The 59,860-nt window shown below is 53.4% G+C and overlaps 13 protein-coding genes across 13 annotated transcripts; 5 read left to right on the forward strand and 8 right to left on the reverse strand.

Moving 5' to 3' along the window:
* Positions 1-1,994: 1,994 nt before the first annotated feature.
* Positions 1,995-3,373, reverse strand: CABS01_05344 (uncharacterized protein; the record flags this gene model as incomplete). Its single annotated transcript, XM_060538714.1, has 3 exons — positions 1,995-2,177; positions 2,763-3,007; positions 3,085-3,373. Coding segments are annotated over 3 exons (717 nt in total), but the record flags the coding sequence as incomplete, so codon positions are not given.
* A 782-nt stretch (positions 3,374-4,155) lies between these two features.
* Positions 4,156-6,526, forward strand: CABS01_05345 (transient receptor potential ion channel; the record flags this gene model as incomplete). The annotated part of the gene is made up of 3 exons (XM_060538715.1): positions 4,156-4,474; positions 4,535-6,112; positions 6,165-6,526. The coding sequence occupies 3 exons, from the start codon at positions 4,156-4,158 to the stop codon at positions 6,524-6,526; spliced, it is 2,259 nt and encodes a 752-aa protein (XP_060405887.1).
* A 1,340-nt stretch (positions 6,527-7,866) lies between these two features.
* Positions 7,867-9,278, forward strand: CABS01_05346 (protein phosphatase methylesterase 1; the record flags this gene model as incomplete). Its single annotated transcript, XM_060538716.1, has 3 exons — positions 7,867-8,093; positions 8,207-9,039; positions 9,112-9,278. The coding sequence occupies 3 exons, from the start codon at positions 7,867-7,869 to the stop codon at positions 9,276-9,278; spliced, it is 1,227 nt and encodes a 408-aa protein (XP_060405888.1).
* Positions 9,279-11,621: 2,343 nt separating this feature from the next.
* CABS01_05347 (cytochrome P450) lies at positions 11,622-13,403 on the reverse strand (the record flags this gene model as incomplete). The annotated part of the gene is made up of 2 exons (XM_060538717.1): positions 11,622-13,050; positions 13,129-13,403. The coding sequence occupies 2 exons, from the start codon at positions 13,401-13,403 to the stop codon at positions 11,622-11,624; spliced, it is 1,704 nt and encodes a 567-aa protein (XP_060405889.1).
* Positions 13,404-18,303: 4,900 nt separating this feature from the next.
* On the reverse strand, positions 18,304-20,447 carry CABS01_05348 (uncharacterized protein; the record flags this gene model as incomplete). The annotated part of the gene is made up of 3 exons (XM_060538718.1): positions 18,304-19,187; positions 19,247-19,582; positions 19,643-20,447. The coding sequence occupies 3 exons, from the start codon at positions 20,445-20,447 to the stop codon at positions 18,304-18,306; spliced, it is 2,025 nt and encodes a 674-aa protein (XP_060405890.1).
* Positions 20,448-22,568: 2,121 nt separating this feature from the next.
* On the reverse strand, positions 22,569-23,018 carry CABS01_05349 (uncharacterized protein; the record flags this gene model as incomplete). The annotated part of the gene is made up of 1 exon (XM_060538719.1): positions 22,569-23,018. One exon carries the CDS (start codon positions 23,016-23,018, stop codon positions 22,569-22,571), a length of 450 nt encoding a protein of 149 aa, XP_060405891.1.
* A 329-nt stretch (positions 23,019-23,347) lies between these two features.
* On the reverse strand, positions 23,348-23,533 carry CABS01_05350 (uncharacterized protein; the record flags this gene model as incomplete). Its single annotated transcript, XM_060538720.1, has 1 exon — positions 23,348-23,533. The coding sequence occupies one exon, from the start codon at positions 23,531-23,533 to the stop codon at positions 23,348-23,350; it is 186 nt and encodes a 61-aa protein (XP_060405892.1).
* A 3,658-nt stretch (positions 23,534-27,191) lies between these two features.
* Positions 27,192-27,982, forward strand: CABS01_05351 (uncharacterized protein; the record flags this gene model as incomplete). Its single annotated transcript, XM_060538721.1, has 2 exons — positions 27,192-27,550; positions 27,835-27,982. 2 exons carry the CDS (start codon positions 27,192-27,194, stop codon positions 27,980-27,982), a joined length of 507 nt encoding a protein of 168 aa, XP_060405893.1.
* Positions 27,983-32,388: 4,406 nt separating this feature from the next.
* On the reverse strand, positions 32,389-35,139 carry CABS01_05352 (Cullin family protein; the record flags this gene model as incomplete). Its single annotated transcript, XM_060538722.1, has 1 exon — positions 32,389-35,139. One exon carries the CDS (start codon positions 35,137-35,139, stop codon positions 32,389-32,391), a length of 2,751 nt encoding a protein of 916 aa, XP_060405894.1.
* A 6,760-nt stretch (positions 35,140-41,899) lies between these two features.
* On the forward strand, positions 41,900-42,767 carry CABS01_05353 (uncharacterized protein; the record flags this gene model as incomplete). Its single annotated transcript, XM_060538723.1, has 2 exons — positions 41,900-42,007; positions 42,405-42,767. Coding segments are annotated over 2 exons (471 nt in total), but the record flags the coding sequence as incomplete, so codon positions are not given.
* Positions 42,768-45,374: 2,607 nt separating this feature from the next.
* Positions 45,375-46,850, reverse strand: CABS01_05354 (uncharacterized protein; the record flags this gene model as incomplete). Its single annotated transcript, XM_060538724.1, has 4 exons — positions 45,375-45,687; positions 45,754-46,237; positions 46,307-46,371; positions 46,438-46,850. The coding sequence occupies 4 exons, from the start codon at positions 46,848-46,850 to the stop codon at positions 45,375-45,377; spliced, it is 1,275 nt and encodes a 424-aa protein (XP_060405896.1).
* A 760-nt stretch (positions 46,851-47,610) lies between these two features.
* On the reverse strand, positions 47,611-47,838 carry CABS01_05355 (uncharacterized protein; the record flags this gene model as incomplete). Its single annotated transcript, XM_060538725.1, has 1 exon — positions 47,611-47,838. The coding sequence occupies one exon, from the start codon at positions 47,836-47,838 to the stop codon at positions 47,611-47,613; it is 228 nt and encodes a 75-aa protein (XP_060405897.1).
* A 4,485-nt stretch (positions 47,839-52,323) lies between these two features.
* CABS01_05356 (uncharacterized protein) lies at positions 52,324-53,497 on the forward strand (the record flags this gene model as incomplete). Its single annotated transcript, XM_060538726.1, has 4 exons — positions 52,324-52,494; positions 52,694-52,761; positions 52,809-52,952; positions 53,221-53,497. The coding sequence occupies 4 exons, from the start codon at positions 52,324-52,326 to the stop codon at positions 53,495-53,497; spliced, it is 660 nt and encodes a 219-aa protein (XP_060405898.1).
* Between the last annotated feature and the right edge of the window lie 6,363 nt (positions 53,498-59,860).

Below are 59,860 nucleotides of genomic sequence, written 5' to 3' on the forward strand. Positions count from 1 at the left end.
ATAAAGAGATAAATTATTAAAAAGGGGGCGCCTAAGTTCTAAATAAAAATAATATATTATTAATAAGAGTATTAATATATATTATTATTAAAAGAAATTTAAAAATAGATAAAAAGGATACCTTATTATATTAAATAAATAATTATACTAGAGGGTAATAATAAATATAAAAAGAGTTAACGGGCTAAATTATATTATTAAATAACTACTAATTAACCTTAATTAACGCTTTTTTATTATAAAATCGATAATAATTAATAATAATTATAGTAGCCGAATTCTGCTACTTATATATACCCTAGCTAGCCCCTTGTCGACTCCCCTGTCTGTGGCAGGGGTTAGTCTTGGCAGCAACTGCAAGGACTATTGAGACGCACCTCCGTATAGAGGACTCTCTTGTCATGTGCCGACCTGGATATAGAGTGGTCTCATCACAATCAGTGACCAAAGTCGGTTTAAGCCCGTTGGTAAACTGTGGTTACTGTGGTTCTCGACAGGCTTGTGACGAGATTGACCGACCTGAATTGATCAACGTGGCAGTGGCAAGAATTTCCCGTAGCGCCTGGGCTTTTGATCATTTTCATCTGCTTTCCCAAGACAAATGGGGGCTGGACCGCTGGAGGAAGGACAGGTTCAGAACCACTGATTGGTATTGAAGTGTTTGAAAGTTTGAGTCTTTTTTTCTCTGTTTTGTTTCTATAATGACGAAGTACAAAAACTTGGTTTGGACTCCAGTGGATGGATTCATGAATCGGCCACAATCAAGAATTTTCTCACCCGCCTCCCAGAGTCCCAGACTTCCAGCTGACAGCTGCACAATGGATGATGGATAAGAAAACCTCATTGGTGAAAGACGAGGTTGCTCCTCCTTCTCCGTGATGGCGCAGTTTCAGACAGGACCGGGGGTGTAGGGAATGATTTGGTTCAGGCTTCCCTGCTTCCTCTCTTTCTCTTGCTTCTGTGCTTTCTGCCGCGTAGCTTTTGGAAGAGCGGTAGCCAATGGTTCCTATGGCTCACCACCTGGCAAAAAAAAAAGATGAGTGAAGCCCGCCCCCGTTCTGGTAGTCGAGGCCGTCCGGTGTCCCGACCAGTCTCCATGTCGATCCACCAGTCCCATTCTGGCTAAGCCCCTTGACGGGGACCCCTGACGCCAATGCAGGGGCGCGGACGGAGTGCGGTTGTTGCGGGCTGGGACGGGTGGGATGCAGAGTTGATTTTGTGCCTGTCCATCACCGTACACGTACATAAAAAGGTACCGTTTTACTGACTTTGACTCGGCACTAGCCTCAGATTTTGCCCCTGAGTCTACTGCGTAGAGTTTTCTTCGCTCGTGTATCTGCCAGGCCAAGGAGGCACTTGGGCTCGGCGTCACGCGTGGTCGCTGACGACTGCTGAACCTTAGTCACCGGGCAACAGGACAAAGACAACGTACGGGAAAACGGTGGAGGAGGTTGGATTACTCGAGAATGTTCATGATTCACTGTTGGTCACCGGTGTTCCTCAGTGTCTCTGATTTAGAGCGGAATTGCCGAGACCTGCTCCTCCTCGAGGCATTGTTTCAGACTCCACAAGAAAGAATGGGCGAGCAGTGTATCTTTATGTAAGGTTAACTTGGTGTTCAGACGTTTTCCCACCGCATGGCGTCACGGCGTGCGAAGTGTGTGTCCAAATGGAAACTTGGATGGATCGAATCCGTATGACGGTTTATACGGAAGGCCTACCGTGCCTTACTGCCGTTTAATGCTCCCTAGGATAGACTGTACGTTTTTGTGTCTACTCCGTATACCTACTTTATGTAAGCTGAATGCAGATTGGAAGCTGGGTATCAATCACCTTCCTTGCTGCCCGCAGCGGCCCTGTCCAACGGTAATTTGATCGCAGGCGGGAAGGTCAGGCAGGTCCCATCTCTGCGTGATTGCTTGTGGAAAGTAAAGTGTCTTATGTAAGGCGGCACCTGAGCGACCCAGCCAATTCAGCCCTTCAAATAAGTACCTTTACTCTGATGCTTGAGGCTTGACAAAGGTCACTTGTCGGTACGTATCGTCGCCGCTCACTTCCAGGCAAATTGTTCCTTGCTCCAATCCCGGACCCTCAATCTCTTGTTTCCTCACACCAGCAAGGACTTCGACCACGACGGGCCAGTCTGGACTGTTCGACCACACGACACCGCGGCTGGCCTAGACAGATGCCAGCGGGGGGCTCAGATGGGGTGTGCAGGTGCTGCCTTAGTTTGACTTTTTTCTCCCGTCTGGTTTTGCTCGCAGCTGCAACTTGCAAGACCTTGCGCCGCCGTCTGTTTTCACTTTGCATCAAGGCCCGGTACGTACTGCACTTTTGACAGAAGACTTTCGTAAAAAACTAATGCGCATTCGCAGCCTTTCCACCACAGTAAGCTGATGTTTACCATCTAATGGTCGTCGTATTCACTACCCGCCCCCTCTTCCTCGCAGTAGCCGCCCGCCACCGCCGCTAATACGCCTCGCGCCGTCGAACGGCCAAGAGAGATAGAGTCGGCGACAAGCAAGCCGCACCATGGCATGCTAATGCCAGTGCCGCCGCCAGTCTGGCGCTATGGTATCCTCACACTACCTTCCCCCAGACCACGCTGAGGAAATCAGGAACAGGAGGAGATGATGGGCTGGTTTGGCTGCGCTGGGCTCCAGAGAGGACCCAACGAGGGGCCCAGTTCGTCAGCGCCCTGCGTGGGTCGACCCAATCCTTGGGCTATTACTGGACATTAGAACCAGCGCAAGGGCAGAGACGCTCTTGAGCAGGGTTGACGGCCTTCCGGCTGGTTGACGTTCCTTTGCACTCTGGAGCCTTTGGAGGTGCCTGGATGGGGCAAGGATCATGTCAGGGACGAGGTTCCAATCGAACCTGCGCCCGGTGGAGGTGACCAGGATGTTGAACACGACCTCCCACAGATGGTTCCTCTCCCCGTCTTGTCTTGTCCCAGTGGGAGGAGGGAGGAGGAGACGGATCAGAGACGGTGCTAGCAGCTGTGGTTCTGTGGACGAAATCCGTCAAGTAGCAAAGCAAGAGGGAGAGCGCGAGTGGCTCGGAGACCGTCCAGATTGTTCGTACCGTTGTTCGTCTGCGTCTGGTGTGCGTGCGTTACCCCCATCCACACCAATCCGCACGCCATCCCAGGGTCCATGTCCCTCTTTGCATGGGGGGCCCGTGGAGGAGAACAGACGACGCTGAGGTCGCTTCCAGGCTTGGGGCCCCATCTCCCGCCAACCATCGATCGCCAATCGCTTCCCCTTCTCGCTCGTTCGTGTCGTTCCTTTTCCTCCTCTGTCTCTCTCTGCGTCTTGTCTCTGCTCCCTCCCTCCCTCCTCCCACTCCACCACCACCTCCTGACCGGCGTGCATTCTCAGCATCGTCACCTTTCGCTCGTTTCATATACCCGCCCGTGGACTTTAGCCTCTTTTTTCAGCCACTGTCTCTCTCTTCGCCTATCTGGCTGTTGAAGAAACTCTCTCTCCCACTCCAACACACTGCTCACTCTCTCGATCTATCATAACCTCTGACGCCCACCTCACCACCATAGGTTTTCAACCTGCTTCCGCTGATCCATCTCTTTCGGCGTACCAGAAGCCTCATACGGGCTCATCCCATCGACACCCTTCGGGCTCTGCAGAGGGACCTCGCGGCCAGCCCATATTCCTCTTCTTTCCAGGTTGATCCTCGGCCTCTTTTATTTCATCTCTCTCGTGTCATTCTGTAGAAAGCTGTGCTTGCTTCTTGTTAGCCTCTTACCATTTCACAATCCTTCGACTTCACTAGTACAATCCGGTTACTTGTTTCCTTTGGTCCACGACTCTCGCAATATACCCTCCCGACGCGACGACGACTCCTCGAATAGTATCACTCAATTCACCAAAGAAAACTCACAACCCGGTCCCCGACGAACACGGAACCCCCTATCTCTCTCACCACCAAACTCGTTATCAAAGCGTATCAATCTGTTATAGCAGGGAAAGGGACGGCATCAATCGCCGGGAGTACAGGAGAAAGAAGCACAAAGAGGCTCAAAAAGTATAGACTTTGGATATACCCACCATCACACGGCTTTGGGAAACTTTTTCGATTCCCGACAGAACGACGAACAACGAATTTTCAACCACAACTTTGTCTTTACAACACAACACAATGACGCGAACCGCGCCCAACTGGGGCCCGAAGCGCCTTTTGGCCTTGGCCACCGCATTTGCTTCTAGCACCCTCGCCGACTCCATCCTCAAGACAAGCAGCTTCACGACTTGCGGCAACGATACCGCGATTTCCGTCCAGAAGATTGATATTCAGTACAACAACGACAACAAGACCGTCACCTTTGATGTAGCAGGAACGAGCTCCAAGGTTCAGAACGTCACAGCCATCTTGGATGTCAGCGCCTATGGCACTGCCATCTACTCCAACACCTTCAACCCATGCGAAGCAGGAACCTTTGTCGAGCAGCTCTGCCCTGGTATGTGCTAGCTGTCGATGAGTTGACGTTTCGATTACGGAAAATGCTAACAAATCTCAGTCCCCGCCGGCAGCTTCTCTGCTCGTGGCACTCAGAAGATTCCTGATGAGTATGCCAGCATGGTCCCGGATATCGCCTTCGCAGTCCCCGATATCGCCGCCCAGGCCAAGCTTCAGCTCAAGACCCTCGATACTAACGAAGAGGTCGCCTGCATCACGTCCCAGGTCACCAACGGTAAGACCGCCAGCGTCGCTGCCGTCTCTTACATTGCCGCCGGTGTTGCTGGTCTCGCCCTTGTCGCCACTGGTGTGTCTGCAGTCAGCTCTGCTTTCGCTGGAGGCAGTGCCGCCCTCAGTGGCAGTGGCACTGGAGGTGCTGGTACCATCAGCCCCAGTTTCACAGAGGTTTTCGGATGGTTCCAGGGCATGGCCATGAACGGCATGCTTTCTGTCAGCTACCCTCCCGTCTACAGCAGCTTCGTCAAGAACTTTGGTTTCTCTTGCGGCATCATTCCCTGGACCGACATGCAGGTCGCTATTGACAACTTCCGTGGTGCGACCGGCGGTGATTTGAGCAAGGACAGCGTTGAGATCCTCAAGAACAGCACTCTCATTCTCGCCGACGGCTCCACCGTCGACGGTGGCAGCGCCCTATTCAAGACCAAGCGTGCCGTCGAGACATTCCAAGCCCTCGTCCTCAGAGAGATTGAGACCAGCGTCAACGGAACCACCAGCGGCGACTCTGACGACCCGGTCACTACTATCAAGCAGAAGGTTCAGGGTATCACTGCCTTTGTCAACACTCTCAGTGTCCCCAAGTCCAACACCTTCATGACCGTTCTCCTCATCGTCGCCATCGTCATTGCCGCCATCATTGTCGGAATTCTCCTCGTCAAGGTCATTCTCGAGTTCTGGGCCCTTTTCGGTAACTTCCCTAAGGGTCTTGCCGGATTCCGTGAGCACTACTGGGGTTCTATTGCCCGTGCCATCACCTCGCTCATTATGTTGCTGTACGGTATCTGGGTTTTGTACTGCATCTTCCAGTTTACCAACGGTGATTCATGGGCTGCCAAGGTTCTTGCCGGTGTCAGTTTGGGTATCTTTACTGGCATTCTCGCCTTCTTCTCCTACAAGATTTGGAGCACTGCTCGCAAGCTGAAGCAGGCCGAGGGCGATGTCAGCGGTCTCTACGATGACAAGAACAACTGGATGAAGTACAGCCTCTTCTACGAGTCCTACAAGAAGGACTACTGGTGGATCTTCGTCCCCGTCATTGTCTACCTGTTCGCCAAGGGTTGCATTCTTGCTGCTGGCGATGGCCACGGCATGGCACAGACCTCTGCCCAGCTCGTCGTTGAGGGTCTCATGCTATGCCTTTTGCTGTGGAGCCGTCCCTTTGAGCGCAAGTCGGGCAACGTCATCAACATCACCATCCAGGTCGTCCGCGTCCTCTCGGTCGCCTGCATCCTCGTCTTTGTCGAGGAGTTTGGCATTGCGCAGACCACCCAGACCGTCACTGGCGTTGTCTTGATTGCCGTCCAGTCCGCTTTGACCGGTGTGCTCGCTCTTCTGATCATGTGGAACGCGATCAACGCCTGCTGCAAGGAGAACCCCCACCGCAAGCGCAGAAAGGAGATGGGTAAGTCTGCTTCCACGCTTTTTGAATACCACGTTACTGACCCCCTTTACAGAGAAGATGCAGCGCGACATGGACACCCTCACTCCTCTGGACGCCCGCAACTCCCTCCTCATGGACCGCAAGGATCCCGAGGCCGGTACCACCTTCTCCATGTCGAGTGTCCCCGAGAAGAAGGACCACCGCCCGGAGTCTCCCGACCACTACATGGGCGCAGCGGGCAACGCTCCCTACCGCCCTCTGGCGCCAAGCACGCCTTATGGCAACGCGCACCACGACCAGAGCCGCGAGAACCTCGTCCTCGGCGCGGCACCCATCGCCGACCGGGCGCCAACACTGCCCAACGTGGGCGGCGACTTCAACCACAACCCCCACGGCGGCTATGGTGGTGGCGGGTACCGGGGTGTGTATCACTGAAAGAAAAGCTGAAAGAATCGGGAGACGGCTTGACTGGCGTGTGTACCTGTTGGAATGACAATGAACATAGAAGTGTGGAATGTATGACATATGGATCTCTCTTAGCTGTTCACAGAGATTCCAGAAAGGAAGCCACTTATATCCTATTTACTTTTTCCTTTCCTTATTTCTTATTTTATATTTTCAAAAAAACTTATTTCCTTGGGTCTGCTCATCATTTGTCCGTCTCTCTCATTTTTCCTCTCAAAGATATCTACGGATATACACAACAACGTTTTACACCCTCTGCAAACACCAATGGTTATGATATCGACGGCTGCCTCTCTGTGTTTCTCGTTTCTTTTTGCCTTTTTTGTCGTAAAGGAGAAGAGGAAGAAGGAATTGGAGGGACCCTTGTATGCAGTCGTTATCAGCAACTTACACAACCAAGCAGGCCCGATATCCCCTGTGGGGATATACACGTTTTATGACCGCAAGGTAATCTTCTTCTTTGGGGTTCAAAAGGCGGAGGGTTTGCATAGCGGAGGAAAGGGCCTCGGATAAGTATATACCTACAAATGGAACGGAAATTAATAGTCTAAAGTGTGTGATTATTGAGTGATGAGTGAAGTTGAAGGGAAGAGGCTGATGATGTAGACGATATCAGACCATTGGCTCTGGGAGTGTGTGTATTGTGATAAGTTCAGGTACAGCGGTCTTCCCAAAGGAGTAAGAAACTCAAGGCAGCTCAACAAAGAAAATGTTCAGGAAACCTCGCTCGCCTTTGTCTCGTCGCTAAGGAAGGAACACATGGCAGGGACGGGCCACTCTTTCTTTCAGCGAGGTTTTTGGGGCACAGTTGCCTCCGTTAGACCGGCGTGTGCGAGAGATTGCATCTAGGCACTGTAAACCATGCACAAAACACTATTGAGGCACAGTGCGAGCAGAAAGGGCTGCCCCTCATCACCCCACTGAACGTCATCCCCACGACGGCAACTCAAACTTCCAAAGTTGGTCTCACAGCATCCCACTTGGCCCAAAGTTGGCGGCTCCAGCCTTGCTCTGCATTCGTTTCTTCCGCCCCTTTTTACGGGCCTCATCTTGCGGCCATCTCAGTTGCACGGCTCTGATCGTCTCTGATCTCTCCCCTCATCAAACTTTCCTGCATCTGCAACCATCGGCTTGGCATCCCGGCTGGTCGGCGACGCCTGCAGCACACACACACACACACACACAAACGGAAGCCACGCCGGAAGTTGCTGTTGCCTCACTATAGAAGGCACAGGGAAGAGGAAAAGGGGAAGAAACACCATCCACCTGTTTTGGCAGAAGCTGTCGGCAGATCCCAAGGCCAGCCCAACATGAGTGAGTTGCAAAGAGCTTGGGCCAAGAGGAAACTCGACCCCATGCATCCTCTACCGGAGCCCCTCAACGACCTCGACGAGGAACCCGAGACCGATCAGCTCCCCGAGTTGCCGGAGCACATGGACGACGGAGACTCCTCCTCGGCCTCGTCCGCCTCGTCCGCTTCTTCTACCGGCACAATCATCCCATCTCCGAGTCAGAACCTCTTTGCTCGACCGCAAGGGTAACGTACTTTTCTCTTGCCCTCTGCTGTTCTTCCCCTCCCGCCATTGCCACGAGGCCCGAGGAAGGAAAACAAGTTTGCGCTCACACCAAGACGCTGATATCCGCTTCTAGTGTGTCGAGGGGCCGCACGCTGGAGCAAATCCCGTGGACAACCTACTTTGAGAGAGAATTGTTCCTGAAGCCCAAGGTCGGAGACGATGACTCTGCCACCATGACGTACCACGCCTACCTCAATTCCCCTGTCGGGAAGGGACCCCTCTTCGTCATGCACCACGGCGCCGGCTCTTCTGGCCTCTCATTTGCGGCCCTCTCGTCCGAGATTAGGAAACGCCTCCCCTCGGCCGGCATTCTTTCTCCGGATGCTCGCGGCCATGGCTCGACAGTCATCACGGACGGCACCGAGCTCGACCTCAAGCTCGACGTCCTGACGGAGGACCTGTTCAGCGTCATCCAGCTGACAAAAGCCCAGATGTCTTGGCCTGAACTTCCTCCCGTCATTCTCATCGGACACTCGCTGGGCGGCGCCGTCGTCACGGATCTAGCCAAGTCGGGGAAGCTGGGCAACGCCCTGCTCGGCTACGGCGTTCTGGATGTCGTGGAGGGCTCGGCAATGGACGCTCTGCAGAGCATGCTCACATATCTCTCAACGCGGCCCACCGGCTTCGCCAGTTTGCAGTCCGGTATAGACTGGCATATCCGCTCGCGCACCGTCCGCAACTCGGTGTCGGCGCGGACGTCGGTGCCAGCGCTCTTGGTGTACGACGACTCCACCGACCCGACGAGGCCGTGGCGGTGGCGAACGGATCTGGCGGCGACGCAACCGTTCTGGGAAGGCTGGTTCGTCGGCTTGAGTAAGAAGTTCCTCGAGGCGAGGGGTGGAAAACTGCTTTTGCTGGCGGGTACGGACAGATTAGACACGGAGTTGACGATCGGTCAGATGCAGGGTACGTTGACGTTGCTCTCTTTTCCCCGTACCATTCTAGCTAGATAAGAGCTGACTGACACCCTGGCAATAGGCAAGTACGCATTACAAGTGTTCCCGGAAGCCGGACACTTCATCCAAGAGGATCTACCAGAGAAGACGGCGCTGGCAGTCGTGGACTTTTACAGGCGGAACGACAGAAGTGCCTTGGTGTTGCCGCCCAAGGTTGGCGACTTACTGAAGCAAGGCAAGAGAGTCTAGGGGTACTGTGCGAATATCATTCCATAGCAAAAGCATACAGCCGCCCTTTTCTTTTCTCGTACATTCATAGTTATACCCCTAGCTTTCGTGAGCTTGGTCAAGCAGATGAAAGGCAATCTATGCGATGGATCTACCACTGAGTCTAGCAAATGTTCCAGTACATCTCGTTACTGTGTGACCCTGAACCTCTCCCAGCTTTCTGTCATACCAAACATCGACTTTAATAAGTCTACGCCTAGCGTCTTCAAGTCGTAGAGGACATCTGCGGCACACTGCCATTACGTACAACCGCATGAAATTTATTTGAACTCAACAATAGCTTCAATAGGAAGCAGTCGTTTCTCCGAGCATGGTAAGATACGCACAAGGCACAGTTCCACGGGAAGTTTAGGGTTTTTAATCAAATAAATATGTCTGACCCCACCCAGCCTCTAGTTGCTGCCCTTTGACCGTCTCTGGCCCTCATTGAGACCCTTTCTTTCGTTACTGGCCTGTGTTCTGTTTCTGTTCCCCCTTATGTAAAGTGCCCCAGCTGGGCAAGGCGGTTTACTTTTATATCGCACAATCTCAGACAGCAAGGTCAACTCTCCCATAGCTGGCCAACTGGGCATCCATTGGATACATTCCATTCTGTGGTGAGATCCTCTTCTCCGTACCCTGTAAGTGACCCCCCTGAGTGCTCTTTTCCCCGTTTTGGTAGCACCTCGGTAGTACTTACTGTTTGAAAGTCCAAAGCCTCTATATTCCTCCGTTCTCAAGCGCGTATATCATTGTGGTTGAGAAAAGAGCCTTTTGTCGGTTTGATTGCGTCCTGAACATGTGCGTTTCTCTCCAAGCCGAAAGCCCGAGAGGCGCATACGTTCGTTGGGCGACTTGCTGCCTGTAGAATGCTGCTTTCCAAACTACTGATACGTGTGAGTAGCTCTTGGCCCTTGCCGTCGAGTCATTTGAGTGCACCATCGCCTCTATCAATTCTCGCACACGTTGCGGGAGCCTAGTGAGTATCTCGTCGCGCGAAAAGCGACTGGCGTGGTTGTCGCAGATTTTCTTACTCGGAGAACAACTCGAATCAGAGACCGCTTCTTCGCCCTGCTGACTGGTGTTCCAGATTGGGGATATATCATGTATAGAATGTACGGGGGAGAAGCTCCCAGTGCCATGTTGTACCTCCCAAGTAAGGTGTTGAGGGATTCCGGGAGTCGTGAGGGCGTGAAGCTTGTACCGAACGCAAAGAAGCGGCGATAGTAGGCTACTATGTGTTTGCCGAAGGACTCTCTCCCAATCGTGAACCGGCTTGAGGAAATCATTCCTGACCCTGGGGCCCCAACCGGATCTATTTAAAGGTGGGAGTCAAGCGCTTTGCAATTGTGGTAGAGCGATCGCGCTCAAGGCAAGCTGGTAAGAGATTTCGGAAGAAGGTGCGGATAGAGGAGGTAAAAGTCTGGCTATGGCAGTTACAAGAAGATAATGATATACATACAACAAGATCTTCATCCCTCGTTCTCGTCAGCCAAGTCCAGGAACGTTCAGAACGTAATTGCGACTGGGAAGTAAAAAGAGTTCACCCCCCCGGTGCTGAACTGGGGGCTACATCTCTTGGTGCTCATGCTGGGACTCGAACTCGAACTCGGAGCCTGTCGTCGAGTAGGCTGTAGGCGTAATCGCTAGTCGACCGTGAACCACTCCACCACCCAGCCAGTTTGACCTGACCCGTCGACCCAGACGGGCGCCTGCTGGCTGGTGACGGGAATGGTGTTGAGGGGGGGTATATAGCCTTCCCTCGCCGGTAATGTGTGGGAAGGTGAGGAAGGTACGGGCCGGTCGTGCCTGCCTGAATGACCAAAAGCACCTCAGGTTTGTTTACCTTGATCGAGATGCGCCACCTACCTGTCGTACCCGGCATAGAACTCAGCGATGTAGATTGCTTGCTCCGAAAGGGGATAAAAGGTTGAGAATTACCATGGGTTTCAAGACGTTAATGAGCTGTTTACTGGAGGACTTGGTCCCTTTCTGGACGGACTCTCTTCCCTTGATTTAAAAAACCAGTTGATGACCTCTCATGTTTCAAAACGAATATGTGTTATTGTTTCCAACGCCATGTTCTTCTATCCTTTCCCAAGCACCAAATGCTATCCAGAACACTCTGCTGGGACAGACCTCGCTCGTCTGCGCGCTCAGCGTGCCCCCTTTTCCCATTATATACGTCATTTTGTGTTCTTCACACATACCAGGAACCCAGCCCAGTTCGGTCCAGCCAGCCAGCCAGTCATGCTCACATCATTAATTACAGCACAAAGCACATCCTACACTCTCCACACACCCCTGCACACGCACGCAAGCACCTCACCAACCATCGACGACCTTGACGTACACGTGCAAGCCCTTTGACGGACGCGCCGTGACGCCGCCCTTGATAGTCATATTCTTCTCGTCGTACTCCTCCTTGTTCTTGAGGCTGAACTCGAACCGCCCGATCCACGAGGCGAGGATACACGCAAACTCGGCCTTTGCGAACCCCTGCCCGATACAGCTCCGCGGACCGTGGAGGAACGTCATGAAGGCGTAGTTGCTCGTCGCGCCGCCGCTGTTGGCCGTCTTCTTGGTCTCCGCGGCGTCGCCGTCGCGCGAGGGGAGCCACCTGTCCGGGTTGAAGCGGCCCGCGTCGGCGCCCCAGAGCGAGGTGTCCTTGTTTGTGGCCCACGGGCAGAGCATGATGCGCGTGCCCTTGGGCACCTTGTTGCCGTCGATGACGGTGTCGACGGCGGCTTCGCGGAGGGTCATGGGCACCGGGGAGTAGTAGCGCAGGACCTCGTTGCAGACGGCGTTGAGGTAGGGCATGTGGTCGATGTCGAGGGCCGTGATGTCGCCGGGCGTGCCCGGCGTCGGGAGGCGCTCGCGGATCTCGAGGCGGAGGCGGGATTGGACCTCTGGGTTGAGGCAGAGGCAGTAGATGGCCCACATCATGGCCGAGGCCGTCGTCTCGTGGCCCGCAGCGAGGAACGTCATCATCTGGTCGACGAGGTTGTCCTCGGTGAAGCAGCCGGACTCGAGCGCTACCGACAGGATGTCAATGTCGGTGAGCTGCTTGCGCTCCAGCTTCTCCTTCTTCTCGCGGATGAGCTCGCGGCAGGTGGCGCGGATGGTGTTGGCTGCCTTTGCGATGTCGCCGTTGCGCTGCAGGGGAAGGTGGTGGACGAGGTTACCCGGGAGGAGCAGGCCAAGGACCGCGAGGACCTGGGCCTGACGGCTCGGCTTGAAGACGTGCTGGTAGGTCTGGTTCAGGGGGTTCGCCGGGTCGCGGATGGCGCCAAAGTCGCGGCCCATACCGGCCATGCCGATGATGTCTAGCGTGGTGCGCGACGCCCAGTTGCCAATCTCCAGGACGGCGGTGTTGGGGCCCAGAGCGGCCTTCTCCGGGTCGGTGAGCCCTTCGGTTGCGCTCTTCGCGGCCTCGGCGTGGACGGCATCGGTGATGGCCTGGACGCCCTCGCATGCCTTGCTCCAGAAGAGCGGGTACAGGTCCTTTACGTGACGGAAGGCAAAGGCTGGCATGAGGTTCTTGCGCTGGACCTTGTGGTCGTCGCCCTCGGCCAGCAACACGCCGATGCCGAGGATGCGGCCAATGGACGAGCGGACGGCGCCGGGCTTCTTGAAGTCGTAGTTGTGGGTGACGAGCACCTCGGCGAGGGCCTTGGGCGACGTGATTAGGAGGCGCTCCTGGTTGAACAAGCCGCGGTAGCGAATGATGCCTTCGTGAGGGATGGTGTTGATCCTGTGTGGCGCACACATTTAGTCTCTTCCACGTCACATGTCAAGACAGCTTTCTCTCTCTCCCCGGTGTTCTACTCACCATTCAATCATGGGCACGCCAGTCGGCTCACGCATGATCCTCGGGTACTGTCCCATCAACCAGTGATCACCTTTGGGCCCCGGAAGCGAGCGCAGAGAAGAGAAGTACTGGGGGAATAAGAAGACGACAAAGATGCCCCAAGCCAGCATCTGGAAGGCAAATGCGCCCACAAAGGCGACTAGAAGGTGACATCTCGAGAATACTGGTTGTCGCAGGGCCAATAGTACGGCGATCGCAGCCGAGCTGACGGACACTCCGCGCCAAGGGACGCTCATTGTTGCGGTTGTTCTTCGAGTCTTTTTTCCTCTTGAGGAGCGTTGTCTGCGTAGCTAGTTCTCTTTGATGACGACGACGACTCCAACGTCTACGTTGCGACAAAAAAGGCGAGCTGTCCGAGTTTCGAAATGAGCAAAGCGAGATCTGTCAAAGACTGCGTCTAGAACTCTCGTAAAAAGACCTCAATGTCGAAAAGCGCGCAATAGACGGTTTCGTTGGTGCTATGTCTTGTTGACCTGGGAGGTTTGCGTAAGTCGCCAGCACTTTTCCCAATGACACGCAAATGAAGAAGCCAGCCTGGGCGTTTAAACTCCCGGGTAAGGGTAAGGTTATGTAAGGTAAATGGTAAAATAGACAGAAAGGAACAACAACGGATCAAAGCTATTTCTTGAAGTTTAAGCTCTCAATTAGAAGGGAAAAGAGGTGGTGGTGGCGTGTGGTAGGTAGAAGAGGGCAGACAAGGCGAGGCAGATCCCGCGTGGAATGAGGGCCGGGTCGATCTGTTTCATGCGTACGGGGTTGCAGACATGGAACCAAAGCATCGCCAGCACATGCACACCCAGGCAAGCCGCAAAATAGAGAGAAACACACACAGGAAAGAGAGGATCCACGCACGTACCGCGTTTTCTATGGGAAGTCCCTTATTTGCTGCGCTGTTCCAACTGTTCAGTCCGTAAGGTAAAGTAGGCACTTGGTTCCTCCAAAAGTCCGTTCTTGGGTTGTCCCTTCAGACAAGGGGCCGTGGGGTGGTGAGTTTTGGCTGTCGGAGACCACAGATGGGCGAGACGATGGAGAACGGAGTTGGGATGAGACGAGACGCGACGGGATGCCGGGGGTGGTTGGGAGAAGGGGTGAGTGAAGTTCTTCAAACGACGAACCCGGCTTTTGTTGTATTCTGATTTTATCTCAACCGGAAGAGAAAGATATGAAGAGTACCGTATTGTTGTCAACTCTGGGTTGGTGAATCTGAGAAAGAAGATCTGAGATGTTATCTCTGATGAAAGTCGATGAAGCAACTACACGCTAAAAGCACGTGGCATCCGAGGTCAATGGAGTGAGCAAGGGTGGTGGAGGAGGAGGACGTTCCCCTACTAAAGTAAAGAAGCAAACGAGATGGGATGCTGGGGAACGGAGCTGGAGTGATGACAATGAGCCGGTCTGCCGTTGGTTGCAAGCTGCTCTGCCCCCCTCCAAAAGAGCCCCTAGCGGATTTCTTGGCTTCGTTCTGCAGCTCGGTGGAGAGAGAAAGAGAGCTCGGCTCGATTGCTTGACAAGGGAGCTAGATAGTTGTACGTATTTCGATGCCTTTTTTCGTCTTTCTTCCTCCTCCGTCTTGGTATCCGTAGGCGATTCATGGTGTATACGGTGTATCACCTCAGCATCCCGACTCCGTCTTACTCTCTCTACCTGCGGATACGTTCTCTGCAGGACGCCCGGGATTCAGAAGTTCATCCGCAAAAAGGCAGCAGCACCACGTTCGACGAATCGGCACATGACCCGCGACTGGTGGTTGTTCAAAAAAAGGTGGGATGGTAGGGGGAGGGGTGCTATGGATGATGAGTACACTACATTTTGATGGAGACACCAGGCTCGAATTGAATGCCATTCTCGTCCTAGCTCGCCGTGGATTGGTTGTGTCGTGTCTTGGAAACCGAAAGGCCCAGCTCCAGCTTGCCTAGATATCTGGAAGAAGTTTAGAAGGGGAACTAAAAGTCCGGGACGGGATTTGAGGGGGGTCCCTGGCCATCGTCCCAGTCCAACGGGCTTCTGGGATGATTTGTTTGCCCGATCCCACCCTTCTTCGTTCGCTTGCTGTTCTTTTCTTCTTCTCTCGTGCTAGGAAAATCCGGCGGGATGTTGCCGCCTTGGAAACCCTTGGGAGGGCACTGTCCAGTCTCTAGCTGTGCCAGTCTTGTTCCGTTTGCACTCAGTCTTGGCGCTCCTCTGCCTTTGTCTTGAGTTCCAACATTGAGTGCTATGTACGCAATACGGGTTACCCTCTTCTCGGTGTAACATTTGGCTCACCTTGGAACCACTACCCGTCCTCTCCTCGACCCCGAATCCCGGACTAAAGAGAGTGAGCGAAAGGAAAAAGCAAAGGATACAACGTTATTGCGATTCCAGCGACTCGGTCCAGTCCCATGCCGATACCACGCCAAGCTTGGCCGTGCGAGGCAAAGGCGATTGGCTCAGTCAGAAAAGTCCGACTTGATCGTTTCGGATGGTCCCTTCGATTGGAAGGGGGACGCAAGGCCAAGTCGCATAGCATGCCTGTTTCAATCGCGTGGACAGTGCTCTTCTCTTCTGCTTCTTCTTCATTTTCTACATTTTCGCCTTCATCTCCAGGACGAGTACGGCTTGCAGGAATTCGGGGGACTTTTACCCAAACAAGGTAACCGAAAGCCTCTCTTACTTCTCGGTTTGGCCCCTCACCTATTCAAACAAGCAGAGCCCTGGACTATTCTCTGCAAAATGAGTTAAGAATGGGGCATAGCACAACATTAGAAGACGTCTTGTCTGGACGACCAGAGGAAAGACAAATTCAAACTGATTTGTCAAGAAGAACCATAACTTAACTTTGCCCCCCTGAACGCCCAACTTCAGCCCAAGTCGTTGCCGTTGCGTTCTTGAACCAAACATCGGGCTGTTCTGTTAAACTCACCCTTCCGTTCTAACTATCTTTCAACAGAGAGACGCACAGGCCTGAAACCTGACATAGACCACCAAATAAAAGGTGGTTAAAACAACCCAAAAGGGCCAACACAAGAAAACGGGAAACATCAAGTGCAAGAAACACAACAAGCAGCACCGCCACCTTTAGCCTTCGCCTTCAACGACAGGCTTTGTTCCGGTTCCGCCGTCCGTGGAGGTGAGGCTCAAAATCAAGAAGCCCTTCATTCAACCCATCCATCTTCCTACCATTCTACCACGCTAAAGATAGCTTTTGGTGATACAAACCCTTTTTACCGCCTGTTTAACGACATTGTCCTGCCTGCCATGAACCCAAGCGTCTACTCCTGCTGCTGGCAGCACACGTCCGTCCCCCCTCCCCCCCTTATTTCTAAAACATTTGATAATGCACCGCCCGGTCATTCGAAGCGAATGCTGCACCGCTCGGGAGGAAGCGGCAATCCATGACAGCCAGGAACTGTGGCAGAGCAGCAGCGACTCTGCAGTTCTACATTCGGGTGGCAGTCTTCCGTGGCATCAGAACAGCAGTCAAGATGTGGGGTGATTAAACGGCTGAAATAATACAACACGGGTCCCTAAAGAGTCTAAATCCCACCCATACTGTAGATCTGCCCCTCTGGGCAGAATGCACAGTTCCCGTGATGACGGACGCCACGGATGCCACGCAAAAGGGACCACATGGATAACGAGGCTCCAGCCAATGGGAAATACGGCCAACCTTTTCCATCATTCATCATCCATTTTCGGGCCGCGAGGGGCTCCCGTTCGCATTCGCTTACACGTCTCTGCATCGATGCCTGTCTGTAAGCCAACTTTCCACTTCAAACCTTGGCAAAGAACAGAATATACAGCGTCGAAAGATAGATCGCAATCAGCAGAATGATGTGATACCACTGCCTGCGTGTCCATCTGTCTGTCTCCCCATGTTAACCCAGCCACTCACACGCGATACACACCTCGCCACCCGCTTTCTCCGAGTGTATCATCACATTACTACCATCTGATATTCTCCAAAAAAACTCCCATGATTCGTGATCCCCCCCTCGTACGCACGCGGCAGAAACAACACAACCACCCAAACTTTCGACGTCCTACGAGCAATGAGGTAGGTGCCCGCCGGAACTGCACCCCAGATACTTAACCATCCCCTCTTCCTCTTGCCCCTCCCCTCGCCTCCACTAACCCGCCATCATCCCGGAAGTCAAGGAAACCCCAAGCAAAACCTCAAGAACTCTGACTTCGTCGTCGTTCTCCTCTCAGGTCTCCTCCCCCTCTTCACACTCCTACTCCGCACCCGACGGGACAAGACCCGCCGGGATAACCCAAAACACCGAATCGGGCCAGGGTCTAACATCCACAGAACCGCAAAACGTAAACCGGGCACGACACTGCCGCCCCTCCGTCCCGACGGATTTCACACGGGCTACTGAGACCCCAGATTCCGTTCCGTGCCGTCCACATTGCATTCTCCGCCAAGTTCGTTTTCCAACGGCCAAAAGGGAAGTGTTCGCCGTCCAATCATTGCCTAGAAGCTAAGAGTTTGTATGTCAACCAAGTCCCGTGATGTCTCATATCAATACCTGTGTGCCTGCCTACTTTAGAGGTCAGCTATGGAAAACCTATGCCTTAATCCGCGTAGGCCAACAATTTCACCCATACACTTGGATTCTACAACGAGATAGTCAGAAAACGGAATATGAGTGGGATAGAGTCATGTATTCGTCTGCTCAACTAACTAGAACCAACTAGACTAGCTTGCTGTGTCGCTTCCGCCATGTGCGCGGTGTCGCATTGTTTGCGTATCGTGGCTTACAGGCCAACACCAAATAAGTGAGTGCCCCCCTGAAATGTGTTGATGATGTGTGCACTCAGGCTGGCCCCCCAAGTGGTCAGCCCTTAAAAGCAGTCAGATCCAATAGACCTCATGAATCCTACCGAGAGACTTTGGATCCTGAATCATGCCATCACGAAGATGACGATCCCTGATTCCCTGAAACGCCATGACCACCGAAAAAAATAAAAGAAATAAACGCCGTGGTCGATCTGTGTAAAAGGTCATCCTGCATGCCGAACCGAGCCTTTCCACGAAAGAAAATTGCAGACTGGTTAGTGAAACTGTCCCCCATATCCAGTATACCAATTACGTTTCCACTGGCCACGCCGTCCACGCCTACGCTGTCCACAGCCGCCAAGTCCATGTTGACTTCCCTATTCCCGTACCCATGGGTTGGCTTGAAGCGACACACCATTCTCACCACCCATCATACGCCGATGGCTTTCGTCGGGTGCTGTTAGGTCTCCGATCCAAGGGCCCGGAAGGACTGCCGGCAGTGAGGTTCGGTTCGCGGGGTTCAGATATCCGTTCCCATGGAGCCCTTCAGGCACGCCAAGAGCGGTTGGCGCAGCTCCATTAGGGTGGCGTGCGAGTATCGGAACTCCCTGCGTCGAGGCGCTCCCGTTCTCTCCTTGACCTGCAAAGCCAGTCGCCTGATGATGGTGTTGATGCAGGTTGGAACCGGAAAACGACACCTGTGATATAGCACCGTGGTTCGTACGACTGGAGCCGTTGGATGCGAAAGCTCCACGAGGTGGGAGCAGAGCAGGAATTGCAGCATGCGCTCTCCTACTACTTTCGTATGCGCTGGATACTGGTCTGGGCCGGCTGCTGCTGAATGTTGGTGACCCTGGCCCTTGAATACCAGTACGAGGTCGAATCCTACGCCGACTTTCACCGCTGTCTGTCGGGGGAGAGCGGCGTTCACCATGGCTAGATCCAGATCCTTGCGAGCGGTTTGAGTCGTCCTGCGCAAGACTGGCGTCCCTGTCTCGCATGTAGCCAGCGTAACCAGCAAGACCTCCAAGGTTCACCTGACCACGATTGCGGTAGTACCGGTCAAAGTTTGGGTGTGTGGATGTGATCCTGGCTTCGTGCGGCACCTTATCTCTGCAGTAAGGGCAGCTGTCCGACTCCTCAAACCATTTCTTGATGCAGTGATCACCAAACACATGTTTGCATTTGGGCAGTCGCAGCGGAGCCTCCTTCACGCCCTCGGGTGTTTCCACACCGAATTCATTGTAGCAGATGACGCAGGCTGTCAAATCGTGTTAGTATTTTTTCTCTCACAATAGAGCCAGAATCCTTATAACTCACTTCTTTCGCTTTCTGATAGCTCGGTAATCGGAACACTCTGAAGAGATTGGATAGCCGATGAAGACGCCACATATTTCGTGGTCACAGAGCCACGCATGAACTGAGCGGCCCGAACGTGGTCTTCTTCCAGAGTCATAATATGACGCGCCATTTGCGTTGGATTTCCAGCCAATGCTATGACCTGTTCGAGCGCGCTTCGGTCGGAATCGACATCACTGTCGGAAAGAGGGCTTTGTCTTCTGGACGCGCGCCGAATGGCAGGAACTCGACGTCGCTCTGGATGGTGATGCGAGCCCAAGCTGCTTGATGAGCTCGAGGCTCCAGAAGATGAGGCGCCTGTGATATTCCGGGCATCATTAGCAGATAGAGTCTCAGGTACAGGCAAACCCCACTCACCTGAATTAGGTTGATGAACGTCATGCGGCGGATTGGGGAAGGTTGCAGTGCTGCGGTGGAGAGCAGATGAAGGAGGAGCAGATCCAAACTGGATGCTGGCCCCAGAAGATGGTGCTTGATTTGTACCTCCAGTAGAGTCTGATGTCTCGATCTGGGGAGGATTCAGGGCTGCCACAAGGTGTTCTGAGCTAGTTTGTGCTACGGGAGGAGTTGATGTATTCACAGAGTGAGAAGCCGTGTTAAAGGCGTTGTGGCGAGGTGCAGCATTTTGCCCACCAAAGTTCCTCTCAGAGCTGGTGTAGAACGGCTGGCCTTGTGCCGGATGGCCTGCTGGTAGGGCTGTCGAAAGATTGAATCTCACCGGAGGGAGCTGCGTATGAGGGAACGACGGCTGCATGGTTGGAGGGCCTACCATCTCGCTTGGGGGTGCCCCTGAGTAGCCACCAGCCACATTGCCAAAGTTCGGAACAGGTACATGGTTGTAGTAAGGTGCCTCAGAGCCCGAGTTCGAAGGCCGGTGCTGGGGTGCCGGATGTCCCCGGTGGTTCATCATGTGGGGTTGGTGTTGCCAGTGATATGGCCCAGGTATCGGTGGCACTTGAGGCTGCCAATTTGGGTAATTCGCTGAAGAGTGAACAGGGTCGTAGTGCATTGTTGAGCGGTGCTGTGGCATCCCAGGGAGTTGCTGTTGGCCTTCTCTGTTGAGGAAATAAGGGCATCGTGGTCGCTGTTGTGCGTACGGATTCTGTGCCTGACCCTGAGGCTGCTCCGGATGATGGTATGCGTAATCCATGGCTTCGTCCATGCTGTGAATCCCTTCCACCGTTGCGTGAGGAAAGTCCTCTAGCCTGTCGCTGTGAAGCCGGCTTCTGAATTGTGGCTAGTATTGCCTGTATTGGAGAATCACAGTCTCTCTTTCACCAAATAACTTGGCTCTTTTCTTTATTCCCCTCCTTGGTGTCGCTTGATTTCCCTGTTTGTATGCAGCTGCACGGCGTCGCTCGCTTGCTTCTTCTAAGCCCTTGTTCAATCGATCAGAAGGTGCGTTCGTCGTCGTACAAGCTGCCGGTGGTCGAGGCAAGCGGATCGTTCAAGTGAGGGGGTTCCGAAATGAATGTGGTCTGTTGGCAAGTCGTCGCAGACTGACTGGAGGAGGGGTAGATGCGGCCGAGTGGGCGAGTCTGGAGGTTTCGGAATGCGTTCAATTAAGAGTCGTCGCTGGTTTTATCGATGGGCGATAAAGAGTTTCCAAGGTCGGCTCGAAATGTTTTCTCCCCAGTAACCCATCGAGGTTTACCTTTTTTTGGTTGTAGTTCGTGTCCTTTAGGCGTGATGCACAAGGTGCTCAAACTCCCAGCCTCAGTAGGGTGGTACCTGGGGTGGTCGAAGCGGAATGAAGTGTAAGAGTCGAGCGGGACGTGATGCGGCTGTGAGGTGAGGGGCGCTGCTGCTAAGACACTGGGATGGGCCGCTGGATCATGCCGCTTTCAGAAGTTAGTCGGATGTTCGCAAAAGAGCGGGATGCAGGCGTTTGTCTTGTTTGGCCGTAACAGGTAAGATGCAGTCTGGGTAAGGACGATGGAGTTTCATGCCGTGGGAATTTTTTTAAGAAAAAATGAGAGAGGAAAAACGACTGTTTGACGTTCCTCGTAACGAACTGGTATTAAGAGCGGTCTGTGTCTCTTAATCTGCTTGTTCGCTCTTACTCTTGTCGCAGGGCGGTGATGGAGTAGGGATGAAAGGAGGAGCGTGTAAGAGGATTGTGCGTGGGAACCATTCAAGGCGGGGGATCGAGGCAGAGGGATGGGATACCTTATATGGATGTGGTGTGTATGAGTATCGTTGAGGATGACTACTCAGGAGGAGGCTAGACAAGGTGAGATGGGCCGAGTAAGGCAGTGAAAGGAGCAGAGCGAGGGCGAAGGCAGCCTGTTCGTCTCCTTATTAGGTAGACGAAAAGAGGGGTGACGGTGACTCGATGGGTTTTGGTTTCTCTTGTGACAGGCTGCATACGTCGTGACGCCGATGTCGCCGAGCAAGGGATATTGGTCGATGGGGTTCGGGAGGGAGACGTTGGAAGGTAAGGTTGGTTAGGTTCACGAGCGGTCGGTGGGCGGCGAAGAGTATCGGTGAGACGACGATGGCTCGGGAAGAGAGGAGGAAGTGGGAAGAAGAGACGAGAGACGGCCACCGGGGGTTGGAAAAGGGAAGGGAAGGCGCGGCAAGGAAAGAGGGGTGGGTAGGCAGTCTTGGGTTTTGTATCTCGTCGCAGGCAAGAAGGAAGGGAACCTTGGGGACACCAGACACCGGACACCAGACGCCAGACCGACAGACACCACCACTTATTGAGGCAAGGTGTATTAGTAGGGAGGCAAGAAAGGTCGGGTCGACAGGGCCATGGACGAACGACGGAGAGACGAAGGAGGAGACACTCCAGCCAGGCAAGGTCTAAGAGACAATGGGAATGGGTGGAAGGGAACCGGAAAGGAAGACGAGGCGAGGTCCAGACAAGGCACCGGAAGCCAAAGCAAAAGCCCACCTTGGACCTCACCACCCCCAGAGGTATAAGTCAGGTATCTCGCTCACACTCATCTCACACTCGACCCTCACGAAGGACAGGCTTGGAACAAGACCAGTGATGATGGAGCCCTTCGCAGAGAGTGCCCACGCAATGACACCGGGACGGGGGGTGGACTAGCAAGAGCATACACACGTACATGTGCAGAAAGAGTGAGGGAAACCATGCAACAAGACGGGACCGAATTGGTAGACTGCACAATCAATACGGCTGGGCCGGGCTGGGGCTGGTTCGAACCGACCGGCGTTTACTTTACGGTACTGCTAGCCAGCTAGATATTGCTACCGCTACTCCTCCGATGATCCAAAGGGCAGCCCATGACCGGGGCCATGTTCCATGTCCAGAAAGTCATGTCGTTGCAGGGCAGAAAGGGCGGTAATTATGGGCTAGGTTGGATTGCTTTGCTCCAACAGGAATGGATTGGACCAGAGCGAACCAAAGACGACGAAGCAAAGTGCCGCAACGCAAAGCACAGCAGCAGAGCAGAGGCACACACACACACAACACGCAGCACACTGCACACAGAGCACTACTTTGTATCCGTACACACAGCACAACATGGGCAGGGCAGGCAAAAGCTGGGCGTGGCATGGCATGGCGCTGCACTCCCGCCAGGGAAGACGGCAGACAATAACCCAATGGGGGGTTCGGGTCAGGGAGCAAGGGCAGAAAAAAAGACCGGGACTCAGAAGACGATTTGCCGTGAGAGGAAGATACACGCTGGGGGTACGGTGCGGAAGTAAGTGTGAGAGTTAGAGACCACTGGGTGAGCGCCGAGCAAGAGACTTGCAGGGCCATGCGCATCCGCCGACCCAGTCCAGTTCCCAGCTGGGAGCCATTTTGTTTCCATTCAACGAGGGGCTTTTGGGTTTGCATTTTGCCCTCATAATAATGCTACGTCCGACTCGTCCATCGTCTGGCCCTCTCACCTCACCTCGGGACCCCACGAAGCCTTCTCTCCGGTGACCGACTTGAGTGTACGGCCAGGTCCACCAAAAACAATGATAAGCAGTAAGAGTAAGCCAAACCGGGGCTGGAAAATACTGAATATTGGACGTGGCTGTCTGTCGGGAACAGCGACAGGATCAGTCTGGAAGGAAGAAATGACGGAAATTCGACCGCGTGGCCTAGTCCAGCCCGGGCGGGTGCTGATTGCTGGCGCCGCTCTGTTGGCAAAGATGTTTATTATCCATTGCTGCTTCGGGTGCCGGTCTACTAATACGGCGGAAATGTGCTGGATGACTGGGTACGGCTACCTTGTGCGATGCCCTCATTTTGTTCGCAGTGGTCTTTCCCACGTCAATGTTCCACATGTAAGCAGGCCCGGCCCTGGGGTATGCGTGGCTCCGTCTCTTTGGAGGGGCAAGGTATGTGACATGGACTGCGCTGGGCGAGGGTTAAATGAAAAGTCCCTTGTCGGGTGCTCATCAGGCTTTGGAAGCGGAAGCTGGAAGCGGATGAAGAGGCAGAAAGAGAAAGGCCAAGACAAGTTCGGATCTGAGACTGAGAGTCAGTGAGCCACGAATACACCGTACTTGCGTGGGTATTCGTACCCTTTACTTCCCTTGCCCTTCCCTTGAGACTGAGGGTAACCTTTTGCAGCCTGCCTGGCACGCCTGGCTAGTGCCCCCGTGCGAGGTGAGCCACCAAAAGTGAGCGAGACGTGAGCAACCTTACCAGACATGGGTAGCGAGCGGGTGTGTTTGGGTCGTTGTTGGCTGTTCGGATCCCACGGGGGCGGGCGGGTGTCAGTCGGCGGCGGCAAGGCACCTTTCCTTTCCTAAACACTTTCAGAGGCGGCGAGGGAAGAGACGAATTGTGATACGCCAAAGACTGGGTCGACACCAGGTCACAAGCACCATCCTCAATGGCGGACGAGCGGTGGTTGATGGTGGCGGCGGTGGACAGGGAGAGGCTTGAGGATGTGCTGCAAGTTGCAGCTAGGTCTCGTCATTGCCAACAGGTGTCGCCTTTCTCTTGAACCATATATTGACCATTGCAGAAACCATGTGAGTTGGTATCCGCAGTTGACCATTTGTGGGCGGATCGATGCACAAGGGCGGTAGACTGAAAGTTTCCTTGCTCTCAAAGAACCATACATGATGGAGCCGGGGCCTCGGGAGCATTGCGAAGAATGAAAGAGTCGGCAAAGGAAGAGCATCTTATCCCATCCATGATCAAACTGGGCTGGAGGCCTGAACAGATGGATGAAAGTGAGGGGAGTCGCTGATGCTGGAGGCGTGTAAAGTGAGATGTATCAGGAAAAGCGGGCGCTGACGGGAATGCAAGCGCACCGCATCGGCACATCAGCATATTGGCATCATAATCAGCATCAGCAGCCTCAGCAGTTTACTACAATTCGGAAGCGACGATATGCTGGCCTGCCGGAAACGTCTGAGCGTGGACAAATTCTCTTTCCGAGGTTCGTTACGCTGGAGTCTTCGCATTCCTGCCCACTGATCAGACTGACAGACGGAGCTGAGAACCCACTCACTTACCACTCCAGCTGGCCCGGCCATTTGCTTCACAGTGGAGGCGGCCGGCTGTCGGCTCCGCGAGAGCCCGTCGGGCGGGGAAAATATTTTTTCCGGGGTTTGTTTCGCGCGAGGTTTCCCCCTCCCCCCCCCCGATCCAACCTGCGGACGGGGCCGGGAACCCCCCCCCCCCCCCCCCCGCCGTGCCCCCCCCCCCCCCCCCCCGCCCCCCGAGGAAAGTCCCAAAAACTCCGCCGTGATTCCACCGGGCATCATCATGTCGTGACCGGGTCGTGAAAGGACGAAACCTTTCGGCCGTGGTGCGAAAGCGGTATGTATGTAAACGTCAACGACCGGGGGCCATGGGGTGTGTCAGTAGGTCGCAACGGCAGTCCTGGGCCCTGGCTTCAGTTGGTCAGCTCCATCTAAGTGTGAGTGAGGTGCTCACATGAACCACCTGAGCTCGGCCGGTCCAAGCAGGGCAATCAATAATACCACACGCTCGCAATGTTCTTCGAAAGGTATCAAGTATCAATAAATACGGTCCAGCGCCCTTGCCACGGATGAATGACCTGTGAGGCTGTGTCTAGAAACGTTTCTCGTCACGCTGACCTGCGAGCTCCTCACAGTACACCTGGTAGGCTGGCCCTGGTCATCACCTCAGTGGGCACAGCATGGCTTACTGGGCTTGCAGGATACTGGCATGATGATAGTGACGAGGGGTTGGCGACCCTGTAGGCTGTAAGGTAATCACTCGCCAATTCACTCACCACTGCTCTGCATGCTCTCTGTCCGTCGCACTCCAGACGCAAGCCAATTCCCACGCCGAAGAAAATACACTATTCAATAGCTCGCTGCCACCACAAAACCACAAATCATGGTCGGATTCTCACAGGAAGCTACACTGAAAGTAGTGTGGCTTCGGGTGTGAGAGATTGTCTCTGGGTCCGTGTGATTCGACTCGGCCTGAGAGCAACCAGGGCCGGGCGATAGAGTGAGTGAGGGTAAGAACGAAAGTGAGAGTGAGAGTGAGACTAACACACAACTAAGGCAGGCTTGTCAGGTGTTACGAAACTCAACTTGATCGACCAGTCGCACGCGCCATATGCGAGCCCTTCGCAGCACCAGCATGTTTTCGGCTTGTTATACATGAAGACGGCCTTAACACCCGCCATGTACCCTGCCTGTCGTCCTCCACTATCCGTCCTGCCTGTGCTGTGGCTCTTGGCTGCTAAGACGAGTGAGGTATCCGTATGGATAGGTGGTTGTCTCGTACTTTCTGCCCTTGGAAAACCTGAACTCGCGGCCTTCCCTTACCAGAAGGTGTCTTTTGCAGCTTGCCTCGCAGCGATGTACGGATGCCTTGCGCAGTAGTAATTGGGGCACTTTATACTCTGTGAGTCCTTCCTGGTCGATAAGTTAGTTGGTTATTCATCCGCTCACCTTCCCTCATCTGGCGAATAGAAGGAGAGACCCTGAACTTGCATCCAGACTGGGGTCCTGCCATCCAAGCTTGCTTCGCCGGCAAGTCTTCTTTTTTCTAGCAACCGCCCTTCGGCCGTTAACTCACCCGTCTTGAAAACGAAACATCTCGTCGCCAGCCTCTTTGCAATATCTATCCTCATATGCCGTCTTTTGCAACTTCAAGTCTCACAAAAAGGACTAATAGTGAAGCCTACTCTCAAGCTGTCCGGTTCAAAGTTCAAACTGCCGCATCCGACGGCTTCTCTTGCGTTTGCCCTCTTCTCCCCGGTATTTGCGAGACACGGTGTCTCCACAACTTGACCTCAGCCGGACAGCCCTCGATCATGAAATGCACCTAAAAGAACCCAGCAAGCCCGTGATGCTGCGGACTCCCTGCTCGCCTCTCACCGGTTTACTGGCCTGCTTGCCAGATCAAAACCAAAGGTCCGAAAGTGATGAAGCTGCTGTCGGTCCACACCGTGTACTGTCTTACTCGGCCGTGGTTTTGTTTTGCTCAGATGTATCCCGTATGACGGCGAACTTCCCAACTCCCCAGCGGGTGTGAGTACACTGACTATGGCGGAATTGCGACCGCCTTTTGAGGAAGCACGAGGGGCCCGACAATCCGCCGAGCGTGCCGACAAGATGCCATCGAAAAGAATGCTTTAAGATGCTCGATGCGTACACCTACTCATTGCCAGCAACATTTACGGAAGGTTTTCTCAAGTCAATATCCTTCGGCAGTTCCTCGCTCGTTTTATCATTGATCGACGTAACCGAGCCTGGTCTCTCTCAGCATCATGGCGAATCCTATCATCAAGTGGTTCGCGCTACCTTACCTTACGGATGGACTGACCGCCGACTTGCCGGCCGGCATGCACCACCAATCCGTCAGGTAGACACACGATAACGATAAGGAGGGGCAGCAGGAGGAGGGGTAGGGGAGGGTGTTGTTACGACAGGGAGGGGCCAGCTGTTGGGACCAGCCACCAAGGAACCGTTACTTTTTTTTCTCATTCATTACACCTTTACAATGTCGTACGCCATTCGTATTCCTCGATTTTCCCCCTTCTCGTCCCTCTTTCCCATGGGTCTTCTTCGCGAATCCCACTTCATCGTCGTTGCTGACCCTGTCACCCGGGCAGTGGTCGACAAGTACAGATACATTACGGGAGAGGAGGGGCCGTGGGGGCCTGCCATGATCAACTTGGACCGTTTGCGCCGGGCCGTTCACACCACACTCTTCCATTGTTGGAAATCCAACCATTTCGCTCCCACCACCTTCAAGACGTGCCCCGCCTTGGGCCATGCTGAGGTATGCTCCCTCATCTGCATCAGCAGCGCAATCAGCTTTTGTCCCAGGCGGAAGATACCATTATCGGCCCCCATCTGGTTGGACCCCTGACAGTGACTCACTTCGATTCCGAGTCTTGAGACCTCCCAAGTCCTCGCGTCCTGTCACTGTTCCCAACTGGCCAGGGACCATCCGTTTGACCCAGGTGGTTCTCAGATTCAAAAATAATCCAAAACCTCACTTTTTCCGAGTTTGCGCCCTCACAATTTCGCACACCCCCTACCAACAAGCTACGTCATAACAGGTTCTAGCTCCCCTTCCGAAAGGAACAGACACGAGGGAAATGCAAGGACCCCGCGGCTTTGTCCTAACAAGACCCCAGTCACGACCCTGCTGCAAGACCACCTAGCTTCGAGGAGATGATACTTATCCATTGGCTGGAGCCCTTTTTGGTCGCTAACCTCGTCTCTCATTCGTTTTCGAAGCAGCGGGATCCCCGCGAAGATCTTCTGAGCCCTGGTTCGCGCTAAGATAAAGTGCTCCGCCGTCTGCGCTCGACACTACTGTTATCGACTACTTTGGTGAGTCTTGTCTCTGTCCCTCCCTTCTCTTGTCCCACCTCCTTGTCCCTCGTCCCCCGTCGCCTGACCAAGTGAGATTTTACTTAATTTCACGGACTTTTCCCGCCAAGTCAGTTTGTTTTGCTTCAGATGTTCGTCTCATCATTCAGCGCTCTAGGCTTGCCACAAGGGTGGACTGCCTCAATTCTTGGGACCTCGAGTCAGCACCATGGCAAGCGCCCAGGCGTGCCCATCCATGTCTATTCTCTCGCCTTGCTATCGCCCATGGCGGTGGAGGTCGCATCATCAGCAAACTTTTCTCACTCGGCAGCCATTTACCACATTTGAGGTTGAGCCAAGCCTCAAACGTGGGATCCAGCTTGACTGGTCTTTTCAGAGTTATGATCATCGCTCTCATTCAGCAGTCTGATGGCCGAAACTCTTGCGGAGTACTGGGCTTCTTCTTTCAACCACACCAACCAATCCCGGAAACATAGCATGCCGGTCCTTTTGTCCCAGTCGCTACTCAGCGCCTTGTCTAGACCGACGCTCATGTGGTCACCTGCAGGACCAATGACACCCGGATTTGCAGACACTACACGAGACAAGGTTGAGTTACACGAAATGAGCTACATTAATGTTGCGGTTGACACATTGTTTTTTTTTTCTCTGCTTCTTTTCATTTCTTGTAAGTTTCCACATCAATATCCGGACTACGTGACGGGTTTGGCAGGTAAGCCGGAATCCCCCGTTTGTGAACATCCATATACCATGACTCCTATAGCGAGGTTATCGATGGCTCGCATGGAGCACCTTACTCGCCTATCAGGAGAGAAAAACGAAAACACAAAAAACAACATCTCTCTGGTGGGCAGCTCTCCATCCGCAACGTTTGACTGTACCGTCCTCGATTGCCGCGCATGATTAAACAAACAATCCCCGAGTCGCCGATTGTACGTCCGAGGCACTGAGCCGGTCCGATGATCCACAGTTCAGGCATATCTGCTCCGAAGGGCCTGCTCCGATGGCTGCTGACTCGGGGCCCCTCGCTTGGCTAAGGCGGGGGTGAGCCAGGTCTTTCGCTGGGCGATGATGACGTCTTGTTCACGTATTTTCGGGCTTGTCGGGCCTTGAACCTCCGCCAATGTTACGTCTCCCAACGGTATCTCACCGCATCTTGTCATCACGCAATTTGCTAAGAATGATGTTTTAGGTTGTTGTTGCTTGCGCTTCAATCTCCGTCTCCGTTCTGTAGACTCTTGTTCTCTATTCACTTAGCACAGTGGTAGAACCGACCACATGAGCTAGTTGAGAGTGAAGGAGTGAAATAACGTGTTCAGGAAGCCTGGTGGCTGTTTTTCTCTTCTTATCTCTCAACTTACATTATTGAGCTAAGGAGCGGGACTACTCAGTCACTCTTGAGAGTGAGGCTAATTGGCATCTTGATTCCCACAACCGTTGCACGTGAAATCGGCTGGAGTGTTCTTCTCGCCGTTTTCGAAATTAACAGGATCGATTAACGTATCGTATACATGCCACTACGCACGTAGGTAGTCTATTGACTCCCGGCTGCTGTGATGTAGGCCTTGAGTGCTGGCCTTCTGTCTTGATTAAGTCACAGAAGGTAGATACGACTGGCAGTAACTATCCGATATCACATAGGGATGTGATTCAGCCTGACATGAGGCTATGGAACTGGATCGACCTTCGTTACTCTCGTCGTGTGGATGGTACATTTGTAGAAATTTGTCCACTCTTAAATCTTACGGAGTCAGCGCCCTCATTCTCCTGGTCCGTTCATGAGTGCGTCCGCAAGATCTGGTCTCATGTAGACTCGTGCCTAGACCTCAACTGATTCATGACCTATCGGACGGACGAGCTCTTTTCTCAACTCCCGTTTTGAGAATAGTACAACTGAACTGTTCTGTTATATGGCCCAATCAAACCTCAATGAATACGTGACAGTCATGAAGAAACAGACACTGCACCTCGAAGTACCATACCTCGAGGGAGACATCAAGACTCGTCTCTGAGCTCTTACTTGTCCTGTCTTTCCAACTGCAAGCTTCATTCTTGACAACATTGCTCCATAATTCGTGGAAGGGACACCGTCTAAAAGATATAGAATGTATATTCCCTCTTGAAACACTAAACTCGTCCAGGGTCTTGAGAATCAGCTGAACCTGTTCAGTTGACAACGCGCAGCTGACCGATATTAGGGAGCCTTTGATCACAGTCTCTCGACTGAAGGCGAAGGGCGACGCTCACCATCTCAAAAGCGAGTTTACGTGGGTGCTGTTATCATGGCGTGGTAGCGGTCTTGAGAACACGACATATGAGTCAACCCACTAAGCACGGTTTCCATCCTCTTGCCCGTACTCATGGGGTTTTACATTGGGGAATGGGGCCGGGTGTACTCGTCGGAATCTAGCCGTGATAGAATTTATCGGCCCTCCTGCGGAGCAATGTACTCCCGGTATTCTCCAAAATGGGACCATGCCATCGATAGATGCAGAAAATTGTACGTTTGATGAGACGATGGAGTTATCGGTACCAGCCTTATTTCACTCCTAGGTTGAACTTTCTGCACTGGTGTATGGAAACAAGCCTATGGGATCCCGAATATTCCCAGTTTAGAGATGAGGGAAAACGCATGGACTTTTATTCAGGTTGATAGGGAAGGGTTTGAGACGTCAGTGCCTCGACCCAAATCGAACACATGGCAGATAACATCATAAAAGTCGATTCGTCCGGCACCAGGTCGAATAGAATGACGAACAAGGCTTCTGATGTCCCTGGGAGGTTTCGGGTGGCGTCAGGTATCCGCTACCATCATCTGCCGTTATCAAACCTGAAAGGTCTGTACGATTACTGATCATCATACTGCTTCAAGCTCACAAGGTGAACGGAAGTATCAGCTCTTCAGCGCACTTTCTCCAAATGAACTTCTCCCACCCTTCTGCTTTGGAATTTACAGATCTCGTGTACTGTCTAGTCGTATACATAGTGAGATCATCTGTTTATGAATGAATCTAATGATGTTAGGGGGCAAAGTCTGCTGCTTTTGTTCGCAGGATATGCTCGGCGGCATATCTCTGGCGCAATCCCACAAGAGCCGCTTGAGTTTTGTCCGGGTAAGTTCATGTCACCTCATATCGCTTTCTACACTCACTGGCTGATGCCTGGAGCCTCGCCTTCCCCCCTCGTGCCTAGCTCCCTAAGTGGATGATGGATTCCCATGTCAACATCTAGGGGCGATTACACTGCTTGAAGGCACTTTTTCAAAGCATACTTGACGGTCTGTAGACTTCCTGGGTCTTGAAGTAGAGTATCTTCATGCCATCACAAGTCAAAGGCGTACAAGTTCGATCACAGGGCGAGCTCAAGAAGTCAGCAGAAAGAGTCCTGAATATTTGGTAGGTTCTGTCGGGCATTCATAGACTGTTCAGACACCTTTGCACCCAGATGTACTCAACGCAGTTGGGAGTGTTACTTTAAAACTCATCTTCATGTCAACACGAAGCACCTCAAACGCAAGGAGGCATGGTACAACCGTTGGCGTCTAACCGAACAGTCCCTAGAGCATCATCATGAAGACTAACAAATATTTCATGATCAGAGAGGGGGTATGGGGGACCGACACATCAGAGTTGGCCATGGTCAGCCTCATCATACTCAATCAATGGCGAGAAACGTTAACCAGGCGGGCACACTAACCCGATTACTGACGGACGTGTCACGGACTCGGTCATTTCGGGGGATTATTATCATAAAAGGTCCTAGCCCGATACCATGTATCTACGGAGATTGAATAAAGTCTCTAGATATTCCCTTCTCGTCGAAGTCAGGCACGATGCGAGTGAGGCAATTTCAGACCTAGTCCCTTCAATCGAGAGTAGATACCAAAGAGGGAACGAGGAGAGACGACTTTGATGCAAGAACCGCTGTAGCCGGAACGAGGCTTGTAACAAAACATAGAGTCACTCCTATCCTAAGATACTCAAACTCCCAGACGACAGATCGACAGGCATCAAGCTCATGTCCGCGGAGATCTGGGTGCAGGATTGATGGATCAAAATGACGTTACGAATAGTCTCAACACCAGAAGAAGGTGTCTGTAAAGTACATGGGGTCAGATATCTTGTCCACTGTGAGCCGTGGTCTTCAGTCACAGCATCCACGTCACGGAAAATTGACACCTGAGCATGACTTGGTTGGGTATCGTAGCTATCATTGACTGTACTAAAGTGTGGCTTTACAAATGAGCCTAGGGTAATCAAACTGTGTTGTAAAACTATCCCGTCATAGAGAATCATCCAGCACCTCCAGCTCTGACAACTCTGCTTTCTACTGTTGAAGAAACCTAAGTATGCCGCTCATTTCTTTGGCAGTCGATACTTCCCTCCTACCAGCTCCAATTCATCCATCGCCATCTTTTCTGCAAGGAACTCCTGCAGCTCCTCATTGCTCCATGGGAACCCGTCCGCTATCAACATCTTCATCATCATGGCGATCTGGACCAGCGGCATGGCTGGACTCGAGTTGGTCAGCATACCAACAATGAATTGCCAGTACACCTGCCGACGTTCCTTCTCCTTGGCATCCAACGCGCCCGGCTTCTTGGGTGAAAGTTCGCCTGAGTCGGGCGCAGGAGCATCATCAGGGCCGGGTCCAGGTGGATTCCCTCCATCGTCGGCATCGTCATCTAGCTTCTCAATGACGATGAAGGTGCCCGGCTCAATCTCGCGGATGACACGCTGACCGACCCAGAAAGAAAGGGCGGAGCGAATCAGATCATCGTCCATTTGCAGCACCTCTTCAAGCTCGTCAACTGTGCGACGTACGGGAAGCGGTCCGCTGTAAGACTCGTCTGTTTGGAATGCATATATGACAACGGCTTCATACGTCTTGCACTCCTTCTCAACTGTCCTGTCTTCGAGTTCAAGGCTTACAGTAGCGTTTCCGAGATTATTGAGCCATGTAAGCTTGCGGTTAGATTTGAGACGCTCGAACTCGCCTTCGTACTGTCCTTGACCCTCGACGACAGGCCCGGGTAAGATGAAATGCTCTCTGTCCATAGTTGGCCAGAAGAGCCGAGAAAGAATCTTGGTATGATATGACGGAGTATTGTGGGCCTTACGAACGGAACCGATAACGCCTGTCCTGACCGTCTTGGAGATGATGGCGTCGACCTTCTTCGAGTCTTGAATGTCTTTTATCATGACGTCGCAGTTTTGCAAGGCATTATCCCCAAACCGCTTCTTCAGTAGATTAAGCACACGGACTTCTTGACTGAACTCCACCTGCGTGGACAGCAACCTCTCTGCGATGATATTCTGGAACTCCTTGATAAATATATCCTGAGAACCCAGAGCGCTGATTAAGGTCCCGATGACATCCTCTGACTTGGGACGCTTGTAGTTGACTCCGGCGTCAACGGGATCCGGGATCCATTCCATGTCGTCCCAGTCCAGTTCCTCATCCTCCACGGCAGGTCTTCTCTGCTGTGATGGATCGTTGAGTAGAATGGCGAGCTCGATAAGCTTAGTACTGCCTGCCTCTGTACTTGAGTTATCCGGGTTTGATAGTAGCCCAGTCACGACGATGGGGATCGCATCGTCTCTCTGGCATAGGTAAAGCTGCAGCGAATGGACCACACGGTCCAGTAGTACTTTGGAATGGTCTAGAGCATGGAACGTCCTGATCATGGAGATGTATACCCGTAGTATATCCAGTGTTGACCGTCCCGGGTGCAACAGCCGTTTCTGTAACGCTGCCGAAAACGTGTCCGTCAGTTGTAGCCGTCTCTGCGGCGTTGTGATTGCCATTCGGAGGTCATCGAGAGCGCCTCTGCTGTGGGGCCATTGGAGAACGATGTCAAAGAGTTCATGAATACGCATGACTGCTAATCGCCCAATGGCAATCTCCTTCCACTTTTCGACATCGGTCCAAGCAATGTCCCCGCTTCCAAGGCGAGCAAACACCTCGACTGCTAGCCGCGAGTAATGGTTCTCGACCCAGTTGCAAAGTGCAGCAATGCAGCGTGAAGGGGTGCCAAGTTTCGTAGCGCGAGGCACAGACGAGGCGCGCGGAGCATCCTTCCCGCCATCAGATTTCGACTGCGTCCAGGCGCCCGCGAATGACGTTCTAATGTGCTCCACCATCATGGCATCCATGAGTTCAGCGAATAGGACCTGGAACCTCTCGCCTGCCAGTCCTACTTTGTGCAGTGCCTCAATCAATTGCAGAAGCTCTTGCCGCGCTGCCGCTGCCGCTGCTGCCTGACGATCTGCTTCGAGGTCGGTTGTCCGAGGGAAGCTTGAGGGAGTGCTGGTCTGCTGCATGCCCAGAACCAACCTCATCAGGCGACCCAGGACAGCTCGGAGAGACTCCATAAGCGCCTGTGACATGGAGTTGCCGATGACTGCGTGTAGATCACGGCGGAACTTGTCGACGGCGATGTCTGCATGCTTGTTCTCAAGACCCCGCACGATAAGAGACAGTCCATAAAGATACTGGCGGTGAGCTGCTTCTAAAGTATGGATGCTTCCGAGGAGTACCTGGGATTGGTCACCGTACGTGTTGCAAGCGGAAAGTAGGGGGAGGACATGTTGGGCGAAGTGGTGGCGAACCTGCTGAGTATGCCAGGAAAGGATGTCCTCGGTACTAGCGGCTTTCTCAGCGTGCTTCGCTGGATGGAGAACCAGCTTTAGACTGTCATAAAAGTCTGCATCGTAATCCTGGGATTCCGGAGCCAAAGTGCCAAAGGAGTCCTCAGCGGCCACTGACGGCGGAAGCTGAATACGAGTCGTCACAATGTGCCATGCTTGGTCCCACCGGACTTGGTCGCTGGCCGGCATGGAAGCAGAGGTTTTTGAAGGCCGAGATGAAGACGAGACGTGGAATTCTGAAGGTTTGCCATGGCTGGGGAAACGCGAGTGGGAGGATGATTGATGGTGTAGTGGCGGTGATAGTGCGCCGCCGAGCGGCTCTCCCTGCGGCTTGAACCTCTGAGAAGGTGTCGGATGAGGAGTAGGTTGCGAGATTTCGGAGTCAAAGACTGATCTGAACACACTCTGTCTCTTGCCGCTCCACCTGGACGGCGCGGCGCTCACTATCATAGCCATGACTGCTTGTGGAACGCATCCAGATGAGCTCAAGCGGAAGGATTCAAGGCCTGCCTCATTGCAGAGTCTCGGCAAGGATAGTGCGGTGACTGAACAAGGAAGTCGCAATTATGTCGGTCGACGTTGTCTATCGTGAAGGATTGCCGTGCTGTCGCCGGTTGTTGTTGATTCCTAAGTAGGTGGATGTAGGTGTTTACTTTGTTTGGCGTTGATGGGTTGGTTAAGCGCTGCGCTTAGAGCGTGCTTGACGCCTCAAAAATCGGTAGGGATAACGTGGGCCTATGGCAATGTCGCGCTTAATGCTCCCGCAGCTGGCGACAGGCGCTAGCGCGGCGTTCATCGTTCAATTGGTGAACCCGAGGGAAAGAACGCCCAGAGCGGCAGCCACGAAGCGAGACAGGCGCACACGGCGCAAATGCTGGTGGTGCGTGCGTCCTGATGGCTGGCAGTGTACAGAAGCGAAAAACACCGTGCTGAGCACAGTATACTGAAGTGGCCCCTGCTCCTGCATCATTGTCTTATGTCCACGCCCCTCTCAGCCAATATCCACTTCTACAATCACACCTCCTCCCTTTGCTCTACCTTACCTTTCCATAAGGTACACCGTACAATACGACGCTCTCTCTCTCTTTCGCTTGTATCCTACACACCTTCAATATCTCCCCTGCTACCTTATCTAAGCAACCGCTGAATTCCACCATATTCGCGGACGACTCCCGATGTCAATCCGCAACCATGACCAAGCTACGAAGACTCAAAACCGCCGGAAGAAAGTATCGTGCCTAGCTAGGCGCGTTAATTGAGGATCATAGACAAGTCATTTCAGTATCGTTGCCACCAACCCACAAATACTCGCTTAAAGCGCCCGCAGCCGCTCTTCCCTGTCGAGCATGGTCGAGGGCATGTCTTCAAGTGGTGTTTCCCTCACGACAAGTGTGGGGTAACGAGACGAAGGATCGAGACAAGCTGCGTCAAACTTGTCCTCAACAGGACCTGCATGCTTCAACATAGAGAAAGACAGGAGACATGACAGGGTATCACCGTTGGGCCAGAGCAAGGGGTCACGGGAGGCTTGAACGTGAACGCAAGCCCCCAAAGAGATACAACAAGAGAGCAATGAGATCTCAATTTCCGGTACGAACTTGTTTTCCCACCCCTCAAAGCTTCAACCGTACCGCAAAGAGCCTGTAACGCATTCTTCCCACAAGTCATTGGCGACTAACCGTGTTTCGTATCCAGACGTGGAGTATTGCTGGCCAGTCCGCAATATCATGAGCAATCTCCAAATCGTTCGAGGATTCGAGTCTAGCCTTGATTGCCAGTGGGCATGCTCCTCAATCAGTACAAAGAGGCAGGGCCATCCCAAGCAACGGGCGCCGTGACTGTCCAAGGCCGGGGCGATTTGCAATCGACGTCCGGCAGCTGTCGCGTCATCCGGGTATTTCGATACGCAGGCATTTCAATATCGCTCGCTGTCGGCTCGTCTCTCCGTACTGGAAGATCTGTTCGGGAGTACGCGAACAGAATCGAGGCCAATACAACTTGGCCAAAAAGTGGTTCAAACACCGAACCGTTGCGGGCTTAACCCAATCGGCCACTTTGATGACCGATCACAGCTTCATGCGTCGTCAAGCCTCTTCCTTTGAAGCGGGGAAATGCGACCCCCATGAGTTCCACGGAGTTATCGAAGGAGAAGAGGCATTCGGCCCCGAGACAAACAGACGGCTGCTGTCTTCCGGCTCAGTTAATTTCCACCGTTACTAACCCCGAGCGAGGTCGAAATGATGGACAAGCATATCACGGGGTGACCTGGTCATTCGATATACGCTTGTCTATACGAAGAGGCTGTCACGACTTCGACATGAACCCTACGGATGAAGCCTGTCAGCTTTACCTACATGAAAAGGATGAGACTTATCATGCTTCTGTTCAAGCTTGCCGCATTTGTCGTCAACGCTTCAACGTTACTTATCGGCTACCTCGTGGTTCTGAAGATGACCCAGTCTGCAATCCTTCCGATCTGAACGCCTGCTCATCAGGGGCCACAGCTCCATGGCTTCCCCTTAACGTCTGCCTGCAAATCAAAGCAGCCGGGTAGACGAGATAGTGCATGCTTGAAAGCGGCACAGTCCTTTCCAGAGCTTCCATGTGGCTGTTCCACTGTCGCCCTATGAGCCGGCCCCTGCTTTTCAACCATCATTAGCCGTTGACCACAGTTGCTTCATGATCCTTTGCAAGTGACAGTAGGTAGCACCGTTTTCGTGCCACCTGTTCGCCCCGCCGCCAATGTACATCAGCGTCCTGCCGGTGACTTCGCCACTTCGCGCCCAACAGGGCTGGCTTCTGAGCGACTAGCCTTCGACGAGATGGAGGGTGAATCGATATGGATGCAGACGGACTGGGCTGTGGGATGCTCCCGACCGGCACGGCAGTGGATCAAGCCACCAACCTTGTCCAAATTCGCCCGCCTAGCCCATCAGTGGACCTCAATAATACTGCTGCCTGGAAGTCATCACAGGTCGTCAGCCTACCCGTAGCGCGCAAGCGACAAGAAAGACGACGAGCGGCTACGGAGTGTCTCAACATATTCTATGCAGTGCTGTTTGACTGCTAGAGCGGCGTCTTCCTGTAATCCAAAGCGATAGCTCTTCTGGAATCGTTACCACAGCCTCCCACGATCTCGGAGTACGTGATAAGCATATGCTCATGTCCCTGGATGTGAGTTCAGAGCCTGAAATCAGCAATTTAACAGCCCCAGCTTGTTCTACCAGCAACGTTACGACTTCGGACGATTGTTGAGGACTTCGGCCACTGGAACGGATGATAAAGAAAGGGCTCACACGTTTGGTTACCCGGAGCTTTCGGGGCTAGGGATAGAGACAGCCACAGGTACTCGAGCTCTGACAAAAGCCAGAACCCATCATTCGACTTTGGGACGAAGACTTTCAATAACTAGAGAGGGGTCATTGGAATACCAGGAAATCCCGAACAACCAGAAAAGGAAGCAGCTGCACTTAGCTAGACCATGCTTTGGCGTCTCAGGTCGAACTTGCTGCGCCTACTTCGCTACTGCTATCATCGAATAGCAGACGCTTGACGAGTCTTGAAGGATTGCACTTGCAGGTCGCGTGGTGGCCAATAAGGCCCAAGACGCAACGAGTGTCGTCGAGTATTCCGTCCAATGGCGCACGAGGAGAGTAGATGGCCACAGCATGTCAGGACCTGTGACAGCTTGTTGTCCACTTGTCAACTTGGCATGCCTTCAGAGTGGGCCATCACCAATGCAACCTCACTTTATGGCGATTCCCCAAACCGGTAGGATATGGGCCCGATACTTTTCCGGGTCGCTGGAGTCACAGCTCCACGTGAATGTTTGCCCGTTGCACATTCTGCTTATATAATATAACAAAGGTTAGGTTTTGGCCCCCAACCTTGCGGCAAACAGTCTGGGAGCCCCATGCATTGGTTGGTCGAAGAGTTGTCGCAAGTTCACAGCTGCATCGACTGTAATTGAAGCTGCCTACAGTTCGCGTCATTGCGTGTGGCCGGTGGCAAGTTGGATCTTTCTGCAATAGCTGAAACACCAGCGAGTATGAATGTCTCTTCCTGGGGACACAGAGCTTGCGTATATCCATGACGCCAAACCGTCCGTCGCAAGCCACCCTAGACAGACAGCGTTTTCAACTCGTATTGTCAAAGGATAGGACAGTCGAGTCTTACAGCAGTCGTCTGTGCTATCTTGCTCACAGCTGATAGCTCCTTGGCCTGTCGCGAGTCTAATTTTCGATTTTGCCGAACGGCGGCCCCTTTTCTCCTTTTCCCGATCTTTTTCATTTTCGATACGAAAATAGCTGGTATTGGGCGCGGATTGCCGTGTCGTGGATACTACACCAAGCCGCGCAAATGAAGCCCGGATGACAACACCGACATGCCCGACAGTCGTAGGTCCCAGTCTCCCCCGTTCGCAGTCATTCACCGACGGGCGTAATGGGGCCGAACGCGCACGAGAATTCGGGACTAGGGTCGGTTTGCCACGGAAGCTCGAGGATCATTTGTAGTCGCTCTGGGTCCGCCGACACGTTCATGTGGAGCATGAGGCCACTCTAATGACGGTAATCTCAACTCTCAAGCGGTTGGCGTGGTAGTCATCCGCCTAGACTAGCGTTTACCCAGCACGGGGAGCCCCCGGATCACATCCCAAGGGGGCTCAATTATTGACATCTGTCCGTGACTGTACACTACGGACACAGGCTATGGACACCCGCAAGGTTACCATGCGTTCGAGGTGTTTACTCCCGAGCCTGTTCGGGAGTAAGATCGAGGTTGCAGAAGGCTGCAACAGCGTAACCTGGAGGTTGGATCCAGAAACCAGGGACCAATCATTGCACATCCCAAGTGTTGCAGCCAGCCAGTCAGGCACCTTTGGTAACCGTGCTGGAGCCCGGACGAGCAGGTTTACGGATACTTGCCATCGCCAACCCCCACCGATAGGTACTGGACCCCTTCGTAACCCCAACCCTTCTTCGCTCAAATCCACGGGGATTTGGATCTCTTGATCTTTGGTCACGCTTTTTCTTTGAGCCATTACGAACAGGGTCTGCCCATCCGACCGTCAACCTCGGGCCTGTCTAATCATGGCCGAGTCTCTTGCGAAATTCCAGGCATGACGGATAATCCACGGGCGTCAGGAAGGGGTAACTTTCGGCTAGCCTGGGGAAGAAGGGCACTGTTCAGAAGAGTGAGCTCGTCTCTGCTCTCGTCTTACTGGTTGCAGTGAACTGATAACCCATGAACGTACCTAGCAAAGACCAGAAACTCGACTATCCCAAAATGGGTACGACGTTGTTCATATCCTCCCTCAGCTCTCATTCGATATTTTGCCGCACATCGACTCCCAAGGCAGGCGACTTACGAAAGATGACATCAGATTCTCTAGGTGGTGCCCCTGGTCTTCTTTTTATCATCCGTACAGATGCGGGCACATTCAGCGCATGAATGATGGATGCTGTCCCCCCTCATGCCACAAAAGCCGCTTCATTCCCTGCTCACGGCTCTCTCGCCCCGTCTTCCACTCCTGGCCTTTCCTTGTAAGCCATGTGCCTCACAGGGCAGGGTGTCGAGTTGTTACTCCAGTCTCTAGAAAGGGGGTTCAGTAGAGAGCAGATTGAGTTATATGGGAAGGCCAGTCGGGGTGTGGAGGAAGAGCGAAGTATTACCTACACTATGACCACAGTAAGTACTACGACGTTGGGTACTTGGCGAAGCTGAGGTTGCAATAGGTACCAACTTTTGGCCCTTGCGAGAGTTTCGGGTAGCGAATTGAACCGCTCACTCCACCCTGAGATTAAAATTTGGGGGCGGAGAGTCTCCGACAAGCACGAGCCAGAACCAAGGATGAACGTCTTCGGTGAACCCGGCAAGGATTTCGGACGAGAGAGCTTGCCTCGGGACCGAAGGTTCAGTTTGTAAGGATGATGTCTCTGGGGATGACGGGACAAGGTATGACAGTCTCGACTCTCCCCATGAGAAGTGGCAATAAGGAGACCGGACGGCGTGTTGAGCATTGACTACCTAAGGTAAGGTAGGTTGAGATTGCCTTCACTGCTGATACAGTACCTACAGTCAGTCGTCACTTCCAGGCCTGCACGCCCAGCAAGGGTAGTGTAACATCCAGTATCCGTACCTCGCGGAATCTACGCAATATGTCAACTGGGAGGAAAGAAGGTAACGTAGCCATACACGGAATATCTACGTACCCAGGAGTGAGGTGTGTCAATACCTACCTTACGGACCTTAGGTACTACCTCAGGGTACAGGACAGAGCAAGGTAAGGTACCCACCGTTGTGGTCTTGCACTGCACTTTCTTCACCTCTGTCCGCAGCATCCCCTGCACCCTGCCACGCCTGCCCTCCTCGTCCGTTGGGTGAAGGCTGACAGACGGCGGGGGCGCCCCTCTAAAAGTCCGGGCGGTCCAGTAAGATGCCTCCCTCACCTTTGCAGTGTCGCTCTCAACGCTCACAACTTGCCAGGCCAGCCCTTTCTGATCCATCACCAGGTCGTCGACACCAACCGGGTGGCACCCACGTCGTCTTCCCTCGCACTGCATCTGCATTGCATGGCTCCTCAATCCCACGTTGATCTCGGACTGGGCTGCGTTTCTTCCTTCGCAATTCTCGGACTCGGAGGATGACACGCCCTTGACGCAGCATCACTTGGTCCTGTGCCTCATCCTCCCGCGGAAGACCTCGGAGAGGCGCGTGGGCGTCGCGCAGCCATCGACGGGACACCCTCAAAGCCAAAGGAGCAAGCGACGGTATCGTCGTCGTCATCGTCTAGTCGTAGTGATACAGAAAAATTCGAACTCCAACAACCATGACCACCACCACGATAGCCATGACTACCGCACAAGTCTGCGCACTACCTGCGTCAACAGCCGCGGTATGCCGCCGCCGCCGCCCGCCCGCCCGTCTATTCCTTCTTGCCCTCGCGGGCCGTTCCAAGCCCCAAATTCTCAGAAGCAAGAACTCATCTCAGCTCAAACGAGATTTGTGCATCTCCAATTCGACCTTATCTTGATGCCTAGAGGCAGGCTTGTCGCGATCAACCCTCCAACCCCGACCTCTTTCCATAATCAGATGGATTCGATAGACGTTAAACCAGACTTCGTTAGGGACGCCTACGACCTACCAACGTCTTCCCTACCAGTTAGGACCCGTCCTATTTCCATCGCGGCTGTGTCGGACATGGGGGGAGGGGTGAAGGCGGAGTCAGCTACACCACACACCACACCATAGTGACTATCCATACACACCTCCAGCATTTTCCCATTCTCCAATAAGTACGTACCTCGCCTTACCTTCATTTTCGGTACGTATCTGATCCTGTTCCCCTCACCTTGCTTGTTGTTCTTTGCTCACCGTTTTGCAGCCCGCTTGGCCTAGAAGATATCATAACCCTGAGATTTGCGGAGGCTTTCCTACTCATACGAATTCTGGCCTGCCACTCCTGGCCTAGAGTCTAGACGGCTGAATACGGATGCGCCGATCGAGCCAGACAACTCCAAGCAGCTCATCTGCAAAAAAAAAAAAAAAAAACTTCGTTGCCTTGACTGAACCCGGCTTGTCTGGGTCGTCTGCGACGGCGATCGCTGCCCGCTCTCCCTTGTGAGCCCTGGGAGCCCGGGTCCCAGGTTCCTAGTCCCCCAACCAGGTCCGTTGTGACGGGAGGCGGGTCTTCAATTGCCCGCCGGGACCAGTTACACTAGACAGAAGAGGCTTGGGTTGAGTCGACTGGCCCCTCTTGCGTTTCCTTGTCCGATGGCAGCATGCAAGTCGGTCAGCCTGATTCGGCCAACTGCATACTCTTCCAAGTATTCATTGCATGTGTCGCTCAACTCTGGATGGTCTACCGACTAGCGTTTTTGTCTCGGCTTTGGTCCGATGGACGTCAAATCAGCATTTCTCGCGAACAAGAGATGACTGCAAACTTTGCTGTCCTGGTATCGGGCGATGTCGAATGGGTGAGGGAGAATTCGAGAAGAAGGCAATCGCATCCGCGGCCAGTATGGATGTCTGATACCTGCCTTGTCCGCCTGTACGGTGCCGATCCTACGCCAGTCGACCCGTAAACTTGGTAAAGCATCTTTCGACTCCACGGCTTCTCAACGTTGCACGGCAGCCACTTGCTCGCAGCGGCTCTGCTAGCCATCCCGGTTCTAACACTACGACTCACAAATGGAGACACTTTGGGGCGATCCCCAGTCAACAATGGCATCATATATTGATCCTCAAAGTGCGCCAAAGCGCCCCCCCCCCCCCCCCCCCCCCCCCCCCCCCCCCCCCCCCCGCCCCCCCCCCCCCCCCCCAGGGGCGCCCCCCCCCCCCCCCCAACCCCCCCCACCTTTGTTGCCACCCCCCGCCCCCCCCCCCCCCCCCCCCAAGCCCCCCCCCCCCCCCCCCCCAAGTTGGCTGCGCGCCGTCTCGGTCCGGCACCGGCGTGAAGAGGGGACCTCCATCCACCACCAAGAATCCCCATATTTTTCTTGATATCATCCGATGGTCCTCCATGTCGGCGAGCGATAGTAAGCAAGCGAGATGGGATGCTGGGCGAGCCGCGTACCAGTCTACCAGATCACAGATGCCATTCTCTCACACCTCCCCGTCCGAAGTACACGTGGACGATAGATTGCTTCCGCCGGTGGCCTGGAAATCCAGCCCCACGATCCGTGAGTTCCACGGCTGGGAACCGGGGGAGCCCACCGGTGTTCGAGTCTCCGCCGGGCCCTTGCAAAAGTCGGATAAAGCACGACGGTCTCCTCTCCAACTCCGCTCGACTGATCTTGACATCACTAGGAAGCCCCCGGCTCATAGCTCACTTGGCGCTGGCGCTTATGCATCAGCGTCTCCCCTATGGACGGAGAGCGACTCCGAAAGCTAGGACCTTTCCTCTCCTCCCGTTGCCCTCGCTGGAAACGTCGTCGCGCCCCCCTCCTTCATCCATCCAAACCTTGGTCCATCCGACGTCTAACCCTCCACAATCCGTCGTATCTCCAATTCTGACGAATTGACAAAAGATCCAACGACATCGGATGTAAAGCAATGTAAGGTAATGTACTCATATTTCCTGCTTGGTTGTCCCCATTTTCCCTCACGGAGTACCGCATTCCAAATCCAACTAGCCTACCAGACTATGCCGCATGATCGGGGGGAGCTCCATTGTCATCTCGTAAACCCCTTCCCAGCGAAAATGCTTATTGTTCCCTCCTTTGTATGTTTGGGAGAGAGAAGGGCAGGTCCCTGTTCGTCTTCCCAACCTCGTTTTCACTCTTCTTACTTGGCCTCCGCGGCCGCCTTGACAAGGGACCCAGCGTCACGGCGTCGTTTGGCGGCCGCCAACAACAATTGTTCCTTGGGCCCGCCCCTCTTCGAAGTTCCCATTGTTTTGGATAGTAGCCATTTCTCCCTCCCCGCTCTCGCTCGCTCACTCATAAGATTCAAGGGCCCTAGCTTGGATGGCTTGGTCGTTTCCACGGTCGGTGGTAACAAATGCCCGAAACAGAGAAAGGGGTGGGGTGGGCGTGAGGGAACTTGAGAGACATTGCGGGCTGCCGGTTGCGGGCGACTCACCCAATTTCGAGATTGCCAGGGGTTCAAGCGAAAAAGTGCCGGGGTTGCAGAGGCCTTTTCTTTTTTCCCTTCTCCCGCTTCACCACTTCCGCCAGGCCCCCCCTTCCCCTGGTAATGTCTTTCACATGTAGACTAACGACAAGGCGGATATGAGAGCGAGAGAGCGAAAGAGCGAAAGTGAAAATTCAAAAATTTGATTATTCGATATGACGTGCGTTCAATGATGCTTGTAATTTATCCTTCAAGGCAACAAGATTTGTTTTCTCACGCCTAAAATGTTCGGATGCCATGTCCGCTAGGTAAGTCTGCGCGCACTGCTGTTACTTGTTACTAGTCAAAAATAACCACAAAGGGAAAACAAAAAAAAAAGGATTTCTCCACGGAAGCCGGGTGCCATGTCCGTCTTACAGATGAGTTGTAAGACGAGACGAGATGAGACGACGTCGGTAAGACGGACAATGGTGTTTTCTAATTTTGACGCTGATGCACAGAGAGACAACGGGATTGGAACGTGTATGTAGAAAGATGCGTTCTTTTTGACGCTAGTGAAAGGGTATATTTCAAGTTTCTATCGATATCGACATCGGTATCGAAAAGTTGAGTAGAAGAAGATGCCGTTGGTGCTGCTCCTGCCGCTGCTTCCCCCATAAACAAAAGCCTTCCAAAATTGTCGTGAGAACGAAGAAAGATGACGAAGCGAAAACAAACCGAAAAAACACCTCCCCGGTAGGAAAACCCAAATAACCCAAATGAAAGAACCAAGAAACAAAAAAATGTACTCCCAAAAAAAAAAGTGTGCCAATGACAAGCTCGTTGGACAACTTCTACCTATGTGACTCCTCTCTCCTTTCCAGCGATATTTTTGTAACCCTCCTCGGCTTCTCTCGTTTCCTGTTTAAGTAAATGCTCGAATGCCCCAAACATGTACAGTTCGAATGGTAAAACGGATCTGGTATTTTCCCCCCTCCATCCGCAAATAGCACGGCCGTAAGGTCCTTGCATGGCTTGCGTATGTGTGTGTGTGTGTTGGAAAAAGGGACTTTTGTTGTTATTGTTGCTGGTTTTCTCTCCCCCGTTCGCGTGCTGTTGGTTCCAACGGCCGACAGCACTCACGTGTTTCGGCGCTGCTTGCACTTGTCGTGGAGAAGGTGGCCGTTCCTTGCCGTCGTCCTTGTGAATTCGGCGCCGCAATTAGGGCATGTGGCCTTGGTCGCCTGCCCAGACTTTTCTCTTTGGTGCCTCAGGAGGTTGCTAAAGGTTGAAAATTGTCTTCCGTTGCAGCCGTGTTCCCAGCATTGAGGTTTAGGCCGGCTCTGCACCACTCTGACGTGCCCCCCTTGGTCTGGGGCTCCAGGGCCCATCGATGGCGGCACGCCATACATCAGGCTCGGGTCTTGTCCAACAGGCATCGAGTGTCGGCTTCTGCGTTGGTTCTTGTTAGTTTCGAAGCGTCTTTCCTGGGCCATCCCCATCTCTCTCGTAACATACCCGTATTGTGCTGGCGGCTGGAACTGGTTGGAGTAGTCCATGCCACCCATGCCGTAGGCCTGGGCCATTGGTGGGTATCCGCTCTGGTAGCCATGGTCTGACAGAGGCGGGCTGTAAGAGGGGAGGTATGATGACGATCCCATTGAAGTTGCCGGCTCTGCGAGAAGGGAGATTGGCGCCGGTGCTGTCGTGTACACGGGTACGCCCATTGTTGAAGAGACGTCGGGTAGGCTGAGGGGAGGCGAATGGATGTAGGGGTTGCTACCAGCTCTGTGGACGCGTTGTGATGCCTTTGAGTCTCGACGAGCCATGTCTCTCTGCTTCTTCAATTCCCTCTGCTCTGGTGTCAAAGTCCCCCGTGGCGGACTTGCGGTTACTGATCTGGAGCCGCTGGGTGGTGTGAGGCTGGCGTCTTGGTGATGGTGTCCGAGGGAAGAGAGGTTGTGGCCAAGTAATGATCCGCTTGCTTCGGGGTTGTCGAGACCTTCAAGTTGAGATTGTTAGAGGATCCCAGAAGGGTACAAGAGGGGAGTTGAAATGGACGGTTAATTACCAGGCCAAGTGAATGCTGATCGGCTTCCCATGGTGAACGAAGGGTCAAATGGAATAGCAACAGTGCTGAAGAAGGAGGAAGTGTTAGATGGTCTTTATAGTCTAGTGGCTGGTACAATGTTGGAAGCGCACCTCATGCTTGCTCCGGTTCTCAGTGGCGGAGAGGACTGGTTGGAAGAGTAGTCCTGGGCGGGGTCCACTCTGACTAGAGGGGTCGAATCCGAAGTGTGATGTACCTCGTGTTCGTTCCACTCTGCTGCGTTCAAGATCTCAGGAGGTAGGAGGGGAAAGGGCGAGTATCCTTGTGAGTTGGAGGTTGAGAGAAAGGTTGCGGAGTTGGGCGGGTTGGGACTGATATAGCCGGAGGAATGGAGAGCCTCAGATCTGACCGAGGGGCTGGACTCTAACGGTAGCGTTCTGGGGGAGTCGACTAGTTGGATGTTGGCGAATTGAGCAGCTGTAGCTGATACACGGCTCCCTGCTCTAGATCTGGGTGGAAGTGAGTAAGAGTCCTCGCAACCCTGCTCAGAAAAACTGGAAGCCATTGAAAAAGAAGAAGGACGACGATGAAGAAACTCTGGATGGCACATACGGGCGAGGTTGTTGAAGAGTTGATGTCGAGATGTACTTGTGTAAGAGTATACCTTTTGCTGTGTATGTCCAAGCGTTGTTACCAGTTGATGAGTTGTATCAAGCCAGTGACGATGTTTGATACTCGAAGACCCGGATCGACGACTTATAACGAGACCAGTACGATCAGGCAACGATTTTGAGGTCTGGAGAAGGAAGGATTGCTTGCTCGCCAGGTGGAGGCTTTTGGTTCAACGAGATCACAGATGCTAAACTTGGATATCACCAGAAGGTTAAAGATCTCAGCCTCACAGGCCTAGGAGCGGGCACTGGCTTATAAATGGCAAGCGGGCAGTGAAAAGCTGTGGAGATGGTAGCCCAGATCCCGACCTCTGGACGTACCTTTTTCATCGCATGAGAGGAGAGAAGACACAAGAGACGGACATGTTCAAAGAGACAAGCTACACTACATGGAGGTAAGTCCAGACGGCGGGCAGGGGTTCAGGGTAAGAAAGATGGGATTGAGTGACCAGGCCAGGATGGAGAACAGAGTAAGGTACCAGCGCCCATTGTGTGTAAACTGTTATGTTATGGAGGGTGTGAGGGTGTGATCGCAACACACCAGAATGGTGTGGAGAATAAGGGGGCGTGTATAAGATGGGGAACGAGGGCAGACTTTTGCTTGGGAGCGGAGGGGAGGGGTGTAAACGGAGGTGAGAGCGGGCGAGAGAGTTCCTAGCGCATGGTGTAAGAGCGAAAGCGCGCGCAGAGCGGAGGCACGCTGCTAAAGGCGTGTGAGCGAGTGCGAGTGACATGCAATACAGAATTAATGAGACCTTGGGGGGAGTGAGAATGAGAGCGAGAGTAAGAGTGAGTGAGGGTTGCGGAGCGTGCTGAGGTATCCATACACAGTAGAGGGGGATGATGGGCAGACGGGCACAGTTGATGAGTGAAGAAAGACATGGGGCTATGGAGGGGACGGGGAAGGGATCGATAGGCTCCAGCATTTCCAGCAAAAGCATTGGCAGCCGTAACGAAACGCCCTGGTCAACGTCCCTGCTTCAAGCTTGAGACGGGCTGCAGGGCTAAGGCTAGTGCGCACTAAAGCACTGCTAGGTGAAAGAGGTGTGGAAAGTAGAGGATGGATCATGGATGACATCGCTCGAGCCCTGGCTGGCCGTCAGAGACCGGCCCTTGGGTTCTGGGTTTCTGGGTTTCTGGGTCAGCTACCTTACACAGTAAGGTAGTACTAGGTATCTGTGCTGGTGCTGGGCCTCGGGGAAGGGCTCAGGGAAGAAGATGACGGTCCACGGATGTTGGTGACGGGGAAGGGGAGCCCTTGACTTGAACCCGTCCCAGCCGGTCTGTGATCGGGAAAGAGTGGGTAATGGGACTTCAATTGACCTTATTCCCTATTGAGGCAGCAGTTTCGACGTTAACGGGGAACCAGGGGCCGTAATTGTATGTCTGAGTACCCTGAGTTGAGGGCATTCGATCATCGATTCGACGAGGTGATATTCCAGCAAGCTAGGACTGAGGAACCGCTGCGCGCGCAAGAGAACACCTAGGAAAGATGAAATGATGTGTTAGTAGGATGCCGGGCCTAGCAGCCAGTGTGTGCGTGTGTGTGTGTGTCGCGAGGAAGCCTGTGTATGGTTGAATGTGAGTGCGTGTGTGTGTGTGTGTGTGTGGCATCCTGTATCCATGCCCTCTTGAGGTTGTCTAAGTTGCAGTAGGTGACTGACAACTGGGCCCCAGGAAATGGCAGTGTTGGGCCGGGAGCCAGTACGTCGGGACGGCGGTTTTGCGTAGCAAACCTAGCCCGGCACTGGACGGGCAGAGCAAGAACTTGATGTTGGTCCGATGGGCTGTGACGCTGCCCTGTCTAAGGATATGAAGCGATTATTTCTCATTCTTTTTTTTGTGCTCAATTCGTCTGTTTTCTTGGCAGCATCGACAGCAAACCAGATAGAGGGTAAGCAGCGGTATCGAATTCCCAAGTCCAATTGGAAGACTGAGGTACTTCGATAGAAGGAAACCGTTTGAAGAAGAAGCCGGACACTAGATGCTCTCAACGGGCGGGTTGGGTAGTGCCCACAACGATGGGCGACTCAAATTGGGAACGAAGGAAGCGGAAGCGGAAGCCAATCCATACCGCTGCATTGCAGAATAACAAGATGCCCGGATAGGTTAGGTGAAGACGAGAGATTGACACGGGAGGACGGTTCAGAACGGGCCAGGTGTTGACCGTCTCCGTCGAAGTGCAGGCGGCGTTCAGCAGAGAGATTGTGCGAACAGGACGTATTCGCGAAACGGAGGGCGGATAGGAGAGGAGACCCAGGGGAGAACGTAAGAGTCCAGGTGCGACAAATGGCGAGGGAATGACAAGTCCCTTGGATTCCCCCAAGAGTTTGAAAATAAAGGATCGGGATCCTTGTCGCTGCTTTGTCCGCATGTGGCCCAGTCTTGGATATGGTGGTGGAGAGAATGTGAGCAGGTTGGGTGAGACGATAATTGGAGAAGAAGGGGAGCAAGAAAAAAAAAAAGGCCTTGGAGATTGGAGCTGTCGTTCGTCGTTCAGGACGGGAGTGGGGATGCACGGTGTGGTCGGGAAAGCGCCAGGCAGGGTACGTACTGTCTGGGTCATGAGGATCTAATCTTATTCGGGTCTAGAAGAGCGCCTCATGGGGAACCGGGGCAGAAAGAGTAGATACGTATCCAGGGATCCTGTAAGGCAGGTAGCTACCTAGATATCCGTACCTACCTGGATGTTCCTACGGACGGTACGGCACAGTAAGGCGAGGCAAGGTAAGGCAGGTGCAGCCTTGGGAACGAGCAAGGAAAATCACGATTGCTGTTTCCTTCAGCATCTTCTTCAAGGCGTTTCCCTCAGGGTACCTCACGGATACGGGCTCCGTTCTTGCATACTTATTGCGTCTAAAGTAATGGGAGTCCAGTCTACCTTACCCTGCCTGCCATTCCTTCCATTTATGCCGACGGGAGATATGGCGGTGACTCGACGTTATCCCGTGTCCACAATCTCTACCTTACTTCTCGTTCCATCCGTACGGAGTGTCCGTATGTCACCGAGATAACCAATCCCGGGCGAGCGTAAAACACGACAAACGAAGGCAATACCCTACGGATGTACGTCAGGTATGGGGTCGTCGACAGACCCCGCCGCGCATCGGCTTTGTGTCGTCTCTCATTGCTCCGAGTCCGTATCCGGGGCAAGACATGGAAGTGGGTGTGCGGACGAGGATGAGCACTAGAATTCCGTACATCTGACCTTACCTTACCTCATTACGCACATTGGGGCAATGTACATTCGGATGACGGATTACCAATACCTTAGTTTAGGACAACAACCACCCCGACCGGCACCGCAGCGGCAAATGGGACCTGCAATGGCTCGATTTAGAAGGTTAGACGAGCGTGTGAGATGTCTGCGCCAGGGTAGCCGCAGTGGGTGCGCTACGTGCGCTAGGCGTTTTGCTGTCCAATGTCAAAGTCCCAACTTCCATACCTCTAAGACGTGGGTGGGTGTCTTGGGTGTGTCAATAATTGGCTTTGGCTTTGTTTTTCGTCTGCTTGCTCCCAGGTCTTTTCTATTTCCCGGCCTCCTTCTAATCATTTGTTCGTCTTTCCAAATTTGGGTCAACTTTCTTTTCTCCTTGAGGGTTTTTTTTCCGGAGCAGCGAGACGTCGGACGACCAAGGTTCCTCGGCCATGACAGAAGTTGGGTCGTTTAAAGGCGACGGATGCCTACCTCCCCACGTTGTTAACCTAAAAGGTAGAGTAACAAATGGAAGGCATGGATCTGGGAAGCTCTCCCGCGCGGGACAGCCAAATAGCGTCCGTAAGGCGTCAGCATGGAAAAACAACCTAAGCCAATGGCCTTTTCCCACACTGACCTGTACGCCACATTGTAAATACCCGTAAGATGCTGGACATGCCTACCCTTGACTTTTCTAAGGTGATGAGGTGAGGAACTCGGGCGTCTCGGCTTATTTGACCAATCTCGTGTCTGAGTCTGACCCGTCATCACCTACTAGGTACGGATATACCATCTATCCGTAGTCTGCCTCCCACGGGTGCAACTTGCCCCAAATTTCTTTTAGAGACATCCAGTCAGACGATCAACGAGTTTCCTTTTTGCTTTTCTAAGTCTTACAGGCAGGTTCTGCTCCCGTGGTCGTTACTGTTGCTGTTATCGTGGCCGAGTTGGGCTGAATTATTCGAGACCACCTATCAAGCAATTCAGCTTGACGCAAATGACAAAAGTTCGTACCGTTCTGACAAAGGTCTTCTGCAATGACCCCGTTGATGTTTCTACGGATAGCTAACCATCATCTTACCCTGTGGACACCTTTCATCATTGTTCACCCCGTAGGGATACATCGTTTCGTTCATGGATGTCGGGTGAAGGTCAACCCCAGCTTGCTGCCATGCCAAGCAGTGAACCGTGCTTGCTCGATGTGATTAAAGTCAGCTTCTGATCGACAGACCGTGCTGCTTGGGGTCAACCCTGAAGTGGATCTGTGAGTACTTAGTGACTTTGCCTACCTACCTTACCTTAGTGTACTAACGTAGTACGTTGTGCGGTTCCTCATCGGGCTTACCTAATGCAGCCGACCTCGGTATACTTCGGAGACGTACTCCGTAGAACACACCTTGTTGGCCTGAGGTGAGCAGTGACAACCTCCGACTCGCGAGGCCCAGTGGAAGTTGGACAAGTTGGAAATTGCCTGCCGGCGCCGCTCCGCTGGTCATCACTTGGTGTTCACCTCAGGACCGGGATGTTGCGCACAGATTACACTTACGGACGCAAACCCACCTCTCAAGCGATGCAGCTGTGTTTGGCAAAGCTCCTTCACTCACTTCATCGCAGGCACTGACAGTCTTCAACCCCCATCTCCCTTCTAATTTCTCTCCCGCCGGCAGAACACACCCTTGGTGGCTACTGCCAGACGCCGGCTGGCTTTGACCTCGTCCGGTCCCGAGATCTTGGTGCGGATGGGCGAGGCCAGGCCAGACCAGGTATCTTAGGCAGTCGTTAAAATCCAGAGTAGCAAGGGCAGGCCCGGTAACGTCAACGGCTTACCTTACCTTACCTTACCGTGCACCCCTCCCCCATCAACGTTGGCATGGACGGATAAGGTACAGAGTACTCCGTACTTACCTCCAGTCGTCCTTACCACTCACCCACTCTTGCTACTGATGGAAGTGTCTATACGAAAACAGATACAGCTGCATCTTTCCCACTGGGCTTCATACGGATATTCGCACAGAGAAAGCACGACCGGCCATCCAAGCCATGCCATGCCATTCAAACACTTCACTCAGCCATCGGCAACCTGAGCAAGGGAAGAAAGTCCTAGGTAGACATTGGCAAACGGTTTTCCAAGGTGTGCCTTCACCGCAATACCAGTACCCGTACGGATACAGATGTCTCCGCTGCACTGCCATCGCGACGACAAGGCTCTGTCCCCATCACATCGCCGCTATTCTCGCATGTTTGCATCGCCGTTAGGCAGACTCTTCTACCAGTCCTTGGCTGCGCTTCATCCTTCTGCACCTCGTCAAGCCTGTCAGTCCAGCTCGGCTGTCCACGCAGTAGTAGACCATCTCGCCTTCTCGGCCTCAGCGTCCTCGGTCGCTTGTTGTCCGAATCATGGGGCGTCCCTTGAGTCTTGACCACATCTAGCTCGTTACTCTATTCAATCAGCGTCCTTCTCCCGAATCGTGACCTCGGTCACTTCCCGACGCACTAGAAGACCACACATGACGCCGTCGCCCGCACCTTGACGCCCTTTAGGGCTGGGGTGAGGAGACACTGAGCCTCAGGCCTAAGGTACTGGATCGTTGCCGCGCTACCTGCTCATGGTATATCCAGCACAGTTTCGAAGCTCACTAAACTAAATCACGGATAGGGCTCGCCCGGGAACTCGGGGCGTGGCTTGGTCTTTCAGTTTTACAGCGCCCTCATCGTTCTCTCTCGCGGGCGTTCATCAGATGCGCCGTCGCTCTCCACAAGCTTCTACCGCTCAACAGCCAACAAAAGTCCCCCCTCGAAGGTACGCCATGTCATCATCTCCAACGTGTGGGGGAAGAAAGAGCCTTCAAGTAACAATTGGCTTCGGCCCAGTCTCGTTGAGTGACAGGACGATGCACATCATTGCCAGTCAAGGGTGTTGCTGGCCGTCAGCAGACAGCACATCTACAGCGGTACAACTCAACCGCCGTAACAAAGGAACCTCGCATTGCACGGCTACCTCTCCGATTCGGCTCTACCGGTAGAGTTCTAAAAGCACCAATTCAGTCCAACCACCAACATGATTGTAGCTACCATAGTCGCGTACATACCTACTACGAGCTGCTGCCCGCCCCTCTGGAACATCACACCCACGAGTCTGGACGCCACCTCACTCGAGCAAACGTTGACTGTCACCATTGGTGGCGTTCCACTTGTGGCAAGCCCACGCTGCTCATCGCTGTTTCAAGTCACTTCGGTGGCCATCCGTGGCCTTGCACCAACGCCTCCATGTTGCGGCTGGTTTCCGTGGTGGTCGAACTGCATCTGACGCCCGGCAGCATCTCAGGCCGTGAGTCGGCATCCTGAAGGTGCTGCATATTCTAAATTAGACGGAGAAACCTAGGGCCAGCTGGTCCAAGGTGCATTTTGTTGCTGCCTTGAGACGCAAAACGCGATCGTCGCTCTTAGGCCGCTTCAAGCTGGACCCCCAGAGCTACAGCTTCGGACGAGATGGTGCAGCCCCATTGAGGCCCGGGCTTGTGGACTGCACCAACGCCAGTCGCCCTAATCACATCAGCAACGGGCTCAGGCCGTGAGATGAGCCACACATTTCAAGCGGAGGTCTTCCGACTGACACATTAGACGGGCACTGAGGGCTTGAGTAATACAGCAAGCGCCCCATAATCCGCCGTCCGTCATCGACATTACCGGGAAAGTCCCTGCCACTACGATATTAATCCCACAAGGCTTAAACTTTGGTTTGGGTCGGGTTGGCACCGATGACCATGTTGTTTTCACCAACTCTAGCTTCTTTCTTGGCCATACAGTACCTATCATATCCGAAGCATCTTTACGGATACTGGGATTATGATTTCCCGACTTTTGGGTCATAAACGCTTTCAGACATTCCGGCACATATTACACTTTGCCTAGCGAAAACATCCGATGGCGTTGACGGCCAGCGTTTATTCGAGCCAATTATCTCTGGCTCACCTGTTCACGCCATGTAGCCTGGTCCATGGCGCGCATGTACGTTCAAAGCAATGGACAGCATTCAAGCCACGAGATCGATCCTCAGGTGGCCCGTTGATTTGCCGCAAAAAAAAAGAAAAAAAAAAAACGCACCTGGACACAATGTGATGACCGCAGAAGCTGAGAAAAAATCGAACCGAGAGAGAAGAGAGAGTGCCTCAGCGTGAAGCCGTGGGGTTCTGATACCAGTCAGATGTTATCATCGGCGATGAGCTGCGAATTCATTGGCTTGGGTCCGATGACATTCACCCCTTCAAAATCGAGCCTCTGCCAGATGCAAACGCAACAAGCACTTTTTTTTAAGGAAACGTCTCTTTACTCGTGCGACCCATGTGTGTGAGAGGGGAATAGGTCCAAATACGACGCTTTGAGTTCTCACCACTTTCACGGTCATCGCGGATCGTTGCGCTTTCGTCAATAGGCTGCGTCCTAAAGCATCCCTGATTATGTGAGACGTACGCATACGCATGGAAGACGCAAGAAGCGGGAAAGATCGAAGATTACGGTCGGAAACTCGTTGGCCAGATTTACGAATTGCCAGACTAGGAAAGACTGCGAAACTTTGGACAAATCTCAAGGTTTGACACAAGTTCGGGTCGATGAAGACAAGCTGCAGTGTCACGCTTCAATCCGGCCCCGGATCCATTGCATTTTTGCCCACGCCCCAAGTTGTCATCAGCGTGGACTTGTAGAAGGCTAGGGAGCACCTGCCACCTCCGATGGGAGACATCATCAACTTAATCGTTGTGGTGAGCGTTGTGAACCTCGGCCTCACCGCTGCTCCCAAAGCCTGAGTTCTGGCGGTTGACGATTGAATCCTGGTTTTCATCATCACCTTGCTATCCGAACGTCAACTCCAAATCCTACGGAGCCACATTGAGCTAGGTTGCAATAACCACTCCGTACCCGACCCGGACTGGCTGCGTCCGTACGGATAACCCGAATCACCGCAAATACACAGCAGAAGCTTGCTTCCCAAAGGAGTGAAGATGCGAGTGCTGTTGGCACCCTGAACGGACCCTTGAAGTGTGTACGGAGTAGAGGAACAACTGCCACGTTGACGACTGCCCATCGAAATGGAGACCAGACGGCCAGGGTTGCCAGGCACTCTGAACTCTGAACAGCCCACTGCTCATGCGGCATGCCACGGTCTCGGACGAGTGAGCTCCAAAGTCTCGGGACTCGCCCCCAAGCTCCGACAGTATGGATGGGCAGCGTGATGGGGCCCCTTGGGACCCCTTGAAAGCAATGAACACAATGCACCGGCCAAGCATTTGATTTATCGTAAACGACTCAATAAGGAAAAGGCCGAGGTTGCGAAGTCGTAAAACCAAACGTTGTCGAAAGCACTCGGCACACGAGGTTAGGTTGTACCGTTGCACCAACGACGCTGGCACCCACGGACATTCATCAAATGAGAACCTCCACAGGAAGACGTCCTGCTTACCATTGTGTTTCATATTACGGGCCCTAGAAATTTCACCATAGACATTTCAGAAGTGTCTTGCATCTTCCCATCTCGCCTTTTACAGCTCAAGCGGCTGTAGCCCACCGGGCTAGGGGTGTTCCGTGGACTCCTCATATTCCCCGTCGTTCTGCAGCACGCTGCACACGGCATACAACACTGCCCTGTGAACAAGAAACCCGCATGCGTGCAGTGGGCACCGCAGAATCCCACTTTGCTTGAGATTCTCTCCGCTCTCCCACATATAACTGCGGTCTTGAGCTGCAAAGAGATGGAAATGGCGTCTGTCTGCTACGTTAAAATTGTTAGCGTCACCGACTCTTCAGTGTTTTGCATTTCCCATACTCCGCGTGGGATCATATCATTCTTTTCTCCTGATGATTTGCTAGAAACACCGTGCTTCACCAAGGGGCCCGAATCTATGATGCTACCAGGTCTACCAAATCCCGGCCAAGGGACACAGTTTGCTGAAAGGAAATCTCACTGTTAGTCTGATCGACTTTGCGGAATCCTTGGCCGATGGGGGAGGACTGTGCCTCTTACCCCGGATTCACCCCGACCTAGTCAAAGTCGCCGAGAGGCTGTCGAAGTCTCCGACTTCGCAAAGGCTCGAACAAGCTCTGATGTCCTGAAGGCTCACATTGAAGCTAAGAAGCGGGCGTTGACTTGAAGAGCCAAGAGACAGGTTTTAGGCCACGCATCATCAACAATGCCTAGCTCTTCTAACCCTCGCCTGACCTCCGGAAGTTTCGCGGCGGCACAGACAGCATAGACCAGGTTGCGGGCGCTCGTCGTTATATGTCAGCAGATTATAAATGCAATAGTTGGGAGCGCCGTGCCTCAGACCATGGCGTCTCTAGGTCGAACGCCGCCAAAATCGTCGCGGCTTCACAGACCTCAAAGACTGGCGAGGAACAGCCAGGTCTCCTTGGGTACGCAGAGTACCCGATGTTCTCTGGCCCTGTAGGGCAGAGCGATTTAGGGCTGCCTGCACGAGACGCATAGGTCACACCACACGGCGGAATGCATACTCACGTTGGGAAAAGGGTTGAACTGCCTCTTCTGGTTTGCTCTCCGTGTTCACGAGCGTAGCCAGAAAAGCCGCGTATACTGCCTGCCGATTCGTCGACAAGATATGCAGAGGGGCGGCACGGCTCTGCTCTAGATACGTCGACGTCATCCATGAATGAATCCCCTCAAATTCTACGCTGTCACCGTCACGAATAATCGCTCTTTCACCCAAACCACTTCCCTCCGACAAATGTTTTGGTAGAGGGAAATCCGCAGTGAGACCAAATTTGAGTACCGCGCCTACGACGTCATGGTCTGTTCGCGGGCCAGCTGGTGCCGTGGCTGACCAGACGGATGGGACCTTTGTACGTGGACGTACTGATACGCCCTCAACACGTATTTTACGTTTACACCTTTGGCCGACGGAACCCTTCTCCGTACACTCGTACATACCGGCCATTAGACACACTCAGAATCCTTCCGCTGCCGGCCCCAAGTGTTCCTCCCAGCCCTACGAGGGACCGACCGTTCTCCATCTGCGTCTTGGTTTGCTCCAAAGTCTGACATGCAGCGTCAGGTTCCAAAACAGCACACGCTCGCCCGTACACTCTCAAACGGAAAGCCTGCGTCTTGCAGCACACCCCTTGTCAAAAGATGAGCTGAAGCACTGGATTCAAGTTGACATATGGCCGTCATCTGCACGCTCGACGTGGCCCAGCACTGTTACATCCAGTTGCCCTGTGGACTTGAGATGCTGCGGCTGTGCCGCAAACGAGTAGACAGACACACCACAGTATCCACGATCGTTGGCCAGACCCTGGCTCCTTCTTTATTATGGGGACTTTAACGTATTGCTATTGTACGGATATTCAAGTCCACTCTGCTTACGACTTGTTTGGCACTTTGGCATGGCGGGACCTGATATATCAACCCGAACCTGCCAATCGCCTTCACCCAAACCCCCGCAAAAGTGCGAAGAAAACATTGTTACAATCTGGCCTGGCCTGCGTGGCTTCTGGTCGTGAAATGTAACGGCGCGATCCATCCCGAACGCCTTTAATCAGGTTCATGCGAGCATGGATGATTTGGCTCATCGGGAGGATTCAACGTCTCGCACCAAGCGCCCTACGAGGGGCATGACCAAGAGGTGCCAGAGACACGCCCCCCTCCTAATGTCGAGAGATCGATCAACTTGGCGGCGCACCACCCGCTTGCAATGGCGCACTTAGCACATATTCTTGTCGCGCCCTCTTCGATGCACAAAATGTGTCTGGCCAACTGTGGTGGCGGCATCTGGCCACTCATAGTCGATGCCGTCCGCCAGCGACTCGATGCAGTGCCTATGTGTGGGAACAAAGATAGACTGGAATTGCAGTGTCAACCTTGGACAATATCGATCCACGGCATCGGTGTTCTATCATTATCTCCTGACGAATCACGGTGGTGGTCAAGTCAGACGAATGTGTCTATCGCCATAATCAACGAAAATAAGTTCGGCAAGAGCGTTACGAGCGTCAGCAATGAGCTCTCGTAGACAACAGGTCAGCGTCTTCAGACACCACGGGGCAATTTGGGCCAACGCAGCACTGCCATGCATCTTCTTGCGTTCGCGGTCGGACTTTCCAGATTAACCCCGTCGTTATGGCCGACTCGGCTCATGTACCGATGTGATTCGGAGCATTTGGTCTCGCTTCAGGTCCTCCGGACCTCGTGGACGGTTTCCCATACGGCTGTCCGGGGAATTGGTAAGGGGGGCGCACGGCTCATAGGGCTAGAGGACTGATGCATTGTGGCTGAAGGTGGTGGACGACCTGGCATGTCTCAACTTGGAAGCGGCGACGTCTGAGGGACTAGCGGCGAAAAGATCCGATCTTGAAGCTTTGCATTCGCAGTATGCGTACAATGCAGAAGCGTCTTGTTGTCGTCGTCACGGGGAGGTAAGCTGGACGGCCCCCGCCTCTGCCGGCAGTCACGATTTGGAAGCATGATGTGTATCAAAGGACACAACATGGAAGAATGTGCGCCAGCCTTCTATGTGGACCACGTCTCATCAGCTCGTCTCACGAAGGGGAATAAGTCAGCCTTGTGGTTCCTGGATATCCCTTCTCACCTCAGCCCGACTCCGAGCTGGCCAACCTCGACTGTATGATCGCACTCTGGGCCCGCGAGCGTGGCTTGAGCGGTATGCACGCGATCCTCCCAAAACTGTGGCTGGGGGTCCTGGTGGTAACGAGGCGGTGACCTGCGCAGGGAGGTCGATCCTATGGCCCTCACGGACCAACCACCGCACATCGTCCAGGCATTGAGGGGAATGACAGATTCTAGGCTCCAGAATTACCTTGTTGCTATTTTCGACGGCGGACAGCATCTCGATGGCTCGATTGTGATTTCACGGGGAGCGGGTGTGCTCCATTAGTGTCCGGGCCAGACGCTAGTTCGACGAACGAGTGCGAGTCTTCTCCGGGAAAGAGAGAGGGTGTAGACAGGAAATGGGGGGAAACAGACCAAGATGGAAGGATTCGTCGAGCTATGGGTGGCGCAAGGTACAGCGAAGCCAGCGCACAATGCCGCCATTCCGGTCGACGAGGAGGATTCATCGATCAATGTTTAATGTCCCCACGACAGCTCATGCCAGACGGACCTAGATCCGGCTTTGCAGTCTAGATGCTCACTCGTAAGAGGTTATCCTGGGGACGGGGATGGAAAAACGACGAGCCAAGCACAGTAAGTCCGCTTTGCAAACAATTTACACACGGCGAAGAAGCAGGCAAGCGAGGGAGCCGTTGGCAAGGGGTGGCCTTGCTCTGGGCTCATGTAGCTATCAAAGTCTCGACTGAAGCTCGTCCCGGTTTGGAAATGATCTCTTGACGAGTCTCGTCTCGTCTCTACTTGTGATGTTCTACGCAATGCCATTTTGAGCTACATCGTAAGCAGGACCTCTTTCATTACAATTTTAGAGGTATCACAGTCTCGTTTGATATTTGAAATACTACATCCAAAGAGGGAAGTCCTGGAACCAGGATGCACATCCTCAACTACCTTGTCCGCTTCAAGAAGACTTGATAGTCCCATTCTCTCGGTGTTACTTTACCTTTGCGGAGTCCCCAAAGTAGGGCGACAGGATGTCAAGGGCTATACGGTGAGATCTCTGCCTTCCTAGTCTTCAGAGTCTACGGCTGTTCAGGGCAGCCCTACAAGGAGACCATGTATTTGCCCCCCCC

The sequence above is a fragment of the Colletotrichum abscissum genome (genome assembly GCF_030869225.1).
Source record: "Colletotrichum abscissum strain IMI 504890 chromosome Unknown Scaffold_10.1, whole genome shotgun sequence".
NCBI classification, from domain to species: domain Eukaryota; kingdom Fungi; phylum Ascomycota; class Sordariomycetes; order Glomerellales; family Glomerellaceae; genus Colletotrichum; species Colletotrichum abscissum.